At 38.3% G+C, this 72,089-nt stretch overlaps 2 protein-coding genes across 6 annotated transcripts; both read right to left on the bottom strand.

Moving 5' to 3' along the window:
- Positions 1-25,587: 25,587 nt before the first annotated feature.
- Positions 25,588-40,996, bottom strand: yif1b (Yip1 interacting factor homolog B (S. cerevisiae)). Of its 4 annotated transcripts, none has more exons than XM_063004436.1 (8): positions 40,822-40,996; positions 39,633-39,853; positions 37,937-38,041; positions 37,217-37,295; positions 33,495-33,552; positions 30,841-30,996; positions 29,829-29,922; positions 25,588-27,300 (listed from the first exon to the last, which is right to left on the bottom strand). In XM_063004436.1, exons 1-8 carry the CDS (start codon positions 40,862-40,864, stop codon positions 27,145-27,147), a joined length of 912 nt encoding a protein of 303 aa, XP_062860506.1. In that variant the 5' UTR covers positions 40,865-40,996; the 3' UTR covers positions 25,588-27,144. The 4 variants fall into 4 exon arrangements, with proteins under 4 accessions (XP_062860506.1, XP_062860507.1, XP_062860509.1 ...); XM_063004437.1 differs by having other exon boundaries at positions 40,831-40,996; XM_063004439.1 differs by lacking the exons at positions 25,588-27,300; positions 29,829-29,922 and adding an exon at positions 30,161-30,450.
- A 5,680-nt stretch (positions 40,997-46,676) lies between these two features.
- Positions 46,677-70,937, bottom strand: si:ch211-136a13.1 (HHIP-like protein 1). 2 transcript variants are annotated; one of them, XM_063004542.1, is made up of 10 exons: positions 70,659-70,937; positions 56,952-57,598; positions 55,407-55,550; positions 52,510-52,838; positions 52,145-52,271; positions 51,297-51,442; positions 50,516-50,597; positions 49,040-49,122; positions 47,482-47,636; positions 46,677-47,250 (listed from the first exon to the last, which is right to left on the bottom strand). In XM_063004542.1, exons 1-10 carry the CDS (start codon positions 70,935-70,937, stop codon positions 46,735-46,737), a joined length of 2,508 nt encoding a protein of 835 aa, XP_062860612.1. In that variant the 3' UTR covers positions 46,677-46,734. The 2 variants fall into 2 exon arrangements, with proteins under 2 accessions (XP_062860612.1, XP_062860611.1); XM_063004541.1 differs by having other exon boundaries at positions 46,677-47,636.
- Positions 70,938-72,089: the final 1,152 nt, after the last annotated feature.

Here is a 72,089-nt window from a genome sequence, read left to right as displayed (position 1 = left end):
TGATTACCATAGTTATGCAGATGACACACAGATATATCTGGCTCTCTCACCAGATGATTACAGCCCAATAGATTCACTGTGTCAGTGTTTAGAGGACATCAATAAATGGATGAGCCAGAATTTTTTACAGTTAAATAAGGACAAAACAGAGATTGTCGTGTTTGGCAACAAAGAAAAGAGGTCTAGTGTCATTGAACACCTCAGTTCCCGGGCTCTAAAAACCAAAGACCAAGTCCGAAATCTTGGCGTTCTAATAGACTCAGATCTTACATTCACCAGCCATATTAAAACCATCACCAAAACAGCCTTCTACCATCTTAGAAATATAGCCAAAATCAAGGGTCTAGTGTGCCAACAAGACCTAGAGAAGCTGATCCATGCTTTTATCTCCAGTAGGGTGGACTATTGTAATGGTCTCTTAACTGGACTTCCCAAAAAGACCATTAAACAGTTACAGCTCATTCAGAACGCTGCTGCAAGAGTTTTAACCAAGACAAAGAGAACTGAGCACATCACTCCAGTTCTAAAATCTCTACACTGGCTTCTGGTTAGTTACAGAATAGAATTTAAGGTGCTGCTACTGGTCTATAAATCACTGAATGGGTTCGGCCCAGAATACATCTCAGAAATGTTCAGAGAATATAAACCCAGTAGATCTCTTAGATCCATGGACTCAGGTCAGCTAGTAGAGCCCAGAGTCCAAACTAAACATGGTGAAGCAGCATTTAGCTGTTGGGCTGCATATAACTGGAACAGACTGCCAGGAGATATTAGATGTTCCTCAAACATAGAAATCTTTAAATCCAGGTTAAAAACTTTTCTTTTTTCTTGTGCCTATGATTGAGCTCGATATTTTTACTATTACCCTCATTTTACCATATTTCTTTTAGTCTTGTTTTAATTCCATATTCTCTAAACTGTAAGGTATATTTTACTATATTTTCTTTTAGTTTTTATGTTTTATTTGCTTATTTCTCTTGTTTTAATTTCGTATTTACCAAATTGTAGGGTATATTTTACAATATTTTCTTTAAATTTTTCAAGTTCTTAATTTTTATCTCTCTTGTTTGAATTTCATGTTTTTAATTGTAACTAAATGTTTGCAAGAAGTCTTTCTGAGGTTCTAGATCTCAGGAATGTTTTAATGCTTTTAATTTTTAATTTTTAATTTTTCCTTATGTAAAGCACTTTGAATTGCCACTGTGTATGAAAGGTGCTATACAAATAAACTTGCCTTGCCTTGCCTTGCCTAGTAGTAGTAACAGTATTATTAGTAGTAGTAGTAGTAGTAGTAACAGTATTATTATTATTATTAGTAGTAGTAACAATATTATTATTATTAGTTGTAGTAGTAACAATATTATTGTTATTATTAGTAGCAGTAGTAGTAGTAACAATATTATTGATATTATTATTAGTAGTTGTAGTTTGTTTATTTATTAGGATTTTAACGTCATGTTTTTACACTTTGGTTACATTCATGACAGGAACGGTAGTTATTCATTGCACAAGGTTTATCAGTCCACAAGTTTACATCAAGCACAGTCTTGGACAATTTAGTGTCTTCAATTCACCTCACTTGCATGTCTTTGGACTGTAGGAGGAAACCGGAGCACCCGGAGTAAACCCACGCAGACACGGGGAGAACATGCAAACTCCACACAGAAAGGACCCAGACCACCCCACCTGGGGTTTGAACCCAGGACCTTCTTGCTGTGAAGCGACAGTGCTACCCACTAAGCCACCGTGCGCCCCCCCCCCCCCTAGTTGTAGTAGTAGCAGCAGTAGTAGCAATAGTAGTATTAGTAACAGTATTATTATTATTATTAATATTATTATTATTAGTAGTAGTAACAGTATTATTGTTATTATTAGTAGTTGTTGGTGTTGTAGTAGTAGCAATAGTAGTACCAGTAGTAGTAGTATCAGTATTATTGTTGTTATTATTATTAGTAGTAGCAGTAGTAGTAGTAACAGTATTATTACTAGTAGTAGTAGTAGCAGTAGTAGTAGTAACAGTATTACTTATTATTATTATTAGTAGTAGTAGTAGCAGTAGTAGTAGTAACAGTATTATTATTATTAGTAGTAGTAGTAGTAGTAGTAACAGTATTACTGTTATTATTATTATTATTAGTAGTAGTAGTAGCAGTAGTAGTAGTAACAGTATTATTATTATTATTAGTAGTAGTAGTAGTAACAGTATTACTGTTATTATTAGTAGTAGTAGCAGTAGTAGTAGTAACAGTATTATTATTATTATTAGTAGTAGTAGTAGTAACAGTATTACTGTTATTATTATTATTAGTAGTAGTAGTAGTAGCAGTAGTAGTAGTAACAGTATTATTATTATTATTACTATTATTATTATTAGTAGTAGTAGTAACAGTATTACTGTTATTATTATAAGTAGTAGTAGTAGTAGTAGCAATAGTAGTAGTACCAGTAATAGTAGTAACAGTATTATTGTTATTAGTAGTAGTAGCAGTAGTAGTAGTAACAGTATTATTATTAGTAGTAGTAGTAGTAGTAGTATTGCTATTAGTAGTACAACCCCTGGCAAAAATTATGGAATCACCACTCTTGGAAGATGTTCTTTCAATTGTTTAATTTTGTAGAAAAAAAAAAAATCACAGACATGCCACAAAACTATCATTTCTCAAACTGTCAACCCTCTGGCATTAAGAAACAATAAAAAAAGAAACAAATATAATAGTTGTGGTCAGTCACAATTGCTTTTTTTTAGATCAAGTAGAGGAAAAAAATATGGAATCACTCAAATCTGAGGAAAACATTATGGAATCATTAGAAAACACTGCACCATTAATACTTTGTTGCACCACCTCTGGCTTTTATAATGGTTTACACTCTCTGAGGCATGGAGTTAACTAATGACAAAATGTATTCTTCATCAATCTGCCTTCAACTGTCTCTTGCTGTTGCCAGATCAGCTTTGCAGGTTGGAACCTTGTCATTGACCATTTTCTTCAATTTCCACCAGAGATTTTCAAATGGATTGAGATCCGGACTATTTGCAGGCCATGCCATTGACATTATATGTTTTCTTGAAGGAAAGTTTTCACGTCCTTTGCCCTATGGCAAGATGCATTATCATCTTGAAAAATGAAGTCATCATCACCAAACATCCTTTCAACTGATGGAATAAGAAAAGCGTCCAAAATTTCAATGTGGACTTTGGCATTTATTGAAGACCATCTCCCCTGTGCCTTTACCCGACATGCAGGCCCATATCATCAACAACTGTGGAAATTAACATGTTTTCTTTAGGCAGTTATCTTCATAAATTTCATTGGACAGACACCAAACAAAAGTTCCAGCATCATCACCTTGCCCAATGCAGATTCGCGATTCATCACTGAAGATCACTTTTATCCAGTCACCCACAGTCCACGATTGCTTTTCTTTTGCCTACTTTAACCTTGTTCTTTTCTTTTTAGGTGTTAATGATGGCTTTTGTTTGGCTTTTCTGTATGTAAATCCCATTTCTTTTAGGTGATTTCTTACAGTTTAGTCACAGACATTGACTCCACTTTCCGGCCACTTGTTTCTCATTTGTTTTGTTGTGCATTTTCTGTTTTCAATACATATTGCTTTAAGTTTTCTATCTTGATGCTTTGATGTCTTACTTGGTCTACCAGTATGCTTCCCTTTTACAACCTTCCCATTTTGTTTGTACTTGGTCCAGATTTTAAACACAGCTTACTGGGAACAACCAACATCTTTTGCGACATTCCACAATGATTTATCTTCTTGAAGGAGTTTTATAATCCTCTCATTTGTTTCAACTGACATATCTTGTGTTGGAACCATGATTCATGACAATCTGCTTTGTGCAACAGCTCTCCGAGGTGTAAGCACTCTTTTTAAACTGAAGAATAATTAGCAAATCTAATCTGCTGCAGATGTTTTGTTTTTAAACTGCAAATTACAGAGTGATTCCATAATTTTTTCCTCAGATTTGAGTGATTCCATATTTTTTTCCTCTACTTGATCTAAAAAAAGCAATTGTGACTGACCACAACTATTATATTTGTTTCTTTTTTTTATTGTTTCTTAATGCCAGAAGGTTGACATTTTGAAAAATGATAGTTTTGTGGCATGTCTGTGATGTATTTTTTTTCTACCAAATTAAACAATTGACAGAACATCTTCCAAGAGTGGTGATTCCATAATTTTTGCCAGGGGTTGTATTAGTAACAGTATTATTGTTATTGTTATTATTATTATTATTATTAGTAGTAGTAGTGCTATTAGTAGTTGTAGTAGTAGTAACAGTATTATTGTTATTATTATTATTAGCAAAAGTATTATTAGTAGTAGTATTAACGGGCTTACCTTTTATACTGGCCAATCAGCAGTATAATAACTATGCTACTGGGGCTTGACCTAGGAATTGACATACACTTAGTCTGACGCAGCACATTTTATGACAGATTTAATGTCAAAATGAATTTTCTCAGTGAAATAATGCTGAAGCATGGGCTCACGGTGACCCTGACCAGGACAGAGCTGTAGTAAAACATTAAAGACAATAAACCTAAAAGACCTAAAACTTCAAACATTTTTCTGTGCTTGTTGTTTGTTTCTTTCTCTAAGTACTGGGAGGAAGGATGTCCTTCCTGTTCTTTAGGAAATTAAACCATTAGCTTGTTAGATAATCTATTTTAAAACCATGGGCAATAATTTACTTTCTTGGATAGGCTTCACTTTCTTGGATAGGCTCACCACAAGCTTTTAGAGCATGCTGTGGAAATGCATGAAAAAGCATTTTGTGGAAAGCCGGCACTGATATGAATGTGTTTGGTGAAGCTCTGTGCAGACCACTGTTATCAAATCATGACATTGTTAGGAGGAATGTCCTTATGGTCATTTAGGGTGTTTTTTTTTTACTAGAATAAGGGTTTTGATAAGACAGCCTGGTATTCCAATTCATCCAAAATGTGTTCAGTGTGGAGTTTGTTCACACGGAACTCATCAAATAATGTTGTTTTGATGGACCTTGCTTTGTGGACAGGAGAACATTTTTTAGATTATTAATATTTACTATTTAACAATAACTTTGTCTAACACACCTAGACACAATATTTGGGATAGATGTTTTCATACTTGGCCACAGACTGTATTTTACCTGAATAAGGATTTTAACGTCGTATCAAGGAAAAAATCTATTGCAATACTGCAAGAACATATGAGAACATATTTTAATTATTAAAACTAATGGACTTTTAACTTTCCACTGTTGTATTTTACAGCACTGCAACACTTGGATACAAAATGAAGTAAACAAATGCTGAACTCAAAGCTAATATCCTCTCTGACCAGCAGGTGTCGCTGTGTGCTCTATTTTTCGATATTAATAGTCTCACTAAATACTGTGAAGGTAAAATAAGCTAAATTACACACTCACTGATTTCTGTAACTATTCTTTTTTTCTTTGACTGAAAAAATATCATATGTTTATTTTTGGGTAATGATTCATTTGGGTAATGATGTACACACTGCGACATTCAGGGTCGCAGTGTGTACAATTTACCAGGCGAAAGTAAAATAGCGCCCCGCCCCGGGACAGGTCTCCAGTCCATCACAGTGCAAACACACACACAAACTCATATCTACGGGCAATTTAATGTTTTTTATTAGCGTGACTACATGTCTTTAAACTGTGGGGGGAAACCCTGACCGCTTCATCTGGGACTCGAACCCGGACCTTCTGGCTGTGAGGCCACAGTGCTACCCACAACGATGTCATTTGTCCTTGAAATATGACATTTTAAGTTCTTAAAACTGATTATGATTGACTACAGCTGTAAACTTATCTATGCTTTATTAGGTTAGGTGGACCGCACACATTAATAAAATACAAAAAAAAGGAAAAAATAGTAATTAAGACAACTAAGTTTTTATGGTCTAAAAAATAAATAATGTGAACAAATACACTCCCTAAACCTCGACCACCATGTGCCACAATTTGCTACTTTTTTTTTTTTTTCTACAATAAATTGTTTTGGGGGAAAATACTAAAACCTCAATACATGAACATTATGTTGTCTTCTTGTACATAAAATATAAAATCGTAAAATGCTGTTGCCAGAAGATGCTCAGGTGGCATCTAATCGTAGATTTTCGAAGATTGTTATCCACGTCGGCACTAATGATGTTCGGTTACGGCAGTCTGAGGTTACTAAGAGTAATGTTAAAGACGTCACCCGGAATCCTTAGGTCACAAACCATTGAGACTGTGTCTGTTTACCGTGGCAGGTGTAAGCCAAAACAAAATCAAAAAGTATGTCATAATAACTTAATTAAAATTAATCTAAATGAGCATCATGAAAACCCTAGTAAGGCTAAACTAAAGTTAGGACTTCTAAACATCAGGTCACTTGCATGCAAAACAGTAATTGTAAATGAAATAATTACAGATAATAGTCTTAGTGCACTTTGTTTAACCGAGACCTGGGCTAGACCTGATGAGTATCTAAGTTTAAATGAAGCATCTCCTCCGGGTTACAGTTATGAACATAAGCCACGTCTTAGCGGTCGTGGTGGAGGAATAGCCACAATTTATGATAAAGACATAGGTCTTACTGTAAAATCATCTCCCATAACAAACTCGTTTGAAGTTCTTATCTCTGACATAACCAATAAATGTTCATCTGATAAAACTAGTATGTTTAAACTGGTTACTGTTTATCGACCTCCTGGTCCTTACTCAGAATTTCTTAACGAATTTGCCGATTTTCTTTCTAGACTAGTCTTATCAACTAAGAAAGCTTTAATTGTTGGTGACTTTAATATTCATTATGAGGATAAGTGTAATCCACTCAAAATTGCGTTTGATTCTATTTTAGAGTCCTTAGGCATCACCCAAAATGTAACAGGACCCACTCACCGCTGTAAACATACCTTAGATGTAATACTTACTTATGGTATAAACATAGACAACCTGGAAATTGTACCACAGAATGACTTAATCTCTGATCACTCCCTACTAATATATGAAGTGTCCCTGTCCAATAATATACAGCAACCACATCGTTTTAAATGTAAGCGCACTATTACATCTGCAACTGCAGCAGCGTTCATAAACTGCCTACCAGAATTACCAAATATACCAGCATCGAAACCTAAAGAACTAGATCAGGCAACTCAAAACCTAGAGACTGTATTGCGCGCAACCTTAGATAACGTAGCCCCACTCAAAACTAAACTGATTAGGGAGAAAAAACTTGCTCCATGGTACAATGACCACACATGCGCACTTAAACAAGCAGCACGGAAATTAGAACGCAAGTGGCGTCACACTACACTGGAGGTGTATAAGATTGCTTGGAAAGATGCTCTAACTGAGTATAAACATGCACTTATAAAAGCTAAATCTTTATATTATTCGTCCCTAATAGAGAAAAATAAAAACAATCCCAGATTCCTTTTCGAGACAGTGTCCAAATTAACTAAAAACGCCAATGAAACTGAATCTAATATACCGCCTGACTGTACCAGCCATGATTTTTTTAAATTATTTAATGACAAGATAGAAAAAATACGACTTCAGGAGTCAAAGTGTGTCACTTGCCAATGTTAAGTATGGACTCACTCCGAGCAGCATTGGTGATAATAGTAACAAGTTAATCCAACTAAATTCCTTTAATCCAATCTCCCAAAATGAACTATGTTGATTAAATCATCGAAGTCATCATCGTGTATACTCCATCCTGTTCCAACTCGTTTACTTAAAGATTTACTCCCAGCTATTGTAGAGCCCCTGCTTACATTAATCAATGCATCCCTTAGCCTTGGGTACGTACCTAAATTGTTTAAAAGTGCCGTTATTAAACCCCTGATTAAAAAACCTAATCTTGATCCACATGTACTAGCTAATTATAGGCCAATTTCAAACCTTCCTTTTGTCTCTAAAATATTAGAAAAAGTCGTTTCCAAACAGTTATGCTCTTATTTGAATGAAAATTGTATTCATGAAAAATTTCAATCAGGATTTAGACCCAATCATAGTACCGAAACCGCATTAATTAGAGTAGTTAACGAGTTGTTAATGTCTTCTGATAATGGATGTGTCTCTTTTCTTGTTCTATTAGATCTTAGTGCAGCGTTTGATACGGCTAGAAAATACAGTAGGTGTTAAAGGACTCGCACTCCCTTGGTTTCAATCATATCTGACTGACCGCTCGCAATTTGTTTATGTAAATAATAAATGCTCGGAAACTACAAAAGTAAAGTGTGGTGTTCCACAGGGGTCGGTACTTGGACCGCTATTATTTACACTCTATATGCTTCCACTAGGTGAAATTATTCATAAACATGGCATAAAATTTCACTGCTATGCAGATGACACACAGCTGTATATATCAGCCAAACCAAATGATACTGACACAATCAGTAAGATAGAAGATTGTGTAAACGACATAAAAAACTGGATGTCGTGTAATTTTCTTTTACTTAATTCAGATAAAACTGAGGTTTTACTTGTTGGCTCTAAAGCTGCAAGAGACAAGTTGTCTAACCTGGTGCTAAACCTAAACACTTTCTCTGTTACTCCCAGCCCAGATGTAAAAAACTTGGGTGTCACAATAGATTCAGATCTTTCCTTTGATACACACATTAATAATATTACTAGAGTTGCTTTCTATCATTTGCGTAATATCTCTAAAATAAGAAATATACTATCTGTTAATGACGCTGAAAAACTGATCCATGCGTTTATAACTTCTCGGTTAGATTATTGTAATGCTCTTCTAACTGGATGCTCTGGTAGATCCATACACAAACTCCAGTTAGTTCAAAATGCAGCAGCTCGAGTGCTAACTAGAACTAAAAAATTTGATCATATCAGTCCTGTTCTATCATCTCTACACTGGCTGCCAGTTAAATTCCGCATTGATTACAAAATACTTTTACTAACTTATAAAGCGCTACATGGTCTGGCTCCACAGTATCTGAGTGAACTTATTAATCACTACAATCCAGCGCGTCCACTTCGCTCACAAGATGCAGGGTTACTTATAGTTCCTAAAATTAAAAAGACCACAGCTGGTGGAAGAGCATTTTCTTACAAAGCTCCACAACTCTGGAATAATCTTCCTGCCTCTATTCGGGATTCGGACACAGTCTCAATGTTTAAGTCTAGACTGAAAACATATTTATTTTCTCAGGCTTTTGATTAGTATAGACAAAGGAGCAGAGCTTGGGGGTTCTTGGTCATAGAAACTTGTGGTGATCAGGGATGTTGGGTTGCTGTCGTTCTGCCTCTCTTGTCCAATCACTCCGGTTTGGGTAGGAGAGGTGGGCGCTGATGTCCTGTGAAAGCCTTCATGACCTTGTTACCTGCTCGCTCTCCCTTTTAGTTATGCTGTAATAATTAGGGCTGCAGGAGTCTAAAACTCTCTGTAAAACTGTTTTACTCAACTAGCATTGTACATTATTAACTACAATCTTTGTTGTTTTACTCCAAAGGCGTTCTGATGGAAACCTGTTCACCCGCCGAGGTTAAGGATTAAAGTCGAGACTGCCGTGACAACTATGCTGCTCCTGCCGGATGTGACTGGTCTGGAGTAATTGCACCAAGAATGACAAGAAATCACTACAGACATTATTGAAGACTACAGCGAAGAACAACTCTATTATTATTTATCTATTTATTACCAGTTATAACTTTTAGATCATTTAATTCTGTGTTCGTATGCTCTGTGTAAATCGTGTATTTATTTAAAGTATCCTCCTGGCCACCCAAGAAGGATGGGCCCTGCTGAGTCTGGTTCCTCTCAAGGTTTCTTCCTGTAATTTTCAGGGAGTTTTTCCTTGCCACAGTCGCCCTCGGCTTGCTCAACAGGGGTTTTTTGTATCTGTTGGTCCTGGATTTTGTAAAGTTGCTTTGAGACAATGTCTATTGTAAAAAGCGCTATATAAATAAAGTTGACTTGACTTGAGAGGTAAGTTATGCTAACCCACTACCTCTGGCATCCAGGGTTGTAATTCCCAGTATGGAGGTTAATATGTAGCAAAACTTTTGCACCTGTGAAAAAAGAAAAAATCTGTAAAATTTGTATCTGTAAAAAAATACATTTGTACCTGTAAAAAAATAAATTTGTAACTATAAAAAAGATTTGTACCTGTAAAAAATACATTTGTAACTGTAAAAAAATATTTTTACCTGTAAAAAATACATTTGTAATTTTATTTTCGATGTGAGAATAAAAACATTGCAGCACAGTTTCAAATCTGCCCGCCACAAGTTTTGCAACAAATATCTCAGTCAGCGTGTTGCAAAACTTTGTACCTGTAGCTGCCGAGGGGCGGGGCGTAGGGGCGCAGGGGGCGGGTCAAAGGGGGAAATAGACGTAATTACCAACCAATCAAAGGAGCTTGTTTTAAGCGCCAAGAAGCTTGTCTGTTTGGCTGCCTACTAAGCGTAGTGGTGGTAAATTCGGTTCATTTTATGGACTTTATGGACTTTGTAACCTCGTACTTACGAACATTCTTAAATTAACGAGTGTTTCCCGAAACCCTTCGCAACTAACGTAGTACTTGAAATCGTTCGTAAATTAAGAGTAGTCTGACCCATTGGTAAGTCACGAAGTACCTCTTAACTTAAACTTTGCGTGCACAGAAACGATTAATAAGTTAGTTTATTATTATAAGTTATTATAAGTTAGTTTATAATTAGTTTATAGTTTATTTATAGTTTAATAGTTAAGTTTAGTTAATTTCCCTAAGGGGATTAATAAAGTTTTATCTTATCTTTTCTTAATTAAGTCAATTTGCCTTTAAAAAAGCTCACAGACGCACTGGTTCTATACACCACACTGGTTCTATACACACACACACACACACACACACGCACGCACGCTGAGGCGACACAGACTTTTTTCCCCAATCGTGTATTAAATCCGTTATCTGATATACAATCTAGCGCACTGTGTAGAAAACATAAATCAATTGTCCAATATACTGTCTAGTGCACTATGTAGGGAACATAAATCCGTTATCTGATATACAATTTAGTGCACTATGTAGTGAAAATGAATGCGTTGATATACAATCTAGCAAACTGTGTAGGGAACATAAATCACTTGTCTAATATACTCTCTAGTGCACTATGTAGGGAACATAAATCCGTTATCTGATATACAATTTAGTGCACTATGTAGGGAACATAATTAATTATGTAATGCACTATCTAGTGCACTATGTAAAAAACACAAATCATCATCTAATTATACTTTCTAGTGCACTGTGTAGGGAACATAAATCCGTTATCTGATATAAAATCTAGCGCACTGTGTAGGGAACATAAATCAATTGTCTAATTCACTATCTAGTGCACTACGTAGGGAACGTACATTCATATCTAAAATACTTTCTAGTGCACTATGTAGGGAACATAAATTTGTTATCTGATATACAATGTAGTGCACTATGTAGGAAACCTAAATCCGTTAACTAATACGCTACCTAAAGCATTATGTAAGAAACATAAGTCTATTATCTAGTACACTATCTAGTGCACTAAGTAAGGAACATAAATTCTTTTCTAATATACAATCTAGTGCACTATGTAGGGAACATAAATCTATTATCTTTCACACTATCTAGTACACTATCTAGTACACATTAGTGTTAGTGATGCGAACAGCTATAAGCTTATATATATATATATATACAGTGTATCACAAAAGTGAGTACACCCCTCACATTTCTGCAAATATTTCATTATATATTTTCATGGGACAACACTATAAACATGAAACTTGGATATAACTTAGTCAGTGTACAACTTGTATAGCAGTGTAGATTTACTGTCTTCTGAAAATAACTCAACACACAGCCATTAATGTCTAAATAGCTGGCAACATAAGTGAGTACACCCCACAGTGAACATGTCCAAATTGTGCCCAAATGTGTCGTTGTCCCTCCCTGGTGTCATGTGTCCAGGTCCCAGGTGTAAATGGGGAGCAGGGCTGTTAAATTTGGTGTTTTGGGTACAATTCTCTCCTACTGGCCACTGGATATTCAACATGGCACCTCATGGCAAAGAACTCTCTGAGGATGTGAGAAATAGAATTGTTGCTCTCCACAAAGATGGCCTGGGCTATAAGAAGATTGCTAACACCCTGAAACTGAGCTACAGCATGGTGGCCAAGGTCATACAGCGGTTTTCCAGGACAGGTTCCACTCGGAACAGGCTTCACCAGGGTCGACCAAAGAAGTTGAGTCCACGTGTTCGGCGTCATATCCAGAGGTTGGCTTTAAAAAATAGACACATAAGTGCTGCCAGCATTGCTGCAGAGGTTGAAGACGTGGGAGGTCAGCCTGTCAGTGCTCAGACCATACGCCGCACACTGCATCAACTCGGTCTGCATGGTCGTCATCCCAGAAGGAAGCTGACGCACAAGAAAGCCCGCAAACAGTTTGCTGAAGACAAGCAGTCCAAGAATTACTGGAATGTCCTGTGGTCTGACGAGACCAAGATAAACTTGTTTGGCTCAGATGGTGTCCAGCATGTGTGGCGGCACCCTGGTGAGAAGTACCAAGACAACTGTATCTTGCCTACAGTCAAGCATGGTGGTGGTAGCATCATGGTCTTGGGCTGCATGAGTGTTGCTGGCACTGGGGAGCTGCAGTTCATTGAGGGAAACATGAATTCCAACATGTACTGTGACATTCTGAAACAGAGCATGATCCCCTCCCTTCGAAAACTCATGGCAGTTTTCCAACAGGATAACGACCCCAAACACAATTTCCAAGATGACAACTGCCTTGCTGAGGAAGCTGAAGGTAAAGGTGATGGACTAAACCCAATTGAGCACCTGTGGCGCATCCTCAAGTGGAAGGTGGAGGAGTTCAAGGTGTCTAACATCCACCAGCTCCGGAGTGGAAGAGGATTCCAGTAGCAACCTGTGCAGCTCTGGTGAATTCCATGCCCAGGAGGGTTAAGGCAGTGCTGGATAATAATGGTGGTCACACAAAATATTGACACTTTGGGCACAATTTGGACATGTTCACTGTGGGGTGTACTCACTTATGTTGCCAGCCATTTAGACATTAATGGCTGTGTGTTGAGTTATTTTCAGAAGACAGTAAATCTACACTGCTATACAAGTTGTACACTGACTACTCTAAGTTACATCCAAGTTTTATTTCTATAGTTTTGTCCCATGAAAAGATATAATAAAATATTTGCAGAAATGTGAGGGGTGTACTCACTTTTGTGATACACTGTATATAAGATCACATTTTATAAAAAAACAGCTATAAGCAGCTTATTATATATATATATATATATATATATATATATATATATATATATATATATATGATCACATTTTTATAAAAAAAAAAAACGACACGTGTAATGTTGACTTTATTACATAAAAAAACTTTACTCCAAACCAGGGTACAATGCACTATATGGTTTGACCACGGGAGGCCGCCACTGTGCAGCATTTCGAGCAATGAACCCTTTTCCGAACCAGCTTGCAGGAAAGCTTCATTGCTTCAGAACGCTTCGTTTTGCCATCACTAGTAAATTTTAATGTAATAAGCAATGTAGTTACTCAGTGACCTGTACCACCTACTACCCCTGCACTACTTACTACAACTACACTACACAATACTTACAGTCTTACAGCGTGGGTACAGTAACGAATCATACAATGTACTACAGCATAGGTACAGTAATAAATAAATGAAATACAGTAATCCCTCGCTATATCGCCCTTCGACTTTTGCGGCTTCACTCTATCGCGGATTTTATTTGCAACCATGTCTAAATATAAATCGCGGATTTCTGCTAGTTATGGGTCGGTCGCGAACGATCCGGCTCTAAGAGTCGGCTCTTTAAAGTGAACGACGGGATTCGGCTCCTGGTTGGGAGCCGATTCGTTTTTTTTCCGGGTTTTTTTCTGTTAAAGCCGCACGTGATTGGTCAAGATGCGTAGAGTGGCATGCACAGACAGCGTGCACACGAACAGGAGAGAGAGAGAGAGAGAGAGAGAGAGAGAACTTAATAAAGTTCTGCAGACAAGGGGGGTGTGTTCGAAAAGCTAGCTCTCTCTCTACATAGACGCATTTTACATCATGCTGTGCGCGCTCCCGATAGGGAGGCTGTTCCAAATCCTAGATGACTTAAAATCCTCACTTCTTAACGTTTCAACGTTATTTTCACTCAAAAACGAGTGAGCATCCGACGCTGCCTTAGTGATCAAGTGACGGTGCGGACAAACGAATGGAGTTCTTTTCAAACGTAAATAAAATATTACTGATTCTTAAAGGCTAAGCACCACCTAATGGACCTCTCTAAAGATTTCACATTATTTTAGCTAGTTAAAAACCATACACGTGAATAAAATGTAAATAATTTGTTTAATTCACTCAAAAATCGACGATTTCAAGTAAATTGACGGAAAAACCCGAGGTCGCTCCGGAAATTCCAGGAAGTTGCAGCGTGACGTCACTGGTGGACAACAGTGTACTCCTACACCGTTATGACTGACTTGGACAGCGAATTTTCCAGTGCTGGTTCTTCAGATTCCGAATCTATTTCTGAATTTAATGAAGAGGATGAATCTGCAGTGACAGTGGGGGTGCCTGTATAACGTTTTTTCTTTCTTTCTTTCTTTCTTTCTTTCTTTCTTTCTTTCTTTCTGAGTGTCAGGCTTTGTGTTTTAAAATGGAAACAATGGCAACAGTAATTATAGGCAAGTTTATTAATGGTTCACACTCAATAAAATAATTGTAATATAGACTATATTTAAACAGCCTCGGCGTTCTAAAACACTTAATGACGGTTAATATGGCATTACAGCCTGCAGATTCTCTCTTGCTGGCTTGCTGGAATGATTGAAATGTATTTTTTCGTTGAATAAAAATGTATTGAAACGAATAATAACTTAAAATGTAGTATATATTGTTATGTTAATTATACCTACTAAATAGATGGTTAATAGTGGCGCGATAACCAGGCTAGATTTCCTCTGCTCTGTAAAGTATGCATGCAGGTACAGTACAGGTGTGTATTAGTGCACCGAGCACCATCAGAGAGAGATTTAGTGCTGAGGGGAACATCGCTACCCCTCTCAGATCCTCTCTGAAACCACATCAGGTGAATGTGTTGGTTTTTCTAGCGCGCATGATAACGCAGGTTTAAGGTCTTTCAGCCTTTATTCTATTTTTATTTATACCATATTTTGATCAGATTAGTGCATTTAAAATATTTAGCCTAAACACTTTTTTTTCGTTTTACAGTGTATATCTAGCCTAGGATAGAAGCTAAATTTAAACCTTTTTTAATAGAGAAAAGACGCGCATTCTTATTGCTCTGTTCAGTATTTATCAATAAACACGCATTTGATTTGTCCTAAAGCTGTCTCATCTATATATCTATCTAGATATATAATATTTATATATTTGGCGATAATATCACATCGGTATTGGTGTTGAATTGAATTATTGCAGCCAAACACAGCGCAGCTTTTAATCATTTTGCATCGCCTTCCATTCAACTTCTTGAGTTGTTGTCCACCATCTACGTCACACGTGCGACGCCTGTGACAGAATCCGAACACCGCGAGCGACGCAAAACATCAGAATTTTAAGCCGTATTCCTTGAATTTGTAAAACAAAATGTTTTCTAACTATCAATAATCACAAGTTAGGAACTCAACTTTCGATGCATGTATGTGTTTAAAACTTCAATATTAGCTGGTGCTTAGCCTTTAACGTATAAACTTGTACCGAGTGTTTTTATTTGCAAGTTTGGGCTTGTCAGGAAATGTAACTGTTATCGTTACATGAAGGGAAATGTTATATTGACGTTAGCATGGTGTGCTACCTCAATCCATTGGTTTTAATGACAAGATGCTATATGCTAAAGCCGATGGAATCGGGTTATAAAATAAAGCATTAAGCCACGAGAGGCCGTGCATTACTGTGATTTTAGCACGGGGATGACGTTTTTGGCACGACGCGAAGCGGAGTGCCTAAAACTTCTTTCCCCGTGCTAAAATCATAACAGTAACGCACGGTCTCGAGTGGCTTATTGCTTTTATAAAACGGCGGTCAACATAAAATATAATAAATACAACAATGTTTAATTCATAAATGTATTTATTGTGTATAAACTTACAATAAAGCATTCTTCCGCGACGCAAAATAGTTCGATTAACAGTGTTGCTAGGCAACATGAGGGCGAAAATAACATAAATTTTTTCTTTTCAGTGGCGTATTAATATGGAACGATGTGAGGTGGTCCTAGGTGTGCGTATATCGGGGATTTTACAACGGCTTCGAACGCGGCTCAGCCAATCAGATTTTAGGACCGGAACTATCCGTTTTATAAATAACCATATAAACACATGGTTTTTACTTCGCGGATTTTCACCTTTCGCGGAGGGTTCTGGAACGCAACCCCCGCGATCGAGGAGGGATTACTGTATAGACAATGAACAAAAATGAAACGCAACTTTTCATATAACCTAAGGAACTATTACCTTCATTATAGGTATTTAATAGAAACGCACTAACCTAATGCAGCAAATTAGTAGCATTCGTACACCCGTGCTTTGTTTTGGTCAGAGCGGTAGAGAGAACAGAGTGGCGCGAACCGTTGTAAAGGGGGCGGGACATTTCCTGCGCAGCTTCCGGGTTGTGGAGCTCTGAAAAGTTCCAAACAATCTCTTTCAACCCATAGAGATCCCCCTCTCATTTGATTAATATCATTAATATACTTAATCCTGTTATTGTTTAGCATTTGTTTAGCACTAAATGTTACATGTTTATCTGAATTAATAGGTATTACCAAATTTTGCTTAGTCAGTTAAGCTTAATTAATGACACACGAGTCTTTTCACCTAAAATGAGTTGATTAGTCAAGAGTCTTGTTACAGAAATTATAATAAAACATTAGAGCCATAATAAATCACGAATCAATGATTAATCACTCATGAAATAAGAGATGAATGAATGCTATTTCATGTACCTGCACTATAATGTTAAAGGTACGGTAGTGTGTTCATGAATCTGTTCATTCAGTGCAGGTAAACATTATGAATCCAGCCACATGGCTTAGTGTTTAGCCAAAATGATTATTATTATGAATCCTCAGGAAAGTGAAGGGAGATTAGTTTATGCAAAAAAACAAAACAAAAAAACCTCTTTAATCTCTGTACTGTATATTGTCTCTACTACTTAATGATATCGCATTATGTAATGTATGCTATAATGTACTGTGTGTTAACAAGATTGACCTATTAACAAGTTATTATAAACATCAATCTTCCTCTCCATATACCAAATTGGCATTAAAGCAGATGCAGTAAATGTAAAGGCAGTTACAAATACCCAGAAATTGTACAAATGTTTATTATTTACCGTTTAATATTTCATTCACTGCTGCCTGTTCCATATGAGAACATGACAGCGCTGGGTTTGTTTGGAACTATTGGAGGGGTACATGAACCACGTGGCCGCGTATCGGCGAGATCAAGGAGTGTCGCAACACTCTCTCTCTCTCTACGGCTTTGGTTTTGGTGACTTCATCTAGGTCCTTCTATGCTTCAAGAGATGATCATCTGCATCTACTCAGCGGCTTCGGGTGGGCTTCTACCACCCCACTGCCCCCACCCCCACCATGCAAAGCAGTCCAGAACACTGAGGCTGTTGCTGTCTAAGAAAGACATCAGGCACAGGTTTTTGGGTTAATATGGAAAGTTTAATTCAGAATGGAGTTGTATGGTGAAGCACTGTCCATTCTGGAAAAGCCACTTCCTATGTTTGGTGAAGGATTGCAGCTGGACAGTAATAGTGATTACTTGGCATTTGGGGGCGGCACAGTGGCTTAGTGGGTAACACTGTCGCCTCACAGCAAGAAGCTCCTGGGTTCAATCCTCGGGTGGCGAAGTCCGGGTCCGTTCTGTGTGGAGTTTGCTGGATGTTCTCCCCGTGTCTGTGTGGGTTTCCTCGAGGAGCTCCGGTTTCCTCCCACAGTCCAAAAACATGCAAGTGAGGTGAATTGGAGACACTAAATTGTCCATGACTGTGTTTGACGTTAACTGGTGCATCTTGTGTAATGAGTGACTACCTGTTCTGTCATGAATGTAACCAAAGTGTAAAACATGACGTTATAATCTTAATAAACAAACAAACAAACTTGGCATTTTGGCATGAATAATGCACTGCCTGGATTGAAATACAGTACATTACAATGCAGTGCTTGTACTGGGTTTTGTTTTGACACATTCAAAGCACCACACACTGAAATGTAGCACTTTTCAGCCTTTCATTCTTTAAAATGCAAATCTAAATGTAATTTTCTCCTGTTAAAAAATTCAACAATGTTAAATCAATGCAATGGATCTTTTATTTTTCATTTCGGCATTGTATGTATCTTTTTACACTGTAATGATGGCATTAAAAACTGCATTAGATTACTGCAAAAAAGCTGTGCCTTGTTTTAATTTCATGTCGACTGTATACAAGAACTTAATTAGTTTCTTAAATGCAAATCATTTTGTATTGTTTTTTAGTAAATAGTTCAAACGACATGAAAACAATGTACTACATGTTTTGCTTTTCATTGAAACACATATTCTACATGGTGCTGCGGAAAAGCAATAACATTTACTATGGTGACTGCATTTTATTTTGGCTCTAATTTCTCTCCAGAGAGACTGTCCATGTAAATCTATGTAAATTAAAACTATAAAGTGTGTGTTATTTGACAGTGGTGAGAGAGATGACATATGAGGTGCAATTCTGGAACTCTCATTCCAGTCACAGGTGTCTGCATGGGTTTACTCCGGGTACTCCGGTTTCCTCCCCCAGTCCAAAGACATGCAAGTGAGGTAAATTGGAGATACAAAATTGTCCATGACTGTGTTCGATTTAACCTTGTGAACTGATGAGTCTGATGTAACCGAAGGGTGTAAAACATGACATAAAATTCAAATATTAAAATCCATTCACAGTGATTCATTTAATTAAGCATACCTTTGCTTTGACGGAATTTTCCTGTTATCTTTCATTTTACTTTAAAACATCTTGTTCTTGATTGGTTCTACCATTGTGCAAGTAAAGAGGTTGGGCCCTTAGTTCTAAAAACCAGAATAACAAGTGTGTTTTAATTTAAAAGAAACCAGCATTCTTAATTCACTCAGTCACTGAGTGTAAAACAGTGTAACACTTAAGAAAAGATGGAAGCTGATACTACTGCTCACTCCAGGTATTAATTGAATGTTTGTTTTTAAAGATTGTTTTATTTGGTGTCTATTCATTAAGCTTATCCATCTTAATAAGCGTAAACATTATTAAAAAATATTTCTAGATATAGTATTTGTGTTAAATAAGGATTTTTTATGATCAACCAATAATTGATTATTAAGGCTGTTTAATTAAAGCTGTTGGCCATTTAAATGTATTTGTAATAGCTAGTTGTTTAAATGTAATGTATGTAAAATGTTCCTGTTCCTGTTTATAAAAATGTTTCGTGGTAACCACGTTGTTACGTTCACTTATTTTGACAGTTGCAACCCTGTATGATGTGGTTAGAAAATGTTAATAAAACACTTTTAAGGGTTTTAACAACGTTGCTCAGCAGCTTTATATAGTAACCATAACTGTCGTGTCACAGCAAGAAAGTTCTGGGTGTACCTGTCCTGTCATGAATGTAACCAAAGTGTGTAAAACATGACGTTAAAATAACATAATAAATAACTAATAAATAAAATATAAACTCATCATCTAGTTATCTTATATCTTATCTTATATCTCTAGTGAACTAAAATGTAATGATAACTAAGCATAACTTCTTATTAGAAGCCCTACATTATCTGAAAGCAGTATGAGTTTTAAATCAGACAGTTACATTTCTTAAGTTCCAAGCATTTTTACAGACTAGCTTTTGAATGACAGGAAAAACAAAAGTCCTATTGAAATAAAAAATTCCAGTATGTACAAGACAGATAAACAAACCACGGCATTTACGTCATCAAGCAAGGAAAGGCTGTCAATGGGTAATTTGTTAGTTCATGTTCACACCAACCAACAGAATAAACCGTGTGTGCGGTGGTGTAGTTGTGGGAATAAAGGCGCACGACAAGGTAGAGTTACAACACTTTAGACTGCCTAGCTCCAGCACCAGAACTACCTATTGGGTTCAATGCTGGGGCCATACAGCGAGTCTTATGTACAAAACTAACAAACTGCAGAACGTTCGAATGCACATGTATAAACCGGGTGCTGCATTCTGATTGGCTGAGCTGAATGTCACTCACATATCCAACCCCCTCCCCCTTAGCCTTTATTTTAGTTCAGAAGTATTTAAGTTTATGCTGACAAAACTCGCTTTCACGTTCAAAGTAGCCAACATTCCTGTTTTCATATTTATTGTACATTTGAATTCAAGCTGAACTTTGTAATGACTCTTAAATCTTACTTTCAAATTTGATGTTCTAGGCATGATTAAAACAGTCAGCTACATAAATTATTCACTCACTTTCTTAACCGCTTATCCAATAAGGGTCGCGAGGGGGGTGCTGGAGCCTATCCAGCTTTTCAATGGGCGCAAGGCACACAGTAACACCCTCAACAGGGCGCCAGTCCATCGCAGGGCAGACAAACATACACACAAACACACACAAACACACACCCATTCACCTATAGGGCAATTCAGTGTCTCCAATGACTGCATGTTTTTGGACTGTGGGAGGAAACCGGAGCTCCCGGAGAAAACCCACGCAGACGCGGGAAGAACATGCAAACTCCGCACAGAAAAGACCCGGACCGCCCCGCCTTTGGATGGAACCCAGGACCTTGTTGCTGTGAGGTGATAGTGCTACCCACCGAGCCACCGTGCCGCCACATAAATTATTACATCATTTAATTATATTATTAAAACGCATTTTTATTAATCAAGCTCAATGATAAAAATCAAATAATCTGACAACAATGTACTGTATGTTGATATTATAATGTTAAAGAAGACTTTCCACTTAACAGAAAACTGTACAACTACAATAATAATAATAATAATAATTGTTTATGTAGCACTTTTTCAAAGTTTCACGAAGTGCTTTACAAATGACAGCAGTAAAAAATACAAAAACATTAAATAAATCTTTTATATAATTTTATATATGACTTGAACATGGAAAATTAAATAACTCTTCTTCTATTGAATCTTAAAAGAAAAAGTAAAATAGTATAAGTATTTAGAAACTATAAATTGCACAAATCAAAAGAAACCAACTACTGCAGACAGCCAGAGTAACCTGTCATACTGTAACAACCAGTTCTCAGTTCTTTGCTATATCTGTTCTACACGCTTTGTTTGTACTAATGCATACCAGTACTTTGAGGAAATAGTGTCAACCACAATGACATGTTTGCATAGCTGTGGTAAAGCTGCTCTCTTATAATGTTGTATAATTTGCATTTGCATTCCAGATTAACAAAACACTGTGCATCATTAAAGATCATCGGCGTCCTTCTCATCCTGTTCCTCTACTACCAATACTACTACATCTTCGTTATGGAAAATGACGGTAATTGCAAACTCTGTAGTACTTACCCTTTCATAAAAATGAAGAAGGCATCCCATGTGGAATGTGGCATACGAGTGGAAAACAAACCCATAATTAAAGTCAACAATCTCAAAACATACCTGGTCGGCTCCTACGTAGAGCACCGTCTAAAGGTGAAAACCATACGTACGATCGCTATAGTGCTTCGTAGTGAAAAGACAGAGTATCAATGTTTCCTCTGCTGCAATGGCACCAACTTCTCTGTACCTGCCGTGTACAGCGTTCACTCCGACCACTTTGATTTTGATTATGGAACCGCTGATATCGCCTGTCAGGTGCCTGAAACATGCACAACACCAATGCACGTAGCTATCACTTCTCCATCACCTCTAGGTGAAGCCTCACAGAATGTCCACGTCCTCCAACCGGTCAGAAATCAACAGACTCGTGATGTCTTCCCTTATGAGTTTACAGCTTGTATTTCTACCATGTTTGATTACACTAACGTTTTGGGACTGGTGCAGGCCATGGAAATGTTCAAGATACTCAGTGTTCAGAGGGTGGCCATTTACAAGACAAGCTGCCATCCTGTTGTGCAGAAAGTCCTGGACTATTATGTCATGCAGAACTTTGTGGAGATCATCCCCTGGACCATATCATCTTACATCAATGTGTCCAGAGGCTCCATTAAGAAACTCTCACCTGGCGAGCTGCATTACTTTGGGCAAATTGCGGCACTGAACGACTGTGTGTATCGCTACATGTACCAGAGTCGCTATGTAGCCCTGCAAGACTTGGATGAATTTATTCTTCCTATAAAGCTACAGAACTGGACAGAACTCCTGCCTGAACTGGAAAGGAAATACGGTCGAAACAAGGGATTTGAGTTTGAGAATAATTTTTTCCCACTTTCCATAAATGACACAAACCCAGATTATTCACCAGATTTTTGGAAGAAGGTCGTGGGGATGAACATTTTAGATCACATCTACAGATTAAGCAATCAAGATCTCAAGTATAAAAAATTTAAAGTCATCACAAATCCTCGCTTAGTGTTTTCACCATCAGTGCATGGTTTCAAGAAGTCAGTGAACGGTCTTGCTTGGGTTGACCGTAACATTGCCAGAATGTATCACTTTCGAAATCTTTCAAGTAAAGAATTATCAACACATTCTCACATAAAGGACAAACATATAAGGGACTATGCAGACAGGCTGATCCCTGCTGTTTCTCAACTGCTTCAGCAAGCACTGGGCATTAACTAAAATCTCAACAAGCAAACAGTGTCTTCAACATGCATTTTGAGTAATGCTTCAGCCTGTCTAATTTTTAAATCATACATCTTTTTTATTTTTATTTTATATAATTTCATTTTGCTTCATTGGGAAACAGGGTGCCAGTTCAAAGCCCGGCTTCAGCATTTAACGATATAGCCAAGTATGTTTGTGAAGACGCCCAGCCAGAGATCACAAGAGTTCACAAATCACAAAATACGAGTCCGAGTCAGGTCACGAGTCTTTAGGCTAGAGTCCGAGTCAAGTCACGAGTCAATATAATCTACACAAAACATATATTGGAAATGTAGCGTAGAAATAAACAAATAATATGTAAGTTCAGATAAAAAAACAACAACATATTAGCGACTGTATTTTGCCGTTTTACTTTGTGCCTTTACTTTCCTAGGTACCAGTTAAAAGCTTAAACTGACGTTTTGTTTTCATTGCAAATCACGGCACAGCGGCCAAAATCCCACACACAGCAAAAAATCTATAATACTGCTTACCTTAGCTTGTTCCAGATGCTATAAAATTTATAACCGTTTGTCCCATTAGAAATGTATTCCATTATTTTGTATATGTGCTTATAATTAAAAACCTCCAAACTTTTCCCGGTTGTGAAGTAAAACACGAACTCGTTAGAAAGCCAATCCAGTGTTTCACTGACCATCATCTTTGTGATGCTGCAAACTGAATAAATGCAAATAACAGCATTTCTTACTAAAAATTACAATCAATGGTCTGATTGGTTCAGAAAGCGTTTTTTTTTCAATCATCAGCGCCAATTCTGTAGGAGCATTCCATTCACATTATCTGTTACTGTGAAGTGCACTACGTAGGGTATTCCACCATTTTATATAGGGAGCGACACTTCATCACTACGCCGGAGGCTGGCTGGAACATTTACCCATTGCATGCGTTGCGGACAGACAGAGGGGACAGTGAGAGAGAGAAGAAGGAAGTTATTCTTTCGTGCAATTACACCTGCAAAATACAACACTATTGAAATAAAGAATTATTGTTATTGTTGTTTCTGGTAGATACATTTTATAAAATGTATTATGGTGTATAGTAAAGCACACGTACTGTACTGAAATGTGATGTGTTTTTTATGTACAGTACTACTGTGTATTGCTGTTCATGACTGTTTATTACAGGAATGTCTATTCTATAATTTAAGATTTAAGGGAAAATATACTTGTATTTATAACAAAAAGGACCATTAAAGACATTAGAAAGGTTTTAATTCTATTTACATTATTTCTTATGGACAAAATAGGTTTAACTAACAAACATTTTTACTTAAGAACAGCCATTTGGAACCAATTAAATTTATAAGTTAAGGGTCTACTGTACATCTGTTAGAGATGGGTTTCGCTAAAACATCCCAAATCACTATTAGAAAGGGTACGTCTGGCCACATAGTCCGTGTAGACTGATTTGGTTAGAATTGACTCACACTGCTTCTCGATTATTTCTATTCCAAACCCCTGACTATCATCCTCTACTGAGAAGAATCACGAGATGTGCTTGTAATTTTCTTTAGACAGATCAGAACACTTTTGGAAAGTAAAGTGGTCGGCATAGACGATTAAACTCTTTGGCGACAATGCAGCTCATGTTTGAAGAACAAAGGGTTGCACATAATATCCCAAGAACCGAAACTGGAGAGAGAATAAAAGTTTCAGCAAGACAATGCTCACAACCATGATCGTAAAATAACAATACTGGTCCCTGGAAAAAAAAAAAGATGACAATGCTTACATGTTCTGCTCTCAATACTGGAATCCCATTCAAACTTTATGGGACACTGTGTGTACATTGTTCAGTACAATCAGGAACTTTTATTGTAATTCAAACACAGGAAATAAAGAACCAAACGCACCTGTTCAGCCTATCCCAGCTTTTCAATGGATGCAAGGCACACAGTAACACCCTGGACAGGGCACCAGTCCAGTGCAGAGCAAACACACACACCCTTTTTTTTTAAAAATGCATTTTCTTCCCATTTTCCTCCCGATTTAGCGCACTCAATTTTATCTTCCGCTGCTGAGAGATACCAGATTGCATCTGAGGAGAGCACGTTGCTGTACACGCCTCTTCCGACACGTGCACAGTTCTCCTCTTCTCACCCCTGCACAGGCGTGTCTTCCGCCAATCAGGGTCCTTACATAGCGCATCTAGACCCACCCACCCACACACACATAGTCCAGCCCCCACACTGCAGATACGGTGGCCAATTAGTATCTGCTGCTGGCACTGCCATCTGTATCTGCTGGATGCAACACCGAGTTTCGAACCGAGGAGTGCTGGTGTGCAAGCGGAATATCCCGCTGCGCCACCTGGGCGCCCACATACACACACCCTTTCATCTATAGGGCAATTCAGTTTCTCCAATTAAACTGACTGCATGTTTTTGGACTGTGGGAGGAAATAGGAGCTCCGGGTGGAAACCCACACAGACACGGGAAGAACATGCAAACTCAACACAGAAAGGACCCGAACCGTCCCACCTGGGGATCGAACACAGGACAATCTTGCTACCCACCGAGCCACCAAACTACATTTAAACAAAAGTATTTTTTACTAATTTTATTTTAAGAGCAAATAAAACATGTAAATGTGGTAAAAATAAAACATGATTATGAAATTAATTCTACTTTATTTTGATTTTCCATCTCAGATGCCTCCAATCCCAGAGAATTTTATAATACTTCTGTACATGATTAACGTAAGGCTTTTAAGTGGCATTTGTGAATGTAATTCTGTAGTGTTCAGCTTAGGCTGACAATCTTGCTTTTTATGCACTGAAATTCCTTCAGATCCTTAATCTTTTAATTTACATTTTAATGATATTGTGCACTGTAGAAAAAAATAAATACAAATAATTTCCATTTTTTCTTTGTGATACATTGTTTTAATAATTATCTCACACATTTTCTTCTTAATGACTCATCACCTAAGCTAAGATGGTGACTTACACTGATCAGCCATAACATTAAAACCACCTCCTTGTTGCTACACTCACTGTCCATTTAGTCCTACAATTACTGACTGTAGTTTATCTATTTCTCTGCATGCTTTGCTAGTCCCCTTTTATGCTGTTCTGACCCCCACAAGACCACCACAGAGTAGGTATTATTTAGGTGGTGGATCATTCTCAGCACTGCAGTGACACTAACATGGCGGTGGTATGTTAGTGTGTGTTGTGCTGGTATGAGTGGATCAGACACAGCAGCACTGACAGAGTTTTAAAACACCTCACCGTCACTGCTGGACTGAGAATAGTCCACCAACCAAAAATATTTTCAGCCAACAGCGCCCCGTGGGCAGCGTCCTGTGACCACTGATGAAGAGCTCAAAGATGACCAACTCAAACAGCAGCAATAGATGAGCGATCGTCTCTGACTTTACATCTACAGGGTGGACCAACTAGGTAAGAGTGTCTAATAGATTGGACAGTGAGTGGACGTGGTATTTAAAACCTAACACACCACCACCATGTCATTGTAACTGCAGGGCTGAGAATGATCCACCACCTAAATAATATCTGCTCTGTGGGGGTCCTGACCATAGAAGAACAGGGTGAAAGCAGGCTAAAAAAAAAGCATGTAAAGAAACAGATGGACTACAGTCAGGAACTGTAGAACTACAAAGTGCTTCTATATGGTAAGTGGAGCTGATAAAATGGACAGTGAGTGTAGAAACAAGGAAGTGGTTTTAATGTTATGGCTGATCAGTGTAAAATCATCTGAGCAATTTCATCAAGAATAACAAAACCCCTTATTTGGACAAAACTGTAGTAAATTTAATTATTGTTTTAATTACAAATGAATAAGGAATTTGCCAGTCATACCACTTTTTTATTTTAAATCATTTTGTAGTAGCAAAACAAAAGGTTATTATTTATTTAAAATCAGTCACAGAGAAATGCAGACATGTAAACACATACAACACAGCACAGAGTCAACAAAGACTGGCATTATGCATCCTATAGCAACTGTTGAAATGTGCTGACTGGCTCATAGGTTCTGAGATATTGAAGACTTGTCTGTTTCGCAATGTCTTCAGATATCAATCAAATAAGAGCAGTGTAAATCATAAAAAAGCACAAAAAGCCAGAAGTCCTTCCTATAAAAGTACAACTGTACAGTAACTGGCCTGTCTCAGCTACTTCAGTCCAGTGAGAATTTACAACGCTTCTTCGTTTGGATTGTATTGCATCTCAGCTTCAAGTCTTTTTTTTTGGCGTGGAACTGAGTATGTTCTCCAGTCATGGCTATAGTGGTTATGTCGTTCAGTTCTTCTTCCTCTTTTTACCTAACCAGGTGGTAGGTTAGCCAGTACATAAACACTGGCTGTGCAGCAGCGATGGCCATGGTTAAGTACATGCGCAGCTGATTTTTGGCTCCTCGGACCAGAACTCCCTCTGCAGCCGCCTCGGACAGGATTTTCAACCTCATTGTTCGAATCTACAGCAAGTGCAGACAATCAGAAATGAATGGGGTTCAAGCCATGCAGGAATCAGAAAACTACTAGATAATACTAGATGCATTCATTATTTTTCACATTTTTGACTGCTTCTATGTTTTTAGCAGTCACCACAGCAGATCATTCTGGTCTGCATACCTGAATTGGCACAGTTGGATGACCTTGCTTTTCCTGATATAATATTCCTCACTGAAACAGCCCCTCCACACACCACCCATGCCATTGGCACTATTTCAGCCCTGTACTGTGACAGATGTTTGCTTTTGCATCTTTCACTCATATTAATCAGGATGGTTCATTACGTCTTTGACACGTAGGACTCATCTGACCACAGCACACAGTGGGTGTGTTCGAAAACCTAGTGAGCGCTCTACATAGACGACATTTTACGTCATCCTACACGCGCTCCTGAGAAGACGGTTGTACGAATTCTAAGATACCTTAAAATGCTGTCTAATAAGGCACCTTAAATTTGAACAGGATTTTCACAGAATAAGGAGGGAGCATCCGATGCTGCCTTAGCATTGAAGGCAATCCCAGCATTCAGTGCAGCACAACTTAAAAAAAAAAAGAAAAATACAAATATGGCGGACAGATGCGGAGCAACAAATTCGGGCTTGTTTTTGGTACACGGAGGGAGATGTTAGTTGACATGCTAGCGTGTTGTGCCACGTCATCCCATTGGTTTGAATGGCATAAGGCTAACCGTGTTAGCTTAGTAAGCAAAAACTGATAAGTAGTGACTTACAAATCGACGATGTATTACAATCCTCTCTACTAAGGCAGCTGCCTATGTAGGCAGTAAGACAGCAAGGCAGCTCACTAGGTTTCCGAACACACCCATTTCCACTGACTTTCAGTCCATCTGAGATGAACCCGCTCAGAAAGCTTGGTGGCCTTTCTGCACATGGATTTCTCTTAGCATGCTAGAATTTCAGATTGCATTTCTTTATGCAGTGGTGGACTGTTTTAAGTGAGGTTTTTCTGAAGTACTCCTGAGCCCATGTGCCTATCACAGGTGCATAACTGTTTCTCATGCAATGTTGTCTGAGGGCTCAAAGGTCACACTGTTTTTACTATTCATTTTGTCTCGTCCTGACTTTTTGAGCCTACCAAATAAAATTATGATGTTGATGGCCAAAGACCTGCAGTGTACTAACGTCCAGTCCAGGGTATCCTGACCAGGACAAAGCAGTTAAATTAAATAAAAAGTGTGTTTATGTTTATTTGGGTGATCGTGTGATTAAACTGGATGAGGTTTCTAGGCTCCTGGGCTCGATCCTCGATTTAAGTCACTGTCTGTGAAAAGTTTCACCCACTGTCTTCATGTCCCACCCTAAATAGTACTGGGTTTTTTTTGTTGGTAAACCAGCAGCACATTAGTAGTATTTGTAGTAGTTATTCTAGTTAGCCAGCTGATCACAAAAACTTTTTATTTATTAAGAGAAAAGAAATCAAGTCATTAAATTAATTCAATGATAAAACATCTGTTATTTGTCTTGTCATGGCACTGCCATTTACACCTCGTAAGAGAAGTCATTAATAATCACCACTCAGCAGTGATTTTAAAATGTGGTTGGTTAGAAAAACAGACCCCAAAAACAAACAGGCCATCAGTAATTCGGTACTACCAAACAGACACTTTATTATTATTTATTCTTAAAAAGTAGTCTAATGCCAAGTTCACACTACACCACTTTCTGATTTGCCGGGTCGTTGTACAGTTCACACTACACGACAGAATCTTTTGCACTCGCGAGTCTTTCAGTCGGTGTATATTTCACACTACATGACTGATCGGCGATAGGGGCTTTCACACTACACCATCTATCACCAACTGGAATTGCAGGCGAGCTTCTCTGGTCGCCCAAACATGTGAGAAGTAACGAGGGGGTTTAATGATACCACGTCCAAAAATTCACGTCAACAAGTAGCGAGCGATCAAAGTTGTTTGTGCGCTGATGTGCAGCGTAAAATCAAGGAGGAAAAATAAATGAATCTGAGTGGATTTGGCAACACAAACAGTATGGCTTGTTCTATAGTAAGTTGGAGGTTAATTATTATTTTTGCAATGCAGTGTTGGTGTTATGTTTTGTAGAGAACGATCAAGTCAGAAATACTGTAAAACTTGTGTGTGCCGGTGTACTCTGATATAAACTATATTATGCCCCTGTCCCACCTGTTTACACTCCTCTCCTGCATTTGTGTTCTCATTGGCTGTTCGACATAGCACTCATTGTCAGTCGTGCAACTCGGTCGGATCGAGTTGTTGGGTAGTTCACACTTAGCAATTGAGAGCTGAGTTTTGATCGCCGAGCAAACGCCGAGTTGCTCCCGAGCCGGCAAATCTAGCGCCGACCAGCCGCCGAGCGAAAATCAGGCCAAAAATCGTGTAGTGTGAACTAGGCATAACACCATTCGGCAGGTCTAACCAGGACTTTAGTATAAAAGCACCCGCACGAGATTTCGATACCTGTCAAGCTACAGTATGGTCAAGCTTGGCACTCACCATGAAAACGAAGATGGAGCCACAGCACCAGAATAGTAAGAGATAATATCCTGTCTTTCCGAACAGAAGCCCAGCTAGCACTCCCACTACCATCCTGTTGGACAGATGAGAACCATCACATCAAGCACGTCAAGGACGGGTGCAACAACGTACGTACATATCCTACAGATTTGTACCTTGCAGAGAAACTGCAATTGGATGCTTACGCATATTTTTGATTTTATCCATAGATGATCACACTCATCACGAATAAATACATCAAATCCATTACCGCCTTTTAAATGTTGGAGCATGATGTTCACATGACCACTTTTGTAATCAGATTTGTTTATTTATTGGTTTAACGCAATGTCAACACATTGGTTACATTCATGGCATGTGTGTGCTCAGTTGTATTTTTTTAATGACAAGTTTGAGTACTGTTCCAGCTTTATCTCTGTCGAAAAAGCAAGTCCTTGCTGCCCCTGTAGATACCTGGGACAGTCAACCATAATATGCCTGCTGGAGAAAGGTACTTGGCAGGTGTCACACAAGGGAGCTTCGAATTGCTGTTGCTTGGAGGTGGTGTTTAGGGTTATGGGGTTGATGAAAATAGCTGTCCATCTCGAAGGTCTGCCTGTGTCTGGGCCATGATTATAATAAGCAACATAGTTTACCCTAGTTACACCCTTTAGTGTCATCCTAAAATTAGTTTGGATTTCTTGTAAGTATATAATTGCAGGGTTCAAAGTTATGGTAAGTCTTGACAGTTCATTGTAGTTGGAATAATTTATTCTTTGTTTAATTTGTTTATCAGGTGCAGTGTGTGGTCCCTGCAGTGTGTGCACTTTGGTGGTTTCTGGCAGGCCATATCGTGGCCTTTTTCCTCGCAATTACAGCAGGTGTGGGTGCTCTTACATGCATTCCCCTGTGATAATAAATACATATACTCATGAGCCCTTTCCCAAATTAATTTCAAGCAAAGGTTGATTTTCGATCATTCTTATGAACCATGATGTAAGTGACAGCTTACCCAACATATTTGTATCCGGAGAAAGCCACCAGATCAATGGTTGTGAGGTCGGTGTTCACAGTGACCAGGTAGAGACTCAGAAGTATGGCGAGAACTTCAATAATGAGCCACACCAGGGCTGAGCTAGCCTGCATCCCTAAGATTTCTGGAGAAAACCTAAATGGAAAAAAAGATCCAAAGTGGAATTGAATCAGTGAGCCAGTAGAACATTATTTGACCAGCATGCCAAAAAAGTCATGGTCGAGTCATGTAGTACTGTAGCTACTTTCAAGCAACATGAACCAAGTGCCACACTGCAAGCACGAAGTGGCTTAAAGAAGGTCACTATCATCAGTTGATGAGTTTAATTATTTGTTGATTAATTACTCGTCATGGAAGCGTAAACTTCCATGAACAAGTAAGACATAAAATCACAAATGCTGATTAATCAAACCAGTGGCAGCAGGGCTGAGATAAAGTTCATAGGTTTTGAAGTTACACTGCTGCCACACAGTTTGTTTGGGTTATTTGTTTCCATCACAGTGTCTGTGTTTGCTTGTGGACATGTGTTGGAGAGTTTTATAATGGCGTTAATCTATACAAAAAAACCCACATTATTTAAATGAAGTGAAAATTGAACATCACACTTCTCCATTTATTTGGCAGTCCACCATTGAAAGCAGCCCCCGTGCCTGTACCCTTAATATAGCAAGTTTGATTCACTATGTAGTAAACTGAAGCCCTATATCTGTCAAGAAGGAAAGGTGTTAGGTCTAGCGGATGACTTATGACTAAGACCCTACCAAATGAACGGCTATGAAAATCGTGCCACGGAACGTGAAAATGGGCCGTTTCCTGTAAATATGCAATTTGTTGTGTTGACTTTTCTGTTCTGTTGTTTAGTGTGCTGACAGTGTTTGATGTATGTGTTTACGTATTGAGTGCATTTTGTTGGGGATTTCATATTGAAAAGTGGGCTTCTCCACACACATGATCATCTCTCTGTAGTCTGTGCTGCACCTCAGAAGAACAAGCCAGTAAAGTATTAGGCTCCCGATAGTTTGTCTATGTATAGTCTATTTCATACTTTATAAACTTAGCAAACTTTGAAGACACTCCGTTACACTAGCAATTGGTTAGACATAATGTCCAAGACGAAGTCTAGATTAGCCAAAAACACGACTCGGGTAACTGAGTTTGGAAAACTTCCAAACAATTCTGTGGATACAGAGGGGGGTGTCAAAGCACGGACAAGTATTTTGGTCTTTGAGAGGGAGCTATTAAGGTAGCTGTGCTGTGTTTTGTAGCTTCCATTGATTCTATCATTCAATTTATGAGTGTATTTTAATGCTGTGAAATCTGTGATTTTTGAAAAACGAGGTCCGTGAAACTAAGCACATTTTCCCATGAATTTAGTAGGGCCCTAATTATGACTTATGTCATCTAGTGCTGTGAGTAAGCGTATACTTGAATTTCAAAAATTTGCTTACCAAAGTTGGATCCTTGACTACTTTGCCTGGCAAAACTGGTGAAGTCTAACTCAATCTACAACAGCAAATTAATAATCTAGATTCATGTGAGTAAATGTTTGAAGCAGGAAATGTTGCCCTATTGTCAACTGCAATAAACTTTATACTTTAACAGTATTGTTAGGAGACTGTCAGGAGAGACATTTGAGAAACTCACAGATGATTTGGTATCCTATTGTAGTGATACATTAAGAGAGTTAGTGAGCTCTACAGACTAATCCCCTACCATCTATTAGTAATCAGTTAGCCTCACAACTAATATCCGGATCAGTACAATATTCCAATTCATACCCAAGGTGGTAGATGAGATTGAGATTAGGGCTCTGTGCATTTTACCAAAGTTTCTTCACACCATGCCTGTCAAACCATGCCTTTACAGACCTTGCTTTGTGCACAGGGGCACAATCATGCTATATCAGGAAAAGACCTTCCCCAAAATATTAACACAAAGTGGGAAGCATACACCGACCAGGCATAACATTATGAAGGGTGAAGTGAATAACACCGATTATCTCTTCATCACGGCACCTGTTAGTGGGTGAGATATATTAGGCAGCAAGTGAACATTTTATCCTCAAAGTTGATGTTAGAAGCAGGAAAAATAGACAAGCGTAGGGATTTGAGCGAGTTTGACAAGAGCCAAATTGTGACGGCTAGACGACTGGGTCAGAGCATCTCCAAAAATGCAGCTCTTGTGGGTGTTACCGGTCTGCAGTGGTCAGTATCTATCAAAAGTGGTCCAAGGAAGGAACAGTGTTAAACCAGCGACAGGGTCATGAGCGGCCAAGGCTCATTGATGCTCGTGGGGAGCGAAGGCTGGCCCGTGTGGTCCGAACCAACAGACGAGCTTCTGTAACTCAAATTGCTGAAGAAGGTAATGCTGGTTCTGATAGAGAGGTGTCAAAATACACAGTGCATCGCAGTTGCAGGGCTGGTTTGGTAGCAAAAGGAGGACCAACACAATATTATGAAGGTGGTCATAATGTTATGCCTCATCAGTGTATCATCTACTTTATAGAATTGTTTGTACACACTTGTTAACAATGGGTTTGGCTAAAACGTTGAATTATTCATTTTAAGAGATACACATACTTATTTACATTTAAGTTCTTAAAAAAATGTACAAGCATGCAGAAAACCCCTTACCGGTCTTGTGTGCCCAGGGCCAATCCAGCTATCAAGATATATGTGATGAAAGCCATTGCTGAAACAATAAGCAAAACATATATAGACATTAGTGAAAACATACCATGCAATATATAAGGAAAGAATGTCCTCTAGATAAGACCCAGCGCCCAATCAAGTGTCATCCTATCATGAAGTATACAACAGTTTCAGACTATTTAATCTAGTAGTGATCAGGATAATGCATTTTGGAGACTTATACTGTTGATATATTGTTATTATTATTAGCTAAGCTATAGAATGGGACTATATCAGTAATTAGAAAAAATTTGAGGGAAACAGCGTCTCATGCAGTCCCTGTTTTTCAATCATCTACATTTTTAACTTATACAACAGGTAGTTCTGATATTTGTAGACAGTCCCCGTATTTTACCATACCTGCATCAATCAGCAGACCTCCAGTTCCTTACGTTATCCTCTCTACTTCACTACGAAAGGGTGTTTGTTTATTTAATGGTTTATGGTTTATTTTATGTTAACACATTCATGGCAGGATCATTGAATTTTTTTTCAATGTCATAGTCAAGTCATAGTCTTTCTTGTGTCTTCATATGTGAGCCCTCATTTACATTTACGGCATTTAGCAGACGCTCTTATCCAGAGCGACTTACAGAAGTGCTTCCATAGTAAACATTTCATTACTCTAGTTTAAGTAGACACCAGTCCAAGAACACAAATCTGCTAAAACCCTGTTAGAAAATTTTTTTCTTCTTCAAGAAATGAATAAGAGTGTTAGTAAGTAAGTACAAGACAGCTTAAGTGCTTAGTAAAAAGGTGGGTTTTTAATCGTTTTTTAAAGACAGCAAGAGACTCAGATGTTCAGACAGACAGATAATAATCATGGCTGAAAGGTGTTTTGTTACATTTTTGATGTATTCTGTTTTCTATGTTGTCTGTTTCCAGATGTTTGTGATTAGTCCAGTATTTGCAAGAAACTGTATTACTTTTTTTATAGTGTTTAGGGTTGAAAGCTTCTATTATATTACTTGGGATTCCAAATTGATTCCTTATTGTAACTGCATTTGTTGTTTTATTGTTATGATGGTGTGGTATATTTCACATGTTACAAAATGGTGAAAACCTTAATGGGTGAATTTTACTGTGCTACTTGTTTAATCTGAAGCTTGTACTTTTAGTTTCAGACACTTGCTCATGGTAGTAAGCAATCAAAAAAAAGCTATTAGGAAAGAAAGAATCTAAACAAAACCTAACAAAAAAAAAAAAAAAAAAAAGTGTCCCTGTCCATCATGTGTCACTCAGATTTGCATGTGTTTGAATAACCAGCCTACAGTTTCATAACACTATTTGCATATCAGCAACCAACTTGTGGCAAAACCGTTCAAAGTACTGTTTTTAAACACAATAAAATGCTTTTTGCCTTCAGCTCATGCCAGAGAACTCATCACAGCTTTGACGTAATTAACCATAAGAAATAGGGATGTCCCGATCCGATCTCACAGATCGGGGCCGATCAAGGCATTTTTAACTGATCAAAAATCGGCTTTACTAATGCCGATCATAACCCGATCTTTTGTTTTACGTCAGCATGTCCGCTGTGTGGAAATACTTTAAATTGGAAAGTGAAACGAGTCCAACAGCGGTGTAATGTCTGTAATGCGAGCGTTTCACGAGGCGGTAGGAGCAGAGCTGCGTTCATTACTGTAGAATTTTACTGTTTATATGGTGTGTGAGTCGAGGATCACTCCGGTTTACAAAACAATAACTTTTAATCTGAGTATGAAAACTTCAGGACCATAACATACAGCTTTTACGAGTTTACGTGTTACAAGACTGAACGACATCTCAGTATCAAGCTCTCTGATTGGCTTAGTTATGTAACTGAGCGTCGTAGTGATGCACTCACTTAATAAAGAAATAAATACACGGTATATTCACAAATTGTCGGGAGCAAAACACTTTATTAACTTATTCTGTTCCGAATAGCGGACAGCCAGAGCCGAGCACGCTATCCCATGCACTATGGAAGCCCCAAAGGGTCAAAACACACTCACTTTGCGTAGAAACGTCCATCAAACCATTGTCACAATACAAGCACTTTAAGAACTGGCTTTCCTTCATAACAAGAGTGACTTTCCATTTTATTTTGGTATTCAGGTTTTACTGTAATGCTGTTAAGTAACTTATTTGTTTTTTTATATTCAAGTTAAGCTGCTACACCACTTGTGAGTGGAGATTTTTGTTCATTTTTAGTGTATTACTGCATTAAACAGAATTATGTTCTTTGAATATAAAGTTCAAAGTGAAACTAATTATCTCACTTCATTTTTACTACAATGCTGCACTAGGTTTGTTTACTTTTATTTTGTAAAATAACATTAAGCAATAGTTTGGATGCAGGCCTTTTTTTTCCTACAGCACTGCAGAGCTATTCAGTTGTTAAACATGTACATTGGATTCATTTGAATAACTGTAATGTACTTGAAGTGTGCACTGTGTAAACAATGTTATCTAGTTCTTATCTAGACAATATCTAGAAAATACAAGTATCGGTTTGAGAATCGGTATCGGATCGGGATCAAAATTAAAGATCGGGATCGGGCACAAAAAAACGTGATCGGGACATCCCTAATAAGAAACATCATTTACTCCAGTGTTGCCTGCTTCAGTGCTCTTGTTCAGAGGTCAAGAAAAGTAACCAAATTTAGTACAGTACAGATTACTCAGCATTAAAAACAAAGTGGTACTAAGTGGCGCATTCACATGAGAAGCGTTATGTGCTTCGCTCACCGTGAGTCTAGGCACTTTGCTTAGCGCTTGGCCTGAGCGGTGCGGTAAAACGTAAAGTGCTTCACAACACAAATATGCATTAGTGTGAAATAACCATCAAATCTACTTTGAAAGCATCCATGTGTATCTATGTTTAGCTGTATTTTTCTCACTGTTTCACTTTTAAACTTGTGTTATAGATCAGGGTGCTAACAAACACTGAGAATCAGCTTTTTTAAGACTTATCATGAAAAAAACTGTACAACATAGGAACACTTAACATCTCTCAGTTATTACTGGTCATAAGTTCTCTCCACTAATGAAATTCCTTGGTCGTTGTTTAAGTACAATAACTCATGTTAAGCTTTGTTCACGTTAAGTGTTGTTTGTTCCGTCTGCATCACTTTTACCATGTCATATCAGTTTGTCTCATTGAAGGCGGTTTAAGAAAGGTCAGCGACAAACTGGGTCAAAGTTCAATCAGGGATGCACAGCAGCAAGCTAAGCGGCACCGCCACACTCCATAGGAAACAATGGCACAGCCAGTGCAAAAGCAGTTTTGCAGCTTCTCATGTGAATGCTCCCTAAATGTAGGATCATGGATTTAAAAATGTTCTGTGCCAGAGCAGGGTTTTTCAAGCTTTTTTTAAGCAACCCACATTTTGTCCATGATTTCTTATGTGACCCAGGCAACACAATGCATCTTACTCAAGATGTAACATAAAGCCTCCACAAGGGCACATTAGCGTACAAGTTGGCTTGCGACTCAGGTTTAAAAAACCCTGCCATAGAGTATAGTGCAGTGGAAAAAGTGCATGAGTATTACAGAGAAATGCCTGTATACATTCTGTAACATAGACCTTAGTATTTCTTTAAATTATAGAGTTTTTTTAAACTGACCCTCAAGGCCTTTAGACTTTTTATGGTGAGAAACTTTTCTGTGTGTTATAATTTACCAGGGATGTAGAGGTCTGGAGCATTGACGTCAAAGCGTGGAGCTACTGGAGTATCCTGCTGGTAACTCACCTCCCAGTTCTGTAGTAAAAGAACAGGTATGTTAGAACAACTTACAGATAACAAACCATACATGTTTCTCAACTTCAATTAGTTCCAACAATACATGCTTGCTTCAAATCATCATGTCTTAAAAAGAAAGGATCTAATTTTAAGCCCAATAATTCAACGACTGACGTAAACTGAGGGTGCAAGACAGAGATATTCATTGCAGGGCTTTGGTCAACTTTTCTCAGGCACAGCTAATCACACCTGTGTAGATGGCAGTCAGCACCGCTGAGATTCAAATCTGGATCTCAGTGGTGGTGGGCTAGCCTAACAGATCACTGTGTGACACGAGCCCCAGAATTTCCATGTGATGTGTCTAGCTTGCAAGTGATTTTTCAGATTAATGGCAAACAATGGTGCGCAGTACCTAATGACTAGATGCAAGCCCAGCAGTAAGAAACAGCCAATAAGAGATCAAGAAAACTGAGAATGCGGTTACAGAAAAATTAGAAGTCCGAGTAGTAAATTAGAGTGCAGGTTTTTTCCCCGCATAAAACATGTCCAACTCATGCATCAGGCTGCACATAGAGAAAAGGAAAGCTGCAGTGTCCTAAATACCACACCATTACCTAACTATGCCAATAAACAGAGCAAAGGCAACATATTATTCTTACCTTGTGCATATAAGGAAACACCAGCAGTTTTAGCTTCTTTCCAACATAAAGCGTGTCCACAGCAAAATAATATTTTAGCTTGGAGATCGGGATAAAACGGTCCAGCTGTGAAGGAGAGTTTAAGAGCCAGGTCATCAGAGATGAAATCATATTATCAAGTCTGTGTACTTTCTTTTTGTTGTTAAGTGTAAATTTTTACACTGGGCGAAAAATCATGTGCTCTAAGCAATAATGGTCCCACAAAACTCATCATTAATGCAAGCAACTGTTCAGTCAAAACCACATGTCTTTTTTTCCACTTCACTAAACTCAAAACTTACCGCCACAGCAACTAATTCCACTGTTAAAAGCATCACAAACTGTTCAGATCATGCTTATATGTACCCATCTACAATTTATTTATTAGGATTTTAACATCAACCTGAAACTCATTATGCAAATAGAAAGCAGAACATGAATTTAATGCAAAAACACTACTAAGTTTTCTGTGCCGGAGCTAATTTCAGATAGACTGAAAGACAGTGGAAATGTGTGCAGTGGTCAGGTGAGTCCATGTTTCAGCTTGTTTTTAGGAAAAACATACATATAGAGCTCTTTGTGCCAAGAGCACAAAATGACCATTCAGACTGTAATCAGTGAAAAATGCATAAGCCAACAACTGTCATGGTATGGAGGTGCATCACTGCCCACTGAATGGGTAACTTGCATATATGTGTAGGTACCACTGATGTGTAGGTGTATATTGGGAAATATAAGCTGCTATCTAGGCAATGTTTTTTTTTCTTCTGGAGAGTCCCTTGTTATTTCAGCAAGACAATAGTAGACACTGCAACAGCAGGGCATTTGAGACATAGTACATGTGCTGGCCAGTCCGCAGTCAAGATCTGTCTCATGTCCAAAATGTATGGGACAACATGAAGAGTAGAATTAGACATTGGTGACCACAGACTGTTGAGCAGTTGAAGTCTCGTACTAGGCAAGAATGGGGCAACATTTTATTCATAAACTGCAACAATTAGTGCCCTCAGTTCCAAACCATTAAAATGTCTCATTAATAAGAAAGGTGATGGAACACAGACACAACATGCCTAAGAAACAACATTTTTTTGAGTGTGTAGCAGTCATCAAATTCTAAATTAGTTTATATTTACAAAATACAATTAATTTGGTTAGTGTAAACATTAATTGTTTTTTTCTCCCATTTGTGATTTATTGTATACTGTATTAGTTTTATCATTCATAGTTTAAATAATACAAACGTTTTTTTGTACAAGATAGAATGGCAGTTCAACTGAAAAAGGGCCCACTTGTAAACAGAACCGGCACATGTGCACAAAAAGTGAATGAGGATAAGTTACATTTCAGCACAGCACATTCTGCGATTTCACTCTCGTTCAGAGGTGGCAGATGTTAAAAAATGAATTAAAATTACAGTGACTCTACTGTACTGCTCGAGGTGCTAAAACTAGTGCTGGAACAACACAGTGTGGCGATGCTCTTGGGTAAGATCTCTGTGAAGATAAGACTGGGGCTTTACACATGTCTGAGGAGGCATGTGCAAGCTTGTGACGACTCTTCTTGGCCATCATAGTAAACACTGAAATTGGGTATCCAAATTGGGAAAATGCAAAAAAATGTAAATAAATGAATCAAAATTTCAACAGAAATCACGTGTTGCATTCCTGATCTCACTTACATTTTTATCCACCATTTCTTTGCCCTGGCTGGCAAGGCTACTTCCATAGGCCATGGCAAGATTAGACATCGGATCTGAAAGGAGGTTCTGTCCTGTGTAGGCTGTAGCTCCCTTGTCCATGCCGCCATGTCCGGCTGGGTGAGATCCAGCACTGGTGTCGTCAAAAAGTTGTTGCGGTTCACCGTGGTCCATTCCAGGAGCCCTCATCCTCGCCCTGGCTTCTACAACACAAGCCAACAGCTTAGGTTAAGATTTTGCATCTTCCAATAAGACATTTCTTACTTTATAAATGTATATATATTTTTAATTTTACTTATTTATTTTAATGAAATATGTCTTTATAATTGTACAGTCCTAAGCAATATGAGGTTTAATGGTGTTAAATACAGCCTAATTAGTCCCTGGGTTATGAACTGAATTTTAATGAATACAATACTTATGTTGTTACTTTACAGATTTATGTTTGTTTAGTAACAAGTAAACCCACGCAGACACGGGGAGAACATGCAAACTCCACACAGAAAGAACCCAGACCGCCTCATCTGGGGATCGAACCCAGGACCTTTTATGTTTGTTTGTTTAAATATAAATAATACCATGCTTCATATTTAGATCGTGTTTTATTTGGGTATAACGTTGCCATCAGTGTTAGTATGTTATTGTGATTGATGATACAGCATCTGATAATATAATCTGATCGGATATCTCATACAAAATCGGACAAGATATTTTTAAATAATCTCATATAAAGTGACAAGTTTTGATCTTAAAAGAAAAGCACTAAAATCACAGTATAAACATGTCTTTAAATACTAGGGAAATTTTAGGCGTGTCTATACTCGGCAGCAGCTGAGTATTACAAGATGGCTGTATCCCAAAAAGCATTCTACTCTTCACGTAGTGACCTAGATAGAAGGTTGTAAGAGCGGTTATTTCCCCTAACAGATGTAGTGCACTTGTGAAGGGAACATTACGATTCGGAATACGGCCGAAGCAAAACTAAGAAAAGCTACTTGTGCTCGATGATCTATTATTAGTATGTACGGAAACGTCGAATTGAACAACTAAACTAATTTATTTGCGATCATGACGTCTTTCTTTTTAACAAAGTATAAGCTAACTTAATTAGTTAGCTGGTTCGCTTTATTTACACAGAAGCACAAAAACCCAACACAATAAAATGACGTACGTAACTTACGCTGTCTGAATCCACTTTGATTCGAGTAATCCATCTAGCTACAAATTTAAATTATTATTTCACTTTTCTACTTTAAAAATGTAATCAAAACAATATTACATAATAAATTACTATTAATCTATCGCTACTTTCATAAAGCCATTTAGGACTACTGATACCGGCTTGGTCTTCTTTCCACTCAAAACGACTGACGTATACACCCTGACGCAGTCGTTAAGATATCCAATCACAGCACAGAGTATCACAATTCTAGCCAATTAACAGACGATTTACGGTTTAGCAGTTACGCACAGGCGGGACTAGCAGTAGACGCATGCGTATTATGAAAAACTGCTTTATTTAGATACCAAAGATATTTCGTATAAAAAGAAGTTCCACTTCTGTCGACGCTACCAGAGACTTTTTAATATAGAGAGAAGTCGAATTTGAGTTTTAGCCACCATTCACTCACTCACTTTCTTAACCGCTTATCCAATTAGGGTCGCGGGGGTTGCTGGAGCCTATCCCAGCTTTTCAATGGGCGCAAGGCACACAGTAACACCCTGGATGGGGCGCCAGTCCATCACAGGGCAAACACACACACACACACACACACACACACCATTCACCTATAGGGTAATTTAGTGTCTCCAATTAACCTGACTGCATGTTTTTGGACTGTGGGAGGAAACCGGAGCTCCCGGAGGAAACCCACGCAGACACGGGAAGAACATGCAAACACCACACAGAAAGGACCCGGACCGCCCCACCTGGGGATCGAACCCAGGACCTTCTTGCTGTGAGGCGACAGTGCTACCCACTGAGTCACCGTGCCGCTCAGCCACTATTCACTGATTTATTTTTGCTAACTGGGTATTTGTTATCAGGAGATAAATATAATGTCTAAAAAGTGCATTGGAAAGTATTTTATCACTTTTTTTAACATTTTACTTTACCTCATCCTTACATTTTATTCATGAAAACATTTTAACATAATACACGTTTAGTTGTTGCCATGTTAGTACACTTTAGATAAACTGTACAAAGCACCTATTTAGTTCTTCTGATGATCAAGTACAAAATGGGATGTTTCTAAACTTGAACTGAAAAAAATCCATTAAAACACTCTAACTTGGAATTTCCACTCAAAATCACAGATCTTCCTGTTATGGCTGCAATGTGCCTCATTGTGAATCTCAGAGAGGACACTGCAAAATCTCAATTTTAAATAATATGGCTTTAATGTTGAATAATATGAAACTGCTTCTTAATAATTCATTTATAATGTCAGAAGATTACCATGAAACTTAGTCAGTATTTAATATTTCAGTCTAGCAAGTAACAGTAAGCATCAGTCATAACAAGTAAGGGGAACCTTGTGTTTAGATTTGCAGTTTTACTGTATTAGTTATTTTTTGCAGCTTGCCCCGACTCTAAAATGTGTACCAGGTCAGAAATGCACAGCATAAATGGATAAACTAGTTCAATTAAATAATAACATGCTGTGCACTTTACTGTTATTTTTTAAATATTCCACACGCTGCTAGCTTACATTATCTGTATATTACTGTATATTGCCATCAGTATGTTACTATATATTGTGTACCTCTGCTTATATCTACATACATACAGTACATTGGTCACTGAATACTGTACATACATACATGCACACGTCCATACATTTCTTATATATTGCCTGTATATAGTCTTATAGTTTGTATATTTTGTGTTTAATGTTTAATGTTCTTGTGCATTGTCTGCAACTTGTACATTGCTTGTATACTGGATTTATACTAGAGAGATACCATCAGCCAGAACCAAATTCCTTGTGTGTATCCACATACTTGGCCAATAAATCTGATTCTGATTCTGATTGATTCTGATAGGGATAATTAATTAAAGTTAAACGGTTACAAGGAAGTTACATGAATCTTTTTACTCCTGTACAGATTACTGTTATCAGCAGAGTAGCACAGCTGAAGCAGAGACACACATATACAGTAGGTCTCACATTACTTTTAACAAAAAAAGTGTGATTTTGTGAAGACACTGTATTTGCAATTGATCTTTTAAAATTTTTGAACCCTCTTTCTTACTCAGTGTCTTTACAATAGAGATTTAACCTGAGGAAGTAAAACAGTGACTATTTAAATAAAAATAAGTCAGAAAGAGTTCCCTTAATCTCTTTAGTCGAAATTTCATTTAGAAAGAAGTCAATCTAGATAATCTGATTATTTTGGGACACTTATCACCACACTTCATTATCTTTAGATTTATGAAAGATTGTCTCTTGTGCCCGAAGTCTCTTGGGCCTATTGTATTGCGGTTCGCAACAAAGAAATAAATTGGGATTCTTCACAATTCATCACAGATTTTATATTAACAGTATTTAACAGATGCTTTTATTTAAGGCAAGTAACTTACTGTTGTAAATAAAATCTAAACAATTAAGGGATAAGCACCATGCTCAAGGACCCAACAATGGCAACTTGGCAGTGGTGGGATCTAAACCAGCAATCTTTAGATTACTAATTCAATACCTAAACTGCAGAGCCAGCACTGCCCAGTTATGCTTAATACAGTTTCACTACTCCGTATTACAGACACTTAAACATCGTCTTTAATGCCAAATAACAAATCATTCTTATTCCATGGGCACTAATATGGAGTTGGTCCTACTTTGCTACTATACAGGGCATTAGTCTTGGAAACACAAGTGTAATTTGCATTACAAAATGTAATTGCATTCAGCAGAATTAAAATTCTTTACTGGAACACTACACACACTACTGCTAATATTTGAGATTGGAGATTGTATGGCTGAACTCATTGTGTACAAGTGGTGTCCAGATACATTTTGGTCATAAAATGAGCATTACCAAAAGTAGGGGATTGATACAGATGGATGAAAATAGGTCATACAGTTGTATGGAAAATTATATTATTATTATTATTTATTGTTGTTGTTAAGTGACTGTATACTGTATACTGTATAACAGTTGGAAAGAAACTTGGAACACTCCTCCACATTATTTAAACATTAAGCATATATTGAATGAGCATAAACCGTGTAGTGGATCAACAACTGTCACCTGCAATTTTCGTCTATAGACAGTTCCAGAGCTTAAATAATGATATAATATTAATCATTAAAAATATACTAATAAACCATGGGGTTCTGTAAGCAGCTGATTAAATACCTAAATAGGAAGCCAATGGATGCCTATAAAGCAAGGAGAGGCACTTTAATGAAAAAAAACACCTTGTTAACTCTTAAGTATAGGGGTAGATCTATTATGCTTTGGGGTTTTGTTGAAGTCAGTAACAGACAACATTGAACAGATAAAAGAAAACACAAAAAAGCAAACGTGTCAGTCATGAATCTAAAGTTGAAAAACAGGGTAATGATCCAAAACATACATTACCTGATGCTCAGTCCAGTGACCCTACTGGAACAACAATAATATTACTTATTACACTTTAATAAATAATAAGTATTAATATGATACCTACTGAATTAGAAAAATTCTGCTTAAAAAAAAGGTGAATGAAAATTCCTAAAAATAAGAAAGGCTCCCAGCTGTTTACAATAACATTGCAAATGTACAAAAATGAACAATATATGTGCCCAAATCTTATGCATTTTGTGTTTTATTTCTAGCATAGTTATATTTTTAAACGTACACACAATCAACTTTTTGGTACAATTCTCTTTTATTTCTACTTTTATTTATTTTTTTACAATAGAAGAAATGCCCAGCATTTTTATCATTATCATTCACTGTAAAAATCTATAAAAAAAAATACATTAGTGGCAATTTATAATGATGATGAATTACACATAATAATCACTGGACAACTGCTTACTGAAAGTCATGCATTACAAAAGACAAAACGTATTTTTAGAATTTTAAGTGATAATTGTGTGTGTGTGTGTGTGTGTGTGTGTGTGTGTGTGTGTGTGTGTGTGTGTGTGTGTGTGTGTGTGTGTGTGTGTGTTCAGAACCAGAAGATGGCAGCATTATACAAAAGTTCAAATGGTCTTTTTTCTTAAAAATTGACTGCACCTATTAAAAAGTAGATGATTTTTTTTTTGCCAAGGTCATTTGAGGTTTTTATAAATTAAAAGCTGTAAGAGGAATATGTGACACTGTTTACAGTTAAGCAGACTTTAATTTGCCATGAAAAAGGCGGTCATGCATAAAGAAGTTGCTGGTCCAGGTTGTTCTTAGAATAAAATAGAATAGAATAGAGAGCCTTGCTCAAGGGCCCAACAGTGGCAGCATGGCAGAGCCGGGATTCAAACTCTCAACCTTTCGATTGATAGCCCAAAAGCTCTACCCACTAGGCTACCACTGTCCCTAGTTCATGTAATCATCAACAAACCTCAGTCGTGCAGTAGGGTGTTGATTTTGAAGCAAGTGCTTTCTTTAAACCCCCTAAAGCATGCTTGACTGTTTAGAGAGTTCCAGCAGCTTCTATTTTTTTTTCTAACATTAGGTGAACATGTTTGAGTTTTTTTTACCAACCATTGGCAAAGAGGACACTATTCCATATACTTTTTAATAAGTGCAATTAAGTTGGACATAATTAAACAGATAAGTAATAATGTAGTTGTTGTTAATAACAATCAACAATTAGAAGACCATGTCATTACATTAGAGCTTTCTACACCACCAGTAAAAAATGCATGTTACCCTATGTATCAGACTTTAATCAGAGTGAGAGCAGTTGCAAAAAAAGTTATGATATACAACTAATTTTTGTGTGTTTTAGAAATCGTATATTGTCCCACATACATGCATTCACTTACTTATACCCAGCATAATTTAGAATAGCCCGTCCACTTAATAAATGAAAATGGATGTGGAAATCATTTAGAACTCCACACAGTGGTAACCAGAGGATCAAACCCTGGTCCTATCGACCCAGCTTTGGTGGTGCAGCATCCACTTTATCAGCTGTAATACCAAAGCACCCATTTTTTAGATATGCTAGATGATATAGATGTCTCTTACAAGCCCAGAAGTAAAATAGTCTTCATATTTTTTATTTAAAAGAATAACTTTTAAAAGAATAACTTTTAAAAACTAAAGTTTTTAAAGATTTAACTACCAAAAAACTCTGAGATGTTCAACATCTCTCCTCAGAACCAGTTTAAATTCATTTAGTTTGACACCTAAGTGACACCTTTAAAGCTGCAGTAACGTCTGTTTATTAATAATTATGACCTATGACCTATGACGTTTGAGTCTAATACCAAATCTTACCTGACAGCTTCAACTATGAATTTTTATGTAAAACCATATATTAACTACGTACTACAGTTTTAAATATCAACCCTGATCAATCCTGCCCCTACCCCTTTTATGAGAGATGACTATTAATGCATCAGAGGTGAAAGTAGTTTGTGCAGATTTCAAGAAGAACCAGGTCCAGTATGTTTGCAGTCCAGTGTAGCTGAGTTGTATGGTCGTTTGTTAAATGGTCCTGATCTAGTTGGTGGGAAAGTCCTATAAGGCGTGGTTTCAGGTATTTGAGATCTAATAAGATATAATTTATATTTGATGTCAAATATAAAATGACGTATATGTTAGTTTGGACTTTAGGGACACTGATCGAGAGACAATCAATAAAACATCTATAACATCTGTTGTCTAAATGTAGCATTTCAAGCTTATTTTCCTAATTTTCTTATTGTGTAACTTACAGAAGTGGCATCTTGTAATGCCTTGATGGATCCACTATCTTGTAAACCAATCCTTTTCTGGAAGCTGCACTTGGCTGCACTAATCAATAACAAATTAATTGACGTTGATGGCACTAAATGAATTCATCAACATTTTGTATTAACAATTAAACAAACAAAAAACAGCCCCAATTTCCCCACCCGTTAAAGAGCAGCTTTGGGAAAACCTGTCACTTCTAAACATACTCCTCATTATAACCACAAACGACCCCTACATCCTCTGCATGTGCACAGTTGTGTTTACCAATTGTTGCATGTTTGCAATGCAACAATGTCCTCTCGGTTCCTTCGCATTCAACATCGTCCAAGAGGATCCTGAGGCCGACACTCCCCACACCCATTTCACCCGGCTTGGCGATCCTCACTGCTCTTGAGAAGCCCAGTTGTCTGCACACCACTGATGCTGACTTAATGTCAAACAGGTCATCACACACCGTACCCCACTCACCCCTGATAAAAATCTCCACTCGTCCACGATCCAGTAGGTCATCAGGATTGACCAGCCTGACCAGGCCATTCCGAGACCTCCTACGACCTCCTTTACCTCGCCTGTGCCCATTTTTCCTGCCCCTACCTTTCCTACGAGATAAGACTGTTGACACTTCAGGGGTGAAAGTAGTATGTGCAGACCTTAAGAAGGGAGAGGTCCAGTATATTGGTGAGGCTGTGGTGGGAGGTGCAGTCCAGTGTGGCTGGGTGTTGCTGGGGTTGTATGGTTGTTTGTTGGATGTTCCTGATCTAGTTGGTGGGAAAGTCCTATGAGGCATGGTATTAGGAATTTGAGATCTGGGTGTGTTCGCTATATCAGGTGTGTGGCCAGATCTTACTTTCAGAGTTGTTCTAGGAATAGTAGGATAGGTCGGGACTGGTCTGAAGGTCGGCTTTGAATGAGGAACCTGAAGTTTAGGCTTTTGAGTTGATGCATGGGACTTCTGTGTTGGTGCAGGAATTCGTGGCATTGCAGTGGCAGACTTTCTTGAGGTTCCTATCGAAGCTTGGACTGTGGCTAACCTGGGTTTAGTTGTTGGTTTGGTCCTAGGAGCAGCAGTTGTTGTAGGTTTCTTGTCAATTACATACTCTGTGAAAACAAGACAAGTCAATAAAATAGAAAATCATTTATTTATTTATATTTACTAAGTGATTTATGGGTCAGGAGCCTATCCTCGAATAATCAGGTTCTATGCAGAGACGCACTGGACTAAGCACTGGTGGCCTCAGTCTATCACACATTCTTCTACCTATGTACATTAATCAGCTTTCCCACACATTAGCATAAATAGATTAATAGGGTAATAGGCCAATAACTTGTTTAATAGCAACCAAATGACATTAAATGTTGCCAAAACTTTACATCTGTGACACATTTAAATAGGTACTATATTGGAATGTACACACTACTTTTTATTAAGCGGACACTCAAAACGATAACCTTTACACTATCCTTCACACTAACTCAAAAGAAGCTTTATTGGCATGACAAATAAGGACATTCGTATTGCCAAAGCAAGTTACAGAGAAATAATAAAAATAACAGTAAGAAAGAACAAATATATACAAAACAGTTACATGTGCAAAAAATATAAAATAGAATAAAATATTAATAAAAACAGTGCAAAATAATAACAATAGAAATTATAATATATTACAGTAATGAGGTGGTAATAACGATCAGTTTGTGCGTGTGCGTGTGTGTGTGTATGAGACATGATCACCCACTGTCCCTCACCTGGTGGCAGGTGTGTGTATAGAGTGCTGCTAGTGTGCAGCTCTCTCTGTGCTCCCCCAGTACACTATCGTACTACTTGTGTATCAAGAGTACGCATAAAGTGCTCATGTGTAGAAACCTCAAGGGGTCTATCTATGTCCTCGGCTGCTCCAGTTAGGGGTCGCTGGCAGATCGTGATCCGCATTATTGATTTGGCACAGTTTTTACGCCGGATGCCCTTCCTGAGACAACCCTCCCTGACACAACCCTCCCTATTTATCCGGGCTTGGGACCGGCACTACAATGCACTGCTTTATGCATCCTAGCGGCTAGGTACCTATAGGACAATTCAGTGTCTCCAATTAGCCTGGCTGCATGTTTTTGAACTGTGGGAGGAAACCCGAGCACCCAAAGGAAACCCATGCAAACACGGGGAGAACATGCAAACTCTGTACAGAAAGGACACAGACTGCCCCACCTGGGGATTGAACCAAGGACCTTCTTGCTGTGAGGCGACAGTGCTACCCACTTCTTTTTAACTCTGGGTGACCATAACAATATCAGGGCTGGATAAATGCTGTTTACTGTGGCAGTTATTATTGGGCTGGTGGTAATTTAAGCCTTAGATGGGAAAAAAAGATTTAACCAATGTTTTTGGGGTGTGTTCGTAGAGCTTACATTTACATTTATGGCATTTAGCAGACATTCTGATTCATAGATAGCCTAAGAACACAAACCTGCTGAAACCCTACATAGGTAGAAGAACAGACGCTTACCCTCCTTAGGGTGGAAGTGAATCAGTTTGCCTTTTATCTGAACCGGTGTGGGCTTAACGCTGCATTTGCCTGGAGGTGCTCTCCTGAAAAAGTAGAAGCTTTAAAATCATTGGCAACACATTTAGTAACATAATTGTTAAGATAAAAAATAAAATGCAAGTAATTTTAGTTAGTTTGCTAATTCTAGTAGGTTGAAAAACCAATAAGTGATGGAAACAAAAAGATTCTCCCATTAAAACATCAATATATCTGAGGTCCTGTTCTCATCACACTAGATACATTTGAAAATACTGATTAATGATTTTTTTTCCAAAAGTTTTCAATCCACTTTGAAGTTCCAACTGGACAAAATGACAATCTTGGCAATGCACAAAGTGTCTGATAAATATTTCTGTCATTTTTGCCTTTTTGATTTAATACTGCAGTCCATTCAAGTGGCCCAAATTTAAAATGGTTTCTTGTTCTTTACATCTGTGCACCATATAGGACACATCATCTGGCTACGTCACCAAAAAAGTCACGTAGAGTGCTCTCTGCTTGCTAATACTGTAAGCTATTGAGCTAACTAGTAACTCAAAACTGCTGTTTTAGTGTAAATGAAAAAGCAAAGCAAATATAAAAAGCAAATATACACTGATCAGCCATAACATTAAAACCACCTCCTTGTTTCTACACTCACTGTCCATTTTATCAGCTCCACTTACCATATAGAAGCACTTTGTAGTTCTACAATTACTGACTGTAGTCCATCTGTTTCTCTGCATAATGTTTTAACTTGCTTTTCCCTGTTCTTTAATAGTCAGGACCCCCACAGGACCACCACAGAGCAAGTATTATTTAGGTGGTGGATGATTCTCAGCACTGCACTGACACGGTGGTGGTGTGTTAGTGTGTGTTGTGCTGGTATGAGTGGATCAGACACAGCAGCGCTGCTGGAGGTTTTAAATACTGTGTCCACTCACTGTCCACTCTATTAGACACTCCTACCTAGTTGGTCCACCTTGTAGATGTAAAGTCAGAGACAATTGCTCATCTATTGCTGCTGTTTGAGTTGGTCATCTTCTAGACCTTCATCAGTGGTCACAGTCGCTGCCCACAGGGCGCTGTTGACTGGATATATTTTTGGTTGGTGGACTATTCTCAGTCCAGCAGTGACAGTGCGGTGTTTAAAAACTTCATCAGCATTAGTGGTCCTGGGAGAGTCCTGACCATTGAAGAACAGCATGAAAAGGGGCTAACAAAGCATGCAGAGAAACAGATGAACTACAGTCAGTAATTGTAGAACTAAAATGGACAGTGAGTGTAGACACAAGGAGGTGATTTTAATGTTATGGTTGATCGGTGTATGTTGGACACTGATCAAGAAATAAATATAACATCTATGCTGTTGTCTGAATGTAGCATTCCAAGCTTATGTTCCTAAATTATTTGATTACTTTTATTGTCTGAGTTACAGAAGTAGAACTTTGTAAGTACCTGGATGGATCCACTATCTTGTAGACCAATCCACCTCTGGAAGCTGCACTTGGGGTTCCTGTGGCTAGGAAGTAGAGTTCACCTGAACCAGAGAAGAAAAGATGTGAATAAAAGTGTACAGTTCAAGTCAAAAGTTTACTTATAGGCTTAACTAAATTGTTACTGATTGTGTAGTCATGGAAAAGCAGGAGCAAGAGCTTCTTATTGCATGTTAGCTTCTTAGCGACAATGTCCCTGTGTTCAACTAGTTTCTAGTGTTCAAGTATTTAATGGCACTCCTGTTCTTTGGTGGTTCATGGATTATATCTGACCATTCAGACAAATTTCCTGGCATAAGGTGACAGGTTTAGTTTTTAACCTTGGCAGTGAGACCACTGTTTCATGTTCTTTTTTTAATGGGTGCAGTCAAGCTAGCCCTTTTAATATAGATCAGAGTAGTCACCAGCAGTATTAAATCATAATCACAAACAAGGATTTGGAGGTCATGCCAAAAAGTTTAATGACAATAAAGACCATAATTACATAAATTCCCAGTATTGCCCTCACTCAACAGAGCATGGTCTTTAACAACTGAAATTGTACTGTTTGCTATTACTGGCAAGTTAAAATCTCAAATGTAAGACTATCAATCATGTTAAAGTTATTAATATATCAAAATAGAAACCAAGTTAAATTATCTTAATGTTTAGGGGTCCAAAGTGTCCTAATACACAGCTGAACTAACAGGAAAAATCCACACCATTGTGGTTGATGTACACACACAGCTACTCCTCACGGTTACCTGCCTCGTCTTCACCAAACGATATGATGTATTTGTAGTAGCTGTTAATTAGTTTGGGAAACCGACATGTCCTCTCCTTGCCCATGCATATCTCGGTGTATTCCCACCTTTCACTGTCTGGGTTTTCTTTTAGAGACATGAGTCGCCTAGGGTCCAAACACAGTCAGGATATAAAGCTCATAAAATAATAATTAATTTAATTAATTTAACAAAGTGATTATTTGTTAATTTTTATAAAAACTAAAATAGAAGTACAGTAGACCCTTGATTTAGGAGGTGAAATTCGCACGGGAACGAAATACGTGACGTCACGAACAAGTTGACTCAGACTGTCTCTCTCTCTCTCTCTCTCTCTAAATATATATATACAGTAAGCAAACATTCGGACAGCGGGCGGTGTTTTTCCGGTGTTTTCTTTATATTTTGTAAAATTCAATATCAAAATGGCCCCAAAGAAGGTGCAGAGAAAACGTAGTGGTGAGAAAATGAAAAAATCTATTACTATTGAAAAAAAAGAAGGAAATGTATTATGGTGTATGGTACAGCACACGTACTATACTGAAATGTGATGTGTGTTTAAGTACAGTACAGTACTACTGAGTATTGTTGTTTATTATTGTTTATTACAGTAATGTCTATTCTATCATTTAAGATTAAAGGGAAAATATACTTGTATTTATAACAAAAAAGACCATTTAAGACATTAGAAAGGTTAGGTAACGGGGGGTTTGATTACATGATTTCTTATGGGAAAAATAGGTTTAACTTACGAACGTTTTGACTTAAGAACAGCCCTTCGGAACCAAGTCAAGGGTCTACTGTACTTTGAAAGAACACAGCCACTTTACCCGCTCATGAAATCTCCAAATATGTAGAGACCATTCAGATTCGGCATCTCACAGCCCCTGTAGACATAGCCCCCAGTCACAGACTTCCCCAGTTTATGTGGATAAGCAAAAATTGGCAGAATATCATCTTAAACAAAGAACAAAGATGACAGACATCTCAGATTTTAGGTCAGATTCAGATATCTTTAGTGGGTAGGAGAGCCATTGTTTGGTTTTGTTAGTTTTTATTAGGTTTAATAATTCTTTTATCTGTTTGTACATCTGTCTCTCTCTCTCTCTCTCTCTCTCTCTCTCTCACACACACACACACACACACACACACACAAACACAAAGTTTACATTAGTTGCTAGAAAAGCTGGCTTACCCAAAGAGGAGTTTAAACACAGTTTTCTGTCATAACAGGAGAAGCCTTCCTTTGCTCTCCATCCATAGTTTCCACCTTTTTCAATAATATCCACTTCCTCATACTTGTTCTGGCCCACATCACCACAGAACATGCGCCCCTGTCCCAATCCTGTAGTCGGGTTTCCTCTGTCTATGGAGCAGCGCCACATGTTTCTGACACCATAGGCATAGATCTCTGGCTTTACACCCTTCTCTCCTATAAAAGGATTATCAAAGGGGATGCTGTAGGCGGCACTGTAATCATTGTTGTCCACATCAATGCGAAGAACTTTGCCTAACAGAGTGGACCTGCAAAAAATGTTAATGTTTTATTCATTTATTCTTAAATAACCCTTAGTTTATTCGATGACTGTTTCTGACAGGCAGCTTTTATTTTTCTAATGTTTAACCCCTTCTGTTTAAAATTAAATGATATTCTTTCTAAAGGTACACACTTCAAAAATAAGTAAAAAACAATGTATTTCTTTTAGTATATGCTTCCTGGTCAGTGTTCTGGTGGGTCCTTATATTAATGATCCTATATTCAGTTTTACTGTATTTAAAATATCCACTGTTGTCTAAAAAATACAATTTCTCAATCAGCTTTATTTGGTCATCAACTGCATCACTTTTCCAGCCTTTCTGATGGATATCCACTTTTGCTCAGCAATTCTTGGCTTTTTTTTTTACTTTACAGTATTTTATAATATGTAATTCACTTTAGTCAGGTCTGTCCAAGCTTTCAACTGTAAGCATTGGTCAATAATAATGAGATTTTATGCTGTTACTTATCTTGAAGACTAAAAAACAACATAGCAGGTCAGGGTAAAATAATCAAATAAAAACAAGAGACCTAGACACAACAGAAGCAAAGTCAAAAACAATTCTGTTTTTCAGGACTGAACAGTGAAATGTTGTTGACAGACCAAGTCCCTGAGAAAACTCAAATCTTCTTAAGCTTTATATAACTTTATATAAGTTAAAAATGATGGTAAAATCCATTACATTTCAGTACAGGGATTACCGAGCATATTGTGCTGTTCATTTATCAAAAATATATATTTTTTAAACTGTGTATTTTGTTTAAATACTTGTGATTCTGATTTAGTTAACCAAGAAGTAAGTCTATCAGTCAAAACATATATTAAAATGAGCAACAACAACAATACAGGGCTGACGTAGCTAACATGTATGCCCATTTGATTACAAACTCATCTCAAAAGATACAGTTTTGCTTGGTGATATAATTTGTATCTAATAAAAAAATAGTCCTCATAGATACAGTTTATGCTAGCCCACCATTGGCTACCTGGGTGTCCACAGACATGACTGGCTAAGTCAGAAAGTGTGGGGTGGCGAGGGGGTGGTGTTAGCACCAATTCCAGGTTTTTCTGCCTTGTTCCCCCAGAGGTTTCGAGTGGAACGAGAACCACCGCAACTCTAACCAGTGTACTAAAAGTATTTTAAATAGCCAAAAAACAAAAATGCAAGACACTTATTGTATAATTATACCATATATGTTATCTTGTTTAATAGCTCTTGGAATGAAAAAACTACATAGGAATGAAAACAATGGTGTTTTCTTCTAGAATCTAATGTGTAGGATACCTTTAAACTGCAATGGAAAGGTATGTACATGTAGGAATTCCAAATATTCCTATTGACATGGACTGTAGGCTGTTTGGGGTAATTACCTATCCACTAATTGAATTTTCTTTCATTGGTATATTTTATGTCTTGATGCATGCTCAATTATCCAGGTAAACAATCCCACAAAGTTAAATCACTTTATCTGGACACCAAACTCTACAGGATTGGTGTATTCTATGCTTTTAGAGTCTTGTGCTGCAGTGCTGGAAGCAGTCGCTGTGCGCCACAATGAGACATTTAACATGTAGTCTCCATATTACACCTTTGGTTTTTATCCAAAGTGCCGGCCATTCAAGTTTCCATCTTGGCACCCAGGTTCTAAAGCCATGGTCTACTACGTGTGGTTAAAGTAGGGCTCGTTATAAAGGTGAACTGTGTTTTACAGTGGCACTTGGCCACCCCCTGTAGATTCACCGGGCATTGCTAGGGAATGTGGAGTGCCAGAGCCAAGTCCAATATTTTGACGATAAGACACTGTCCGTATAAATGTACGCTGTTGTCTAAAGGGGATAAGTTTGCCATGGAAGCAAACTGGCTGAGGTAGCACACTGCCAGGATATGACTTCCCTTGATATGACTTCATCTTTGAATATTTCTATTTATATATTTGATATATTTATGATTTAAATGGTTCATGTAGTAAATACAAAAGGATCAACCTGTTAATAATATTATTATATTAATGCTATTGAAATAAATGGAAATATTAAAGTCCAAGTCATAGTTTACAGTACGATCATTTAAAGACATTAAGTATAGCCCTTATTGTTTGAAACAAGTACTAAAATGAACACCATTCTCCCGTTGATAAGAGGTATACACAAAACACTGGTATACAAAACACTGGAAACAGGAAACTTTCATATTTAGGGGTCACCAAAGCAGACTATGCACAGTTTTTTATGCCGTATGCCCTTCCTGACACAACCCTCTTATTTTTATTCGGGCTTGGACATATGCACCCCCAATGGCTCCCCTATTTTGGCTTTCCTTGAACATTAGCCAGTCATGTTGGTATGTTCAAACATACCATCACAAGCACTGTAGAGAACAGGAACAGTTAGCCCAACGGCTAGCCCGTTTCTGGTGTTTTGTCTGCCACTTGTGTTTAATTTATATGAAATTGATCTACACTAAGTTCTAATTTAAATAAACTATGATGATTCGATATTATATTGCCAAAAACTATACACAAATCCGTAATGTAATTTGTAAAAGTTCACATACTTATTTTGGGAGTTTCCGAATCGGCCAAAGGGGTCTCCTGCTCTGCCTCCATCTCCTATGAAGATATAAAGGTAGCCATCCAAACCAAACAGCAGCTGGCCTCCGTTGTGATTTGCTGCTGGTTCCACAACCTCCAGCAGCGTCCTGTTACCAAAGGAAATCATTAGAATAGACCATATACTCCTTGTGAATTCATATACAATGTTTGTACACCTACAAAGCACGTGCAGCTGTATTATCTGCCAATAACCTGATCTGATATAAAGTACTTCTTTAAAATAGTTTGCTGCAGGGGTCGTGTATTAAGGGTTGTCATCAAATAAGTCACTGACAGTAAGTACAACTATGTAACATTACTGAACAAGCTCTCTCTCTCTCTCTCTCTCTCTCTCTCTCTCTCTTGCTCTCTCTCTTGCTCTCTCTCAGTTTACTGTGTTGTATTTGTGTATTGTATTGTACTACGTGTTGGTTAAATTGCTGACAAGGGTTGCAATGACAATGAATACCTTTTATCTTAAACACAAAGGGAAATTTAGAGCAGACAGTCTACCTACTTGCATGTTTTTGGGAAATGGAAAGAAGTTGGAGTACCTGGACTGAACACTGACCTGATGCAGCACCTACTCTATTCTACGCACTACTGGATTATACACTGATCAGCCATAACATTAAAACCACCTCCTTGTTTCTACACTCACTGTCCATTTTATCAGCTCCGCTTACCATATAGAAGCACTTTGTAGTTCTACAATTACTGACTGTAGTCCATCTGTTTCTCTGCATGCTTTGTTAGCCCTTTTTCATGCTGTTCTTCAATGGTCAGAACTCTCCCAAGACCACTACAAAGTAGGTACTATTTGGGTGATGGATCATTCTCAGCACTGCAGTGACACTGACATGGTGGTGGTTTGTTAGTGTGTGTTGTGCTGGTATGCGTGGATCAGACACAGCAGCGCTGCTGGAGTTTTTAAATACCGTGTCCACTCACTGTCCACTAAACACTCCTACCTAGTTGGACCACCTTGTAGATGTAAAGTCAGAGATAATCGCTCATCTATTGCTGCTGTTTGAGTTGGTCATCTTCTAGACCTTCATCAGTGGTCACAGGACGCTGCCCACAGGGCGCTGTTGGCTGGGTATTTTTGGTTGGTGGACAATTCTCAGTCCAGCAGTAACAGTGGGGTGTTTAAAAACTCCATCAGCGCTGCTGTGTCTGATCCAGTCATACCAGCACAACACACACTAACACACCACCACCATGTCAGTGTCACTGCAATGCTGAGAATGATCCACCACCCAAATAATACCTGCTCTGTAGTGGTCCTGTGGGGGTCCTGACCATTGAAGAACAGCATGAAAGGGGGCTAACAAAGCATGCAGAGAAACAGACAGACTACAGTCAGTAATTGTAGAACAACAAAGTGCTTCTATATGGTAAGTGGAGCTGATAAAATGGACAATGAGTGTAGAAACAAGGTGGTGGTTTTAATGTTATGGCTGATCGGTGTATATAATGCAATTTTATTGCTTTGCCATGCCGGTTACCTCTCAGACGAGTGATCCAGCATGTTCATGTCCGTGTTCGACAAAAGAAACTCGCTGATTCTTATTCTCTCCTGCTTGTTGACAGACACAGAGTAATACACATATGCCTTTTTAACCATGCTGAACCTGGGGTGCAGGGCAATACAAAGAAATCCACGCTCATCCCCAGCCCACGGTGACGTCAACACGGCCTTGGTGAGGTTCAGGAAGGGCCTGTCAATCCTTGAGCCGTTCGGCAGATACGTCCAGACGTATCCCAGCTGCTCGGCTACAAAGAACCGGTGTGTGCCATCATTCGCGTGCACCATTGCAACTGGATTGCGCAGACCATTTGCGACTTCCTGTAGGCAAAGCTGAATGCATCCCTTGGGGTCGGACTGGACGTTTCCCAGGTTGGCGTTTAGCTCTGCGCTGCTGAGAACATTGGGATAGCAGTATTCTGGGTCCTTGAGCTCCAAGTAGTCACAGAATTTATTTTGGTCCTCCTCGATGATGACGGTGATGTTATTATCTGTGAGCAGGCTGAGAGTGTAGCGGCAGTGACTCCAGTATTCGTTGCAGTAGCCACGGCACAGGCCAGGAAGCTCACGCATTGGAGTGTTAGCATCCTCAGCATCGTACAGGTGAGCTGCGTATGGAGAGCATTCCTACAGAAAATAACAGGAGGCATTACAGCAGTTTCTCAGATTTATACTATGAATTACTTTATACTAGAAATGCCCCAAAGAACCTGATCATCATGTAACATGTACTGTATTGTATTCTAAAATACCAGTATACTCTACTGTACATTCCATACTAATTTATTAGGTGTTCTAACTTCTGACTACAGTTTTACCCTTTCACTACTGACCACTGACTGATATTATGTGGGTAGTACACCATTTTTGTACAGCAAAAATGACATATACTTACGTACACTTTTGTTAAACAAGCGAAATGATAAAAAACTTATTGACACTACAAATTAATAAACGCAAGCTGTTGTCAGAAAGCTGTTGTTGACAATTACAACTTTAAGAGTTCTGTGGTAAGAAATGATTAGCTTTTTGCTTCATTGTGATTTAATTTGGACCCTTTTCTCTTTCAGTTTCCCAAGATCATGAGAGTCTCTCAAATATATTTTTTAATACATTTTGAGAAGAATTTAAGTCAGGAGATTGTTTAAACCACGAAAGCACCTTCACCTTCTATTTTTACAAACCAGTGTGTAACGTGGCCATCTGTCAGGCCCATGCTGGATGGCAGGGGGAAGAAGGATGAGGCACAGACAGACGGAAAGTGCAGTTCTATTAAAACTGCACTTCAAAGGCACTCTCTGCGCCTAATCACTACACTCTGCATTTCTCACTACACCAGGAGGGGCTTTCTATAAGAACGTACCTTGGGGCTGAGTCCTCTAATTCCCTGACTTGACAGGTTGAAGGCTGAACTTGACAACTTGCCTGGCTTCTCCTGTTGGCCAGCAGTTCTTTCGTTCTGGTTTCTAAGGACTCAGTAGGTGGATGATGTTTGCTTTCTGCTTCTGGTTTTAAAGTCACTTGTGGATTGAGTTGCTTGGGGGGTTTGCTTCCAGTGTTTGTTTCTACTTAAGCTTATCACTTTGTTTTATGGTTTTTTTTTTATACTTGCCCCATTAATCTATAGTTAGTTGGCGTTTATTTATTATTAAATAAATTAATTGTTTTTATAATTGTTTTCACCAATTTTTTCGTATTAATGCTAAATAGCTTTGAAGTTGTGGTTTTGACCGTCACCTCCAGTCACTATCGCTAAGAAGTTTGTTCTCTCCAAGTCTATTTGCTTTTTCTTCAGATACTCTAATTTCCTCCCACCTCCCTATATAGTTATATTTTTCTTTTAATGACATTCAGTCTCTTCCACCTTTTCTGTTAATAAAACGTGCTTCTCTGCACGTTCGTTTTTGAGTCGAGTTCCCAGCATTCAGTTGAAGAGCTGTTGATGGCTATGATAGTTATAAATACAGCAGTTCATGGGCACGTTGGCTAGTCCAGGCTCTTATTACCTTTCAGCCACAACTGCACACCCATCACTCAGCTGACCTCAACAACATTGTCTAACATCTAAACCCAGGAAAATGGTCTTAAATGACTATAATGGCTTTAGACAATAAAACCAAATGAAAAAGACTAAGTTCTTTAAAAATGTGAGTTGACATTATGTTAGAGTTTGATGTATTCCCAGGCTATTGATGTTTTCTTTCTTTAATAACTATTCAATCTAAAAATGGACTCATTTAAGAGTTTATTTTTGGTAAACATAAATGTCTGGTACATGTTAAACCGCACGTGGGGGATAATGCAGTGTCCTGGTTTTAGCATTTTCGAGCAAGAGCCTTTAAAATGGAATAGTAGTACTGGATGCCAAGTGACTTTTTAGATTGATCTGACTGCCAAAGTTACAAGTTTATAACTACTATTTTGTTCAAATGAATTTTACCATTTCATGCTCTATATTGGTAGCTCCTAATCATGCCAACTTCTTCGTACATCACTTTTTTAAGCTCAGACCTCCAGAACAGTTCTATAACTGTGACTAATTTTATTGGAATAAAGCAGTGACAAATGAATTAAAATAATGCATATGACTTAACCACGACTCACACAACTCTATTTTAAAATTAAATTAAATATAAATACATGTATTATTTTATATTCTATTAAATTATAATATTCTAGGTTGGATTTTAGTCTATATGGATTTGAATTTAAGTAGCATTCTGCTTTCACTCAGTTCTTCAATGGTCAGGACCCCCACAGGACCACCACAGAGCAGTTATTATTTAGGTGGTGGATCATTCTCAGCACTGCAGTGACAATGACATGGTGGTGGTGTGTTAGTGTGTGTTGTGCTGGTATGAGTGGATCAGGCACAGCAGCGCTGATGGAGTTTTTAAATACCGTGTCCACTCACTGTCCACTCTATTAGACACTCCTACCTAGTTGGTCCACCTTTTAGATGTAAAGTCAGAGACGATCGCTCTGGTCATCTTCTAGACCTTCATCAGTGGTCACAGGACGCTGCCCACAGGGCGCTGTTGGCTGGGTATTTTTGGTTGGTGAACTATTCTCAGTCCAGCAGTGACAGTGAGGTGTTTAAAACTCCAGCAGCGCTGCTGTGTCTTATTCACTCATACCAGCACAACACACACTAACACACCACCACCATGTCACTGTCACTGCAGTGCTGAGAATGACCCACCACCCAAATAATACCTGCTCTGTAGTGGTCCTGGGAGAGTCCTGACCATTAAAGAACAGGGTGAAAGCAGGCTAAAAAAGTATGTAGAAAAACAGATGGACTACAGTCAGTAATTGTAGAACTACAAAGTGCTTCTACATGGTAAGTGGAGCTGATAAAATGGACAGTGAGTGTAGAAACAAGGAGGTGGTTTTAATGTTATGGCTGGTCAATATATATATATATATATATATATATATATATATATATATATATATATATATATACAGGGGTTGGACAAAATAACTGAAACACCTGTCATTTTAGTGTGGGAGGTTTCATGGCTAAATTGGACCAGTCTGGTGGCCAATCTTCATTAATTGCACATTGCACCAGTAAGAGCAGAGTGTGAAGGTTCAATTAGCAGGGTAAGAGCACAGTTTTGCTCAAAATATTGCAATGCACACAACATTATGGGTGACATACCAGAGTTCAAAAGAGGACAAATTGTTGGTGCACGTCTTGCTGGCGCATCTGTGACCAAGACAGCAAATATTTGTGATGTATCAAGAGCCACGGTATCCAGGGTAATGTCAACATACCACCAAGAAGGACAAACCACATCCAACAGGATTAACTGTGGATGCAAGAGGAAGCTGTCTGAAAGGGATGTTTGGGTGCTAACCCGGATTGTATCCAAAAAACATAAAACCACGGCTGCCCAAATCACGGCAGAAATAAATGTGCACCTCAACTCTCCTGTTTCCACCAGAACTGTCCGTCGGGAGCTCCACAGGGTCAATATACACGGCCGGGCTGCTATAGCCAAACCTTTGGTCACTCGTGCCGATGCCAAACGTCGGTTTCAATGGTGCAAGGAGCGCAAATCTTGGGCTGTGGACAATGTGAAACATGTATTGTTCTCTGATGAGTCCACCTTTACTGTTTTCCCCACATCCGGGAGAGTTACGGTGTGGAGAAGCCCCAAAGAAGCGTACCACCCAGACTGTTGCATGCCCAGAGTGAAGCATGGGGGTGGATCAGTGATGGTTTGGGCTGCCATATCATGGCATTCCCTTGGCCCAATACTTGTGCTAGATGGGCGCGTCCCTGCCAAGGACTACCGAACCATTCTGGAGGACCATGTGCATCCAATGGCGGTGCCGTGTATCAGGATGACAATGCACCAATACACACAGCAAGACTGGTGAAAGATTGGTTTGATGAACATGAAAGTGAAGTTGAACATCTCCCATGGCCTGCACAGTCACCAGATCTAAATATTATTGAGCCACTTTGGGGTGTTTTGGAGAAGCGAGTCAGGAAACGTTTTCCTCCACCAGCATCACGTAGTGACCTGGCCACTATCCTGCAAGAAGAATGGCTTAAAATCCCTCTGACCACTGTGCAGGACTTGTATATGTCATTTCCAAGACGAATTGATGCTGTATTGGCCGCAAAAGGAGGCCCTACACCATACTAATAAATTATTGTGGTCTAAAACCAGGTGTTTCAGTTATTTTGTCCAACCCCTGGTATATATATATATATATATATATATATATATATATGCTTACTTGTTTCAACTGAAATGTTCATGAGCATGTTGATGCTGTATTGTCCCCTGTATTGCTTGGTTTTATTTAAATGAATTAAAAACAGATGGTTGCTGGTCCTAAACACTCATCTGCCACATTTGTTGCATTCCACTGAGTCTCATAAACCCATTAGTTACTTTTCACATGCTTTTACAGTGTACCTCAGCCCTTTCCTTTCAGACTACTGTCATATGAAACCCTGTAAATGATGCAACACACTTATGGGAAAAGGTGAAATAAAACTGGCATCTTTCTTTATAAAACATAAACATATAATCTCATTTCACAGGTACACAAAGTTGGCGCATGTAATTAAGAGATGTGTTGGGCTGTTAAATTGTGCTAGGTCTGCTACCCTCCCAACCTACCTGAGGCTAAACCTTGTGGGCTTGAGGCTGACATGCCACCAAAACCGTTACTGCTGGCCTGCTAGATGTCATCAGAATCCACACGGACTGCACTCACAATTACCATAATGTTAAAAACTCATCACTAGAATATATTCTATTACTGACTGAACTCTGATACAACGTTGAACGTGTTTAAATTCATTTGTTGCATTCCACTGAGTCTCATAAACCCATTAGTTACTTTTTACATGCTTTTACAGTGTACCTCTACCCTTTTCTTTCAGACTACTGTCATATGAAACCCTGTAGATGATGCAACACACTTATTGGAAAAGGTGAAATAAAACTGACATATTTCTTTATAAGACATAGACCTTTTTTAAACCTTTTTTTAAACAATTACCATAATGTTAAAAACTCACCACTAGAATATATTCTATTACTGACTCAACTCTGATACAATGTTGAATGTGTTTGAATTCATATTTTTTATTTATTCAGTATGTATTTGTTTAATCATAGGTTCATTGTTCCAAATATCATCAAGGCCATCCAACAATGGGTACATTTTTGTACAAGTTTGTAATCCTTATCACATTTGGCAAACTTTTCCTTTCCACTGCCACACTAGACTTGCTTAAAAAGGACTGTGAACCTGGATTTCTGTAAAGCTGCTTCGGGACAATGTGTTCTGTTATTATGTTCTCTTGTTTGTATTGTCTCAAATTGGAAATACTCAATTCCATTACACACTCTGGCAACCTGTGACGCATGTACGACACCCACTCTGGCTGAGTAGGGCCACGGGCTAGCAGATGTCTCCATCGACATATGTGAAGCTGCTGGTTGCATCATTTCATTCATTACATTGATAGCAAGTAGTGAATTATAGAGTCTTGGCAAACCATACCACTTCAATCTGTTGATGCATGCTCAATAATCCAGGTACACAAATCCACAAAGTTCAATCAGTTCATCTGGACACAAGTTTGTTGTAGAGATACGTTTCGCCACTCAATCCGAATGACTCGAAGAAGACTGAAGAAGTCATTCGGATTGAGTGACGAAACGACAAACTTGTGTCCAGATGAACTGATTCAACTTTGTGCATACCACTTCAACTGTATTCCTCCACCTTTCATCCATGCATCTCGACCAGTCAGTAGTTAAAGTGGAGGCTTCAACTGTGTTCCTCCACCTTTCATCCATGCATCTCGACCAGTCAGTAGTTAAAGTGGAGGCTTCAACTGTATTCCTCCACCTTTCATCCATGCATCTCGACCAGTCAGTAGTTAAAGTGGAGGCTAGCTAGTAGTAAGTGTCACCAAAATGCTTACTAGGGCAGGTAGGGCAGCGGGTTAAGGTACTGGACTAGTAATCAGAAGATCGCTTGTTTAAACCCCCACCACTGCCAGGTTGCCACTGTTAGGCCCTTAAGCAAGGCCCTTAACCCTCAGGTGCTTAGACTGTATACTGTAAGTCGCTTTGGATAAAAGCGTCTGCTAAATGCTGAAAATGTAAATGTACTTGAATTAATAATAGTATGCATAAACAGTTTTATAGGCACATTTTTATAGCCACTTTAGCTCAGTAAGAAATCCACTAGGTAGTCATTTTTCCAGAAAATTAAGGTAAAGCTTTTAATCTGTATTTCCTGTTAATTCTGTCTGTGTCCCCACATGGTCCCTGCCCTCCTGTAGTATTCATATATTTATATATTTTTTCCTTTCTATTTTTCTATTTACACAGTGTTCCAGGTTGTGTTTTGGCAGCATAAACGAGTGTGTCCCAGGTTAGAAAGGAAGAGGATGTTTTTCCTTTCTCCAGGTATCTACTGATTCAAACAGCTCCCTGTAACTGCATTAACGTCCCAACAAAGATTGTCATTGAGCAAAACTTCCTCTCCAAATGTTCAATGCTTCCCTTCAGCCAGCCACAGTCTGTAGAGTATCGGTGTGGTGCAACCAAACACCATCATTTAAGAGGGCTGAAACCAAACAAGTCTGTGGTTGTGCACAGCTGTTTTTTTTACTGTAGGGGGAAAAAAAAGCTGCATCATCCGACTGGCTGGTTTTCACCCTGTATGATTTGGGTCCAAATAGTCCAAGGCACAGTAGGCACCAACCAGCCATGACTCAGACTTGGTTTGACATAATGATACGTTTCTATGTACTTCTAGATCTTCATGGGTTTATTCCTGCTGCTGTTTAAAACGCATTATCGTGAGATGAGATGAGAGGCAGTGTTTTACAACTGCATGGTTTTAAATAAGATACTTAAGTGTCCTTGAGTAGTCTGCTTTAATCTGTTACCCTGGAAATAAGCACCTTATGAATCACAGAACACATTTAGGAGGCGAAAGTTTCTTCATTAGTGTTTTATTTACAAAGGAATGATGTAGTGGAAAATGTAATTTTTTAACCATCCAGTTGTTTGATGTTTACTTTGTGTCACGGCTTAGGTTTTAAATAATTTTTGCACCTGTTCTTTTTGTTAACATTTTTATTTATTTATTTTGAAATTTTGATAATATTTGTTAGGTAAAAAATACAGTGGTACCTTGAAACTCAACGTCAATTGGTTCTGGGAGTGGCATTGGGTTTAAAGGCATTGAGTTTCATGGTATTTTTTCCCATAAGGATGTATAGGAAACCTGTTAATGCGTCCCACTTGCATATATTTTAGGCTTATGTAAAATAATGGGGTTGTTTTTTACACTTATACACTGAAAATAACACAAATATAATATAAAAAACACTGAAATAAAAAGCTGATTCTTACAATTTCTCAGAACCCCGAGCTGTAACACAAGTTTAGAAGTGAAGCAGTGAGGAAAATCCAGATCAACAAAGATACTTGTGGAGCTTTCAGAGTGAATCTGACGGTTATTCCACACAAATGCAAATTCATCTCATATTTGCACTTTGATGACGTTTCACCGCACCGCTCACGCCAAGTGCTGAACAAAGCAACTGTTCATTGTTAATTTGAAATTAAATAAATATATATTTTTTTAAACAAACTGAACACATTAGGTTTAAGGGAAACGTTGAGTTTAAGGATATTAAAATTTCTCGATAAAGGCCGTTGAGTTTCAAAGATTTTGAGTTTAGGGGACATTGGGTTACATACAGCTGGTTAAATTACATAATAGGTAGTATACAGTGTTCTATAATGTTATTGTAATCTGTAACACAACCTTCTAATACCTTGTTTATGACTGTGCTTAAATACAGTTGGTGACTTCCCTGTGCCTGTATAAACAGGGCTAGTTTAAAGGTTCAGACTGTCACTTTGCACTAAAAGGAAATTGTCCGGAAGATCACATGTAATTTAACAATCTCTGAAACACTAGTAAAATTTTTTGTGTAAAAATTACCACACATCATTTGTTTTATTCAGTTAATTTGAGAAACAAAAGTACATTTTACTTAACATCAGGAAAAGTAACGTTTATTAAAGAAAAAAAGTTTTCAGCAGCCTATAAGCCAGAGGAAAAACATCATGGCGCTCTACACACTTATGTGTAGTTCACACTAAACGATTTTTGCCCTGATTTTCGCTCGCCAACTGGTCGCCGCTAGAACTGTTCAACAGCTCGATCTGAGCGACTCGTTGACTGAAGAAAAATATCTAGCATGTAAAATATCTGGACCTGTTGCCGACTCAAAATCATGTAGTGTGAAAGGCGTTGCAAGCTGTTTGAAAGTGGCAGTGAGTGCTATGTCGAACTACAGCCAATGAGAATGCGGGGTGAGGGGAACCCGGGGAGGAGTGGGACGGGGCATAATATAGTTTATATTAGAATACATCGACAAACACACAGGCTTTACAGTATTTTGTGATCTTATCGTCCACACCAAACCATTATACCCACGCTGCATTGCAAAAAATATTTATTAACCTCCGACTCACTACAGAACAGAAAATTCCTGCTGGTCGTGTAGTCAAATCCACTCAAATGTATTTCTTTTTTCTACTTGCTTTTACGCTGCATATCAGCGCACAAACTTTGATCGCTCGCTTATTGTTGACATGCATTTTTGGACATGGTATCATTAAACCCCTCGTCACTTCTCACGTGTTTTCAAGAGAAAATGTAATTTGGGAGACCAGATAGACTCACCTGTGATTCCTCATGGTGATAGATCGTGTAGTGTGTAATCCCCTCTCGCTGATCAGTCGTGTAGTGTGAAATACGCTACGACTTAAAAGACTCCCGACTGCAAGAGATCCAGTTGTGTAGTGTGAACTTTACAGCCATCTGACGATTTGGAAAGTCGTGTAGTGTGAACTTGGCATTAGAAAGAGCTTAAGATATTCTAAAAACTAATTTTATAAAAGTAAGCAGTTCTAAATTTAGTTCATCAGCAATTAAATCAATCTGTTATACCTGCCTATTCAATTTGTGTTGGAATGTGAAAGGTTAAAATAAAGAAACCCTTTCCCTATCATAATGTCTCCCTATCAGAATTTTGTCAGCTCTGTCGGTGCTGGATATAATGTTGGTGAGCCAGCTTTAAATTTTTAAAGGACCAAGCATTACTAATTTAATGAGAGACCAACCAATCATATCTTGCCTCTAAATGGGTGGTCTTTGTTATCGGTAACTGTATGACAAGTTCCGCCCGCTGTGCTAGCAGTGTGATAGGAGGGCATGTTTGTCATGCATTCTAAACCCCGTCCCATTGTTTCCATATTCCTCTCTCTCCAAGTGCACACGGAGCTTGTGTGCTATTTTCGTCAGGTGGTAACACTCTTTGCACTGTTTGCTTGTTGCGTTTTTGAGGCTAAACTATCGTCTTAATTTTTTATTCTGAATTTTTGCAGTACTTTAGGAGAGTACACAGTAAACAAGACTAAAGTGAGGAGGCTGACGTCTTCGGGTCTCTGTTATAAGCCTGCTATAAGCCCCTAGCAAGGTCATGGTTAATACTGGACTTGTATTGCTGCTTCTTGGATTATATCTAACCTTCCACAAGAATCCTGTAAGCACAAGTGACAGAACTTGGTAAGAAGACCACTGTTCTATCTATTAATCCATTATAATTAATTCTGAATGTTGTATTGCTATAGGCTTAAAGGAGACCACATTCTTGTTGCAATATGGGATTATTTTGCATTTAATGACAACTGAAAACACTTTTCGTTCCATGTGCATCAATGCAACTTCATGTTTTCATTTATTCACGAATTCTTTTGTTAGTTTTCAGTAATTACTTACACCCGCTAATGCTCTGGGTGGGTCTGAAGACCAACATGAAAGGCTTTTCAAAAGACAGGACACCAGTACAGGCATTCAACTTTTTGGAGGTGAATAATAGTATGCTAGCACATATTTTTGTGTCCGTTACTGAAACATCTGTCTGTATTTGCTATAGATTTTATTTTATAATTGTCTTTTTAAATGACAAAAAAGAGACTAAAATGTACTGTAAAGTAGTATATGCATGATAAAATACACTGATCTGCCATAACATTAAAACCACCTCTGCGTTTCTACACTCACTGTCCATTTTATCAGCTACACTTGCCACTTTGTAGTTCTACAATTACTGACTGTAGTCCATCTATTTATCTACATACTTTTTTTAGCCTTCTTTCACCCTGTTCTTCAATGGTCAGGACCCCCACAGGACCACTACAGAGTAGGTGGATCATTCTCAGCACTGCAGTGACACTGGTGGTGGTGTGTTAGTGTGTGTTGTGCTGTGCTGGTATAAGTGGAGCAGACACAGCAGCGCTGCTGGAGTTTTTAAATACCGTGTCCACTCACTGTCCACTCTACCACCTTGCTGGTCCACCTTGTAGATGTAAAGTCAGTTGGCTGTTGGCTGATTATTTTTGGTTGGTGGACTATTCTCAGTCCAGCAGTGACAGTGAGGTGTTTAAAAACTCCATCAGTGCTGCTGTGTCTTATCCACTCATACCAGCACAACACACACTAACACACCACCACCATGTCAGTGTCACTGCAGTGCTGAGAATGATCCACCACCTAAATAATACCTGCTCTGTAGTGTTCCTGACCATTGAAGAACAGGGTGAAAGCAGGCTAACAAAGCATACAGAGAAACAGATGGACTACAGTCAGTAATTGTAGAACTACAAAGTGCTTCTATATGGTAAGTGGAGCTGATAAAATGGACAGTGAGTTTAGGAACAAGGAGGTGGTTTTAATGTTATGGCTGATCGATGTAAATCGACTTTTAACCCAAATGTACAAACCCTTCCATGCACTTTTACAAAATCCTTTTTTTAAAGTTTGATTACTCAGCTAATGAATACTGTAGGCAACTGAGTCTGCGTATTAGTGCTATAAAAGCAGCCCTTGGGGAGTAAAAGAAGAAGTGATTACGTCAAAGGTCATAGATTGATGATATAAAATGCTAGATGCTAGAATTGTCTGATGTGTTTGTGTTTCTGTACTACCGTCATTCTTCATCTCTTGAAGGTAAAACTTTCTCTTTACCTTTAATAAAACAGCATTTCTCTGTCCGAACAGATAAGAAGCGAAGATAAGAAGTGAAGTTACTAGGTAAACTGACCATTTAAAGGTGTGAAATATTGCAAGATATTCTGTTCCAGCTACTCTCAAGATGGCAACTATCACACCCATACTTAAGAAACCTGGCCCCGTAAATTATTGCATACATTTCAAGATTTTATTATTCACATTCACAGCTCTACATGGTCTAGCACCCTCTTACATCTCTGATTTACTCCAAGTCTACAATCCCACTTGCACTCTTAGGTCTTCCTCAGCCTTCCAGCTTTCTGTTCCTTCTGTCCACCTGTCGACTATGGGCACGAGGGCTTTTAGCCACTCTGCCCCTTCTCTCTGGATTACCCTCCCAATCCATATCCGTACTATTGATTGTTTCTCTACTTTTAAATTCCTTAAACTTAAAACTCACCTCTTCAAGCTAGCCTACTACTAATCTTTTAAACTTGATTGGTACTACTACCCCAATATTTATCTAGCAGTGATAACATTTGACTGATAAGAGATTTATTGATTTTATGGGTGAGTTTGTACCGATTTTATTGTCTTTATTGAATTTATTCTATTAATTTCTATTTGATTTTAATGGTTTATTGATGCCTGTTACTTTCTTGCTTTTGTAAGGTGTCCTTGAGTGTTTTGAAAGGCGCCATAAATAAAATGGATTATTATTTTTATTAAGATGGCAGCACAAATACACCTTCATTGCACATATTGAAGTAAACTCCTCAGTCTGATCTTAACCCTAGAGAGGCCTAGTCAAATATTTGAAACTGTACATTGTGGCCAAATCCAACTCTCCAATGAGACCAAAGCACTTAAACTTTCAGATGTGCTGCAGATGTTACAAAATATGTCTGTACAATGTCATTCTACAGAACAGATGCATTTGAGGAATAAAATAAAAAGCAGGCAGTACAGTGGCGTGAATGATAGGGTTGTAATTTAGAACTGAACACAAAACAGCAGGTACCAGGTACAAACAATATTTAAGTACAGTGGTACCTTGTAACTCAACGTCCCCTAAACTCAAAATCTTTGAAACTCAACTCAAAATTTATTTATTTAATTTTAATTTATTTAATTTCAAATTAACAATGAACTGTTGCTTTGTTCAGCGCTTGGCTTGAGCGGTGTGATAATACATCATTAAAGTGTGCATCTGAGATGAACCTGCATTTGTGTGTAATAATTGTGTGGTCTGATTTACTCTGAAAGCTCCACATGTATCTGTGTTTAGCTGGATTTTCCTCACTGTTTCACTTTTAAACTCGTGTTATAGCTCGGGGGTCTGAGGAATTGTAAGAATCAGCTTTTTATTTCAGTGTTTTTATATTATATTTGTGTTATTTTCAGTGTATAAGTGTCAAAAACAACCCCATTACTTTACATAAGCCTAAAATATATGCAAGTTCACGGGACCATGGGACGCATTAACAGGTTTCCCAAACATCCTCATGGGAAAAATCACCTTTAAACTCAACATCTTTTAAACTCAACGGCAGTCCCAGACATTGAGTTTCAAGGTACCACTGTATTGCCTAAATGTGATAAGTCTTTATTATTATAAACAAGGAATACATATCTGCAAGGATACAAATATATCTACCAGGACCTGTCTATGTTAGTATGTCACGCATCAAAACAACAGCGTGTCAAGGTAAACATTTGACCTTTTTTTTACCATTTTGGAATCGAAACAGGGAATCAATAATAACTGGAATTAACAACCCAAGCAGCTGGTTGATAATAAACATGGGTTCTAGAGGCCTGGGTTCCATTCACTGTTTGCGATAAGTTTTGTATGTCCTTTCAGTTTCTTTGTGGTGGTCCACTGACATCAGTGACCCCCTGGCCAGGTTGTGTTGTTTTTTGTGCTCTGTTGTTTTAGGTGGCAACAGACCCACCACAAAAATGACCAGAATAAAGCATTAAGCATCAATGAATAAATGAAGGTAAAGAGCGACCCTTCAGGCTCGATACAAGACATCCCTTCAAACTGCCAAACCCATAATGGGCATCCTTTTAATAAAACACTTGGTCCAAGACTTACCTGGCACAGAATGTTGCGGATGTACTTCCCGCAGGCCATAAATCCAGAGTGATCAAAGTATTCCATGACTTGGTAAAACTGTCTGGAAATCTGGTCATCCCGTTCCCGGTCACAGCATCCAAACTTGGCATACTCTTTGCAGAAGAGCAGCGACTCCTGAGGCTGGAAAGGAGGCCTGTAGTCCAGGCACTGTGGGTGGGCATCCCCCTGAAAGAGGTTCAGGACAACAACAATCAGGGAATGGAGAAGCCAGACTCTCCAGGATCTCACAAAACTCATGGCAGTAAAGAGTCTATAAGCTGGAGTTCTCCCAGCAGTTTCCCAGTCTGGATTCTGGAGAAATACTTGGCTGACTGTCAGCGTTCTCACAGATGCACACACACACACACACACACACACACTCAGGTTGGAAACACTCTGGCGCAGAATGAACGGACTAAAGCTGCACAAGGCTGTTTCATTCAGCACGTACACACGTACACTCCTGTGCTTTCTCCTCCTCTGTATTCATGTCTCCTCCTCTCACTCCCTCCTTTTTACTTTTTCTCCCCATTCCCAGGCAAAGACATTCCTACCCTCTTCCTACGTCCGTCCTCTATCTTAAACTTTATGTCTCCCCTCCCCCGTTTGCCAAACTTTTCAAGTTTGGCACAACGTTTTGCAATTTCAGCACCTTTTAGTTAATGCTTCTTCTAATGTACGTTTTACTTAACAGATTTCATAGCTGTGTATTAAAGCGAGTTTAGACTCCTTGGATTCTAACCATTCTTCTAATTAGGTTTCGCCAGAAAGTAAAGGCATGCCTCTAGGGAATGTCTTTCAACTGCACCATAGTCCAGTGCTGGTGTGCTTTACACCACTTCAACCTAAATTCAGTAAATTAATTTAATGATTAATTATAATAATATATACTGCATCAATGATTTTTTTTTTCTTTTTTGAAATTATATTCATTGTACAAATACAACCCCAAATCAGAAAAAGTTGGGACAGTATGGAAAATGCAAATAAAATAAAAACACAGTGTTCCTTACATTTACTTTGACTTTTATTTGATTGCAGACAGTTTGAACCTGAAATATTTCATGTTTTATCTGCTCAACTTCATTTCATTTGTTAATAAACATCCATTCCTGCATTTCAGGCCTGCAACACATTCCAAAAAAAAAAAAAAAAAGTTGAAACGGGGGCAATTTAGAGCTAGTAATGAGGTAAAAACATTATGATGATGTGATTCCAAACAGGTGATTGTAATCATGGTTTGGTACAAAAGCAGCATCCAGGAAAGGCCGAGTTTTTGATGAGCAAAGACGATCAGAGGATCTCCAGTTTGCCAGGGTCTGTCATGGTATGGAGCTGTGTCAGTGCCCTTGGCAAAGGTAATTTACACTTCTGTGATGGCAGCATTAATGCAGAAAAGTACATTGAGAT

This window comes from Trichomycterus rosablanca, chromosome 11 (genome assembly GCF_030014385.1).
Source record: "Trichomycterus rosablanca isolate fTriRos1 chromosome 11, fTriRos1.hap1, whole genome shotgun sequence".
NCBI classification, from domain to species: domain Eukaryota; kingdom Metazoa; phylum Chordata; class Actinopteri; order Siluriformes; family Trichomycteridae; genus Trichomycterus; species Trichomycterus rosablanca.
This window is presented reverse-complemented; position numbering and strand designations above follow the sequence as displayed.

What these genes read in the sequence shown, in the direction of transcription:
- yif1b (XM_063004436.1), bottom strand. Translation starts at nt 40,864, where the DNA reads ATGGATTACTCGAATCAAAGTGGATTCAGACAGCGTAAGTTAC. An exon ending in AAGAAATGGTGGATAAAAAT is followed by an intron (nt 38,042 to 39,632) that starts GTAAGTGAGATC and finishes TCTCCTTCACAG; the next exon opens with CTGGACCGTTTTATCCCGAT. An exon ending in GCTCCATCTTCGTTTTCATG is followed by an intron (nt 27,301 to 29,828) that starts GTGAGTGCCAAG and finishes CACTTGCTGTAG; the next exon opens with ATTCGAACAATGAGGTTGAA.
- si:ch211-136a13.1 (XM_063004541.1), bottom strand. Translation starts at nt 70,937, where the DNA reads ATGAGTTTTGTGAGATCCTGGAGAGTCTGGCTTCTCCATTCCCTGATT. An exon ending in TTCGGAAACTCCCAAAATAA is followed by an intron (nt 52,839 to 55,406) that starts GTATGTGAACTT and finishes CATTTTTTGCAG; the next exon opens with GTCCACTCTGTTAGGCAAAG. An exon ending in TCACTTCCACCCTAAGGAGG is followed by an intron (nt 47,637 to 49,039) that starts GTAAGCGTCTGT and finishes TTGTTTTCACAG; the next exon opens with AGTATGTAATTGACAAGAAA.